The sequence below is a fragment of the Hyposmocoma kahamanoa genome, unplaced genomic scaffold, assembly GCF_003589595.1.
Source record: "Hyposmocoma kahamanoa isolate Upper Pololo Valley unplaced genomic scaffold, ASM358959v1 169, whole genome shotgun sequence".
NCBI lineage: Eukaryota > Metazoa > Arthropoda > Insecta > Lepidoptera > Cosmopterigidae > Hyposmocoma > Hyposmocoma kahamanoa.
Genome location: NW_020653611.1, coordinates 2,187,616 through 2,241,029, shown reverse-complemented (window position 1 = coordinate 2,241,029; position 53,414 = coordinate 2,187,616). Strand labels below are relative to the sequence as shown.

At 37.1% G+C, this 53,414-nt stretch overlaps 3 protein-coding genes across 5 annotated transcripts; 2 read left to right on the top strand and 1 right to left on the bottom strand.

Moving 5' to 3' along the window:
- Window positions 1–6,534: 6,534 nt before the first annotated feature.
- LOC113225652 lies at window positions 6,535–24,132 on the top strand. Of its 2 annotated transcripts, XM_026458022.1 has the most exons (14): window positions 6,535–6,587; window positions 14,646–14,857; window positions 15,159–15,257; window positions 15,613–15,717; window positions 17,026–17,104; window positions 17,382–17,599; window positions 18,112–18,346; window positions 18,749–18,850; window positions 19,162–19,308; window positions 19,379–19,708; window positions 20,009–20,122; window positions 20,220–20,378; window positions 22,227–22,426; window positions 23,002–24,132. In XM_026458022.1, exons 1-14 carry the CDS (start codon window positions 6,552–6,554, stop codon window positions 23,147–23,149), a joined length of 2,184 nt encoding a protein of 727 aa, XP_026313807.1. In that variant the 5' UTR covers window positions 6,535–6,551; the 3' UTR covers window positions 23,150–24,132. The 2 variants fall into 2 exon arrangements, with proteins under 2 accessions (XP_026313807.1, XP_026313809.1); XM_026458024.1 differs by lacking the exon at window positions 22,227–22,426 and having other exon boundaries at window positions 23,002–23,184.
- Window positions 24,133–24,266: 134 nt separating this feature from the next.
- Window positions 24,267–45,733, bottom strand: LOC113225651 (ubiquitin-protein ligase E3A). Of its 2 annotated transcripts, none has more exons than XM_026458021.1 (16): window positions 45,600–45,733; window positions 45,148–45,361; window positions 44,839–44,969; window positions 43,871–44,031; window positions 42,544–42,723; window positions 39,645–39,760; window positions 38,775–38,991; window positions 36,705–36,874; window positions 36,266–36,434; window positions 35,793–35,927; window positions 34,430–34,632; window positions 32,060–32,241; window positions 31,448–31,616; window positions 29,450–29,617; window positions 27,715–27,870; window positions 24,267–24,716 (listed from the first exon to the last, which is right to left on the bottom strand). In XM_026458021.1, the coding sequence occupies exons 1-16, from the start codon at window positions 45,632–45,634 to the stop codon at window positions 24,378–24,380; spliced, it is 2,745 nt and encodes a 914-aa protein (XP_026313806.1). In that variant the 5' UTR covers window positions 45,635–45,733; the 3' UTR covers window positions 24,267–24,377. The 2 variants fall into 2 exon arrangements, with proteins under 2 accessions (XP_026313806.1, XP_026313805.1); XM_026458020.1 differs by having other exon boundaries at window positions 45,484–45,643.
- Window positions 45,734–47,236: 1,503 nt separating this feature from the next.
- On the top strand, window positions 47,237–50,226 carry LOC113225646 (retinal rod rhodopsin-sensitive cGMP 3',5'-cyclic phosphodiesterase subunit delta). Its single transcript, XM_026458014.1, has 4 exons — window positions 47,237–47,462; window positions 47,616–47,647; window positions 48,240–48,391; window positions 50,086–50,226. Exons 1-4 carry the CDS (start codon window positions 47,392–47,394, stop codon window positions 50,224–50,226), a joined length of 396 nt encoding a protein of 131 aa, XP_026313799.1. The 5' UTR covers window positions 47,237–47,391.
- The last annotated feature ends 3,188 nt before the right edge of the window (window positions 50,227–53,414 follow it).

Sequence of the window (53,414 nt, the reverse complement as noted above, 5' to 3'; positions counted from 1 at the left end):
AAACAAATATACGCGATTTAAATCCGGAAAAATAGTTTCATTTCCTAAATGCTTCTTCCCTTTAAGGACCATGCAATGATAATAATATACCTACAATTAAAAATATTAGGGAATTAGTGTGATATATTGTTGTTTGACACTATGTAGATATATAGTCTATAGTAATATATTCAAAACCTAATAATTGAAATTTAATTGATATAACTTCAGAGAAATCGCTATGTACAAAAAAATTAATTTCATGTAATTTATGTTTTTATTAATTTCTCACCCATGACCCGGGTCCAAATCATGTGAATTGGAAAACCAGTTATATACGCCCTGCTAAATATACTCCCGAAAACATAATACGAGCCACCTTGCATTTTCAATATTAAATGCCCTTAGCTTAAACAATGCTTGATTGATCAAGAACTATTATGCGACTTTGAAACTGGTATACTAAACGCCATTTCCTTACGTTCTTATTGAAAATTTGAATTTAAAAAACCAAAGAACCTTTTTCTTCAATGCTAATATTTGCTATTCTAGTCCTTTATGGATAAAAATGCAAGGTGGCTCGAATTATGTGTCCGGGAGTGTATAATACGTGCAGAGAAGAAAAACGGCAGCATTTTCCGCGTTAGCTGAAGTATAAACAAGGGCAGGTTAAAAAAAGAAAACAGTTACTTATGTGGGGCGCACTATAAGTTTCCGGAATGAATATGAAAAAGATACTATGAATGGTCAGTAATGAATTTATTGTTACTCAAAATATTCTCCGTTTTCATACGAATGAACCAATTTTGAAAATATTTATGCCACTCCTCCGTGACAATCTCTGAAACATATTTTTTCATACTCTTCGACAGCCTCTTCAGGTGATGAAAATTGTTGACCGCGTAACTAACTGGTTCTTAATTTTTGGAAATAAATAAAAGTAACAAGGTGCCAGGTTGGGACTGTACGCGGAATGGCTTATAAGGTCAACGGCGTTCACCTTCAAAAATTCATTTGTTTGTCTGGCTGTGTGAGAACTGGCATTATCGTGGTGCAAGATGATAAGGCGTTTACGGTTATTTTTACGGAGTTTGTCAATAACTTCCTGCAAATAAATGATCGTGTACCAATCTCTATTCACGGTACAACGATTCTCCAAAGCAACTAAAAAATTGCTGCTTTGTTTTGGGTTCGTAACTATAAATCCATGTTTCGTCACCTGTACCCTTCGCCCCTTCGTTGAATCTGGTAAGCATGGCATTGCATCAAGTGACGCGATCTGTTATTTGAGCCTCAGTCAAATTGAATGGGATGCACCGAGAGCATAGCCTTTTCACACCCAAATGTTTGCGTAGTATTGATTGTATTTGACTCATGCCTATGCCTAAAGATGCCCGAATCTCATGGTATGTCACATGCCTGTCTGTTTTGATCATACGGCGCACAGCATCGATGTTTTTGTTGTTCACAGCAGTGGACGGGCGACCATCACGAGAGTCGTCACTGAGAATTCTGCAAACCAGCTATAAATAGTCGTCTTGCATGGTGTTTCATCACCAACAGCAGTTTGAAGCCGAGCGAATCTCCGCTGAGCTGTTCAATTACACTTGAAAGTCGTAGAAAATCATACTACGAAAATTTTCACGAGTTATGTCCCTGGTGATGTAGACTACCAATTTCTAAAATGACGCCACAATGTAAAAACAAGTGACAGTCAGATGAAACAAACTGTATTCTACAGCCAAAGAGTTCCATTTTCAGCCAGTTCCGGAAACTTATAGTGCGCCCTATGTATTATGCACATTATTCATAAATCGATTTGAACCATAAATTTTCGTCTTGCTACTTTATTACATTTACTAAAATGTTATAGAAGCGCGATTCATGGTTCAAAAGTAGATAAAACTTGTAGAAGTTTAACTGCTGTTATATTTTATGTGCGTGTACTAAAACTCTATAAATCAAAGGCCGTTAGCAGTAAAAACATAAAATTACGAATAAATATGAGTGTTGGAAAAAACAAACTTCTCCAGATAGTAGGCAGCGGCACGAACCCAAGCTTCTCTAAAGAGTCACGAACCAAAACTCAGTTTTGCATTTGTTCAGGATTTATATTCTTAATTTGCTTACTGACAATGTTTATAACATCGCATTGAAATACCGATTTGTTAAAAAATATTGCCAACGAGGCTCCATAAAACGGAATTACATTGGGTATTTTTTTTTGTGTAAAACTTAAATATATAAAATGAAATGAAGGCTATTTGAATAGAATACATTTAGAATAGAATACATTTATTACAAAACACCACAACACAATAATAAACAGTAAAAAATTAAAAGTAAAAAAAAAATTAAAATAAAACAGAACTAAATTAGACTTAAAACAAACTAAATTAAAACAAACAGAAAATGAATAACAAAAAAGAAAACTAAATAAAATTAATTAAAAATAAAATCTTGGCAATAAATAATTATTCGACCATAAAGCTGGTCAACACTATTGCTGTACGAAGTAGATGTTATGTGTGCGGCTATGGCGTATGTGATAGGATCCACTCAGCTAATGTCACCGCCGGGACAAGGCTGTGACGCTGATTTTCAGTGGACCCTAAAACCGAATGAGTATTTGCATTGAATAGGTTTTACGCTACGAGATAGTAATTATTAAAATAACATTTGCTTCTATTCAGTATACGAAGCATGATTAATCATTCATTATTGAGTATTTTATTTTTATACTACCATTTATTCATATATTTTGTTGAGAAAATTTTCCACTAGATCGAATCAGCGAGCGTTAGGAAAATTCCTTGTGTAGCGAATCGCAGCAGTTTGTATACATTTTATAGTCTTTTTAAGTTTTAGGTTTATATTTAAATTTAAATGTGATTATCGCGTTCCATCGAGTATATATAACCAGAAATAGAGACGAAATAAAGGCCATATATTCCTGGTAACACATTAGCGATACAGCTCTTATAAATATCAACTCCCGTTTGCACTGAAATATAGACAGGCCAACTACTGACCTGCGTGTACGTCTCCGTATATTCCAAAAAATATACTGTATTTATTGTAATAAAGATAATATCTCTAACAATGCCGTGCAATTCTAACAATTCTATTCGGTGGTGAGGGAAAAACAGTAAAACATCTAATTACAAAACAAACAGAATCACATTTCATTGGTAATTAAATATTAAATATGGAATTATGCAATTTTCGTCCATTATAGCAAAGCTCAAGTTAACTGGTCGATTTGAAGTGAAACAGTTGACGACACCCGTCAATTGTTTCGAACTCGGGCTAGCCTATCGGAGCGCAGTTGTCACAGTAATGGCATGGCAGAATAGTTTTCAAACAAATTAAATAACATTTTGTCTCTATTTCTGGTTATATACTCGATGTCGAGTTCTTAAGGTTTTTGCGATTGTTACATATAGGAAATGAAACTATTTTCCGGATTTAAATGGCGTATTTGTTTATTTGTTTTCTCAAACAAACCATCATGGTCACAGTTGACTGAGGTGGTATAGTCATCAGCCAGTTATGTATATTAATGCAAACCACTCTATTATTACCACTGCAGCTACAATAATTATTAATTAAATACCTTATTTTTAATTTTACAAAAAAAAACGTCTCAATGTACGCTACATTATGGTTTACAATTTATTTTATTTTAATGCGCAGAGTGCGGGAGAGTTCAAACGGAGTTTTCAAAAATAGGGAATGGGTTGGATTCTGATCTGTTTGCTAGGTTCACCGAACTTCACGTCCTCGGTGATCTTAGCCATCCTTTTATGTTTTTTTTATCTATATTTTTTGTACTAACAGTAGAATAAGACAAATGTGTAAGTGTACTAACAAAATGGACTGTAAATTGTCTGCAATGAAGGATTTTTTTTTTTTTTTTTTTTTATAGGCAATAAATAGTATATAAGCAAAGTCCAGTACGATCGAAGGAGTTTTTCTTTTTGTTTGTTGGATTTATATCAATAATGATTACAAAGTAGAGAAGTGTGTTCACAAAAACTAGATGAACACCATGGTTCATGGTGCTCATCTAGTCATATAGTTATAGTGATATATAAACATTAATTAAATTTTTATTGAATTGATATTCAATTATTTTTGTGAAATTACTCCACTAGTTTGTTATAATTATTAATACAAAGATCAAACACTCAGAGAAAACACTCAGAAAAAATTCCTTCGATCCGGTCGGATTCGAACCGACGTCTTCTTGCATACCGTGCCAGACACTATACCAACTAAGCCACGGAACGAACCAACGGACCTCACGAATTTTTCTGTGTGCTTGCGTCGTGTCTTTGTACTTGGTCTTTCAACGACTTTTTAGTCGTAGCGCCATCTATGAGAAATCTATTGCAGATTTATCACCCAGTTAGTACCTTTACAGCTACCAGTCCTGGCGAGAGATGTCGCTATTCATTGTATTAATTAAATTTTTATTGAATTAATATTCAATTATTTTTGTGAAATTACTCCACTAGTTTGTTATAATTATTAATACAAAGATCGAACTATCGATCGAAATATCATAATATTCTATAAAAACAAATATTGCAAAAGCACATAACTTGGAAATGGAAAGTCGTAAGATATGAACCGCCGAAATGCTAATTGAGAAACAACCGTTAACCCACTGGGTTATTACTCTAAATATCGTTTATTCAAAGTTCGCATATTAGAAGGCGATGATAATAAACCTTCCTATTTCAACTTTAGCGCCAGAAATACCTCGATAGCATCTTTAGTGAACACGCGTTGTCAGCTGTAAATTACCTCACGCTATGTTTCAGCCAGGCATCAAGTTAAACGGTTAAAGCCAAGCTTGAAAGCAGCTCTCGGAAACTAGTTTACAAGTGTTATTTAAGTTTTATCTGGTGCCAGCCTATTGCACGATCATGATACTCATTAACTGTACTTTGGCTGTCATTTGTAAACTATCGACATTTAATTTAAATCGTATTTTCTTTTATTGTTAGTTTTGATAAATTAGTGTTGTCCGGAAGGTTCGATGTCACTGACTCACTCAGTAGGTCATAAAGGTAAATTGTATAATTTTAAAAATAATATTTGTAAGTAAAATTGTTTGTTTGTTCATGTATTTATTTATTTCATTTTAAATTAAATAGGGCTTTATTCATCATACATACATATTTAGAGAAAATACATATGTACGTCACATAACAAACTATGAGCTACTCTGATTGATATTTCTAAATGTTGATAAAAAGGACGTAGCCTCAGCGTAGTGGTGTTTTGTAGTCTCCTTCAGTCTTATTGTCGGAACTTAATTTTGTCCAAAAGGTTGTTGTAACGAAACAAACTTCATTAATCCAATTAAAATCTAACTATTTATTTACCGGTTACGAGCTATAATACGCAAACAAACCAATCTAATCAGGACGAGAAATTTTTATGTCCTGTTGTTCACTTTCTCTTGTTGTTTTTTTTAACAGACATACGATTATTTATTTTTGTTTTTATTGTTAGCACTTTTTAATGAACACAATACACCCACTGTCAATTATTATTTTACTGGATAACTATGATTGGCCTATCCTAAAAGTGTTGTTATTCCAAATAAAATTAAATGATAAGAGTATGTAGAGACTACAAATGTAAATGAAAAATTGTTTAGCAGATTAATAGTCAAAATCCTTAAAGTTTCTTTTTGGTTAATTCAGTTTCAATAAGTTTATTGAGAACTGAATCAAACACATCACTGTACAATAAATATGCCGAAATCATTTTTTAAAATGACATTAGAGGAGTTTCGAAATGGCCACCGTAAAGATATTAGAAAATTAAACTATTCAAGAAAAATTAAAATATTAAAATCTGACAGTTTGACCAGAATTAGTCTCGAAAAATTTTAGCAGATACTACTCAAAATGACATTTACTGTCACTTTCTTACGTCTAATTCAAACTACAGAAAAATTAATTAGGTCGCGCGTGTTTGTCCCAGATAACTCGATAATATACTGCTTTTACCGGTCCATTGACTGACGATGCAACGTCGAAGGTCATACATTTACGTATATTTCTCCACATGTAAAGAATTGCCCTTAACAAATGCGCATATGTACGCCCGTATAACATGCAAATAGCCTTATCATCTTATACGGTTTCGTGACATGCGATATAACACCGCGTTCATTGTCAAAATAAACTGCCACGAAAACTATCCCTAAAGGCCAAAATACACGGTCGAGCTTTAACATCCGATATTCAAATACGAATTCGTATTTGTATACATTTGAGTTGTGTAAAAGAGAATATACACGGTGTTTAGCTTGCGCAAGTATTCTCGCGGCTCAGCTCGACCGTGTAGACGGGCCATAATTCATGTTCTTGTTTTTTATTCGCCTCTTCAAACAACTATTTATTTGAACAGAACCTACGGCACGCGATTTTTGTAACCGATTTCAACGATCCAATGCCGTTTTATTTTTTTGTATCAGTAATTATGATGGACATAAATTTGTCATTTATTTTTGTTTTATGCTTCCAGACAAAACTATCTTGGATCAAGCGATGGATATGATCGAGTTTTTTGAGAACTACCCGCAGGTAAGAACGTATCTATTTACCGAGTTAACATTGGTAATGATATTTCTAAAACCATCAAGCTCAAATTAGACGGTGAACGAAGTTAAGCTAACTTTTTAGCTTAACTTCGTTCACCGTTAGTTAGTTTAGTAGCAGTAGAACTCCTTCTGAAAGAGTTTGTCCAGGGAAGTACTGCCACCTTACCTACTTCTGCCGCCAAGCAGTAATGTCAGCATTACTGTTTCGGTTTTCAAGAGTAACGGCGCGTTCTCACTATGTCGTGAAGTTTTATTTATCGTTTGACGACTGTCGCGCCAGCCTGTTTTGATATCACGACTGTATGTCGTGACTGTGTCGACGTTTATTTTGTCGTTGAACGACTGTCGTGTCTAGCTGTTCCCACGAGATCGTGATGACAATTAATCGGTTCACGGCAGCCGCCATGTCGTTTGCATGACAGAGTCGTTTGATGCACTGCAGTTGCTTCTATGTTCTTTTGGAAGCCAATAGTGTGTTGTCGGTCCCGTGTGAAATGGATGACGATAACATTATATAATGTATTACTTTTGAAGAGGAAGCAAACGAGAATAAGAAAGTTTTTAGTACATCCAATGTTATTAAAAAGAACTCCATTAGGATTATGTCAAACGTTTATAAATGAACTGAAAAAATTTTGGGACTATTTACGAATTTAACATTTTGTAATAATATTATTATTATTATTTAATTTTAGGAAGACCAACGGCTATCTTACATAACATAAACTTAAATAAAAACGGAGAGCCAATTATAGGTCCTCACCGGTAGACACACATTAAGTTAATTAAAGAGCTATAAATTATAACTATATAACTAATAATTATACTATATAGGTAATGACATAATCGCACACACAACAATTAGCTACTCGCCAAAAAACAAACCACTAATAAGACGCTTCACCGATACAACACTAGTGTTAAAAAGGTCAATATCAACCTGCTTCGACAATGCATTGAAACTTATTACTCGCACACATGAGATATGCATTCCGCTCAAAGATTTAAGAGGCCAGAGGTACGCACAGAGGTGAATTAAACCTAAGGGTCTTTGCAGGGGCTCCAAGAGAAATCTTGGATACGATTTCCGGGGAGTCAACGGCACCAAAAGCAATTTTTTTCAAAAACACTAGATCAGCAATCTGACGCCGCATCTCCAGTGGCAAAAGATGATGTTTCTTGCATATATTCAGATACTGATTTGACTCGTATCGCTCCCCAGTTCGAAAACATAAAAACTTAATAAATCTTTTTTGTACATTTTCAATTGTTGATATATAGGTAAGGTATTGGGGATTCCAGACTTGCGATGCATATTCCAGGTGGCTGCGGACAAATGAACAATATAACATTTTTAGTGTTTTAGCCTGCCTGAAATCCCTGGAGTTACGCATCACAAACCCGAGAGCTTTGGAGGCTTTTGAAATAATAGTGTCGACATGCGAAGCAAATAATAACTTATTATCATGAAGCACACCCAGATCCCTTACCATAGTACCTACGAGTATCACGTTGCAATTCAGTACCTCTCAAAGAATAATTAAAATGCACTAAGTTACTTTTGCGGCTAAAAGTGACGACGCTGCACTTAAATGGATTAAGGTCAAGATGGTTATCGGCGCAGTAAGTGTCGAGCCTCATTAGGTCTTCTTGAAGCAGGATTGCGTCAGACACTGAAGAAATAGGCGCTATAATTTTCATATCATCCGCAAAGCACAAGAGTTGTGATGATTTAAAACATAACTCGATGTCGTTTACAACAACCACGAACAGGAGAGGCGCGAGCAAAGATCCCTGAGGAATTCCACTAGGCACCACAAGCCACCCAGAAACATAATTTTTAACAACAACAGCCTGTGACCTATTGTTGATGTACGATGTTTTTGTATGTATGTTGATGTATGATGTTTTTGTACGATGTACGATTGATTCCGATCTCCCGTAATTTGCAAACAAGCAAATCATGACGAATCCGGTCAAATGCTTTGCTATAATCCGTGTATACGACATTAACTTGGCGGCCATTATCCATATGCGCATTCAAAGAATCGTTGAACAATACCAGATTACTCACAACGGAACGCCCCTTCAAAAAACCATGTTGAGCGAAACTAAATGATTGCTTGAGCGCTGAATAAAGTTGGTCGTAAACTCCCCTTTCAAGAACCTTACAAATAATGCACAACTTTGAAATTGGTCTATAGTTAATAATGTCCGTTCTGGAGCCTTTTTTATGAACAGGTGTAATGTAAGCACGCTTCCACACCTTTGGTACCGTGCCTTCTACCAAAGATCTATTAAATAAAATGGAAATTGGAACAGCTAGAGTCTCAGAGCAGCGGATGAGGAATTGAGCTGGAAGTAGATCAGGACCGGTTGACTACGCGGGGTCAAGTTGTGAGAGAAGTCTAGATATAATACCAACATCCACTTTTATACTAGAAATATCAGCAACGGTCGGAGTAGAAACGCCTGCACAAGAAGTGGTTTGAGATGCTGGGCTGTACCAGAAATTTGAGTGAAAGTATTTTAAAAACGAATCACAGATGGAATTTCCGGAATTAAGAGTAGATACTTCAAAATTCAGACAACTAGGAATGTCATTGATTAGATTTTGATTTAATAAATGACCAGAACACTTTTGGGTTGTCCTTCAAAGAATTCTCAACTGAATTTATGTAATTACTACAATTTTGCTTTTCCAGAGCCCTACATCGATCTCTCAATAGTTTAAAAGTTTGCTCATCAGCACTGTTACCATAAATTCTAAATTTCTTCAAATATTTGTACTTTTCCTTAAGAGCCTTTTTCTGAGCAGGGGAGAACCATTCGGGATAGCGTCTACCAGTGACCGTCTTACATGGTATATGCCTATCCCTCCATGAAAAAAAAAGAGTGTAAAAATAATCAACAGCAGCCTCAAGTGAATTGGATTTCAAAGCACACTGCCAGTTCACTTCAGAAATCTCTGAATTAATCGCATCATAATTACCCTTGTTAAAAAGATTCCTAACATACGGGGCACTACTCAAGGGAACAAGGTCAGAAAACTGCGGTTCAATAGTCAAGGCACCATGATGCATATCAACTGGTACGAGTGGGTCATCACTAGAGTCTACGACCTTAACATCACCATTTGACAAGACAAGGTCAAGAATCCTCCAATAAACATTCTTTACGCCATTAAACTGCCTAAGTCCAAGAGTGTTTAACTCATCGACCAATAAATTTTCATCATCCGTAGTAAAATTCACTGTGTCTGACGAAAAACAATCAATACAGCCCGGAGTCCACGCTATATTGCTCAAATTAAAATCGCCCGCAATTAAATACTTGTCATAATATGTATAATTAATTAAAAAAAAACTCAATTCACAACAAATATTCAGTCGTAAATAGTTTTTGCTCTCGATTTCGGGCATTAACGGGTTTTAACCCGATTTAAACCGTTAACAAAGCACAGGGTTAAAACCCGGGCCCATCTCTGGCTACGACCCAACGCTAGTGCAAACCTGAACATGTATTTTTTATTTCCATTATACAGTATGCTCCTTTAAAATGGTCAGTGGCTTTTTTTATCACCCTGTATGATAAGACATTAATATATAGTCTCAAATCACTAACAATCGATTTTTGCCTTACCAAAACCATGCCATGGAATTTAATATACGTACCTTAATTTTTATCTGGTTTAATCAGCAATTTACTCTTCAACTTAAATATATAATATTGTTAGACTACAATATCATCGACATGCCATCGACTCTCCATTGCAGAGCGAAATACCAAAAAAATGCAATGGCAGTCGAATAATACATAGCTCGCTAGCCACTGACAAGAATAGCGGAAGAGAATAAAAAAGTACCTAACGAGAATGGACACTCTCCGCCCCTCCCTAGCTTTAGATACTGCATCACGCCCCGCACATTGACGGTCACATTGACGGTCACATTGACAAGGTTGTTGGCGAGCCGTTTTCGCGCTAAGACGGCTTTATTATTTGAATATAGTTTTCATTTATTTATTACGAAACGTGTGTATAACATCATTGTACGTTACTATTTATAATGGTCGTGGGTTGTGCTGTGCATGGCAGTTTATCATAATCTAAACGGGACAAAGAGAGAAGTTGATTTAATTTTCCGAAAGATGAAACAAGGTAAGTAAAAAACATGTCTGAGACTCATTCAGTTATTGTTATCTTCATTTATTTACTGCATAGTAATATAATGAGATGTAATAAAGTAGACAATGGTTCTCGAATTTTTTATTTGTATTGCCTGTAAATATTTCATGAATATAATTATTAACTAAGCAATGGTAAAGTTGGATACGCAATTTCAAATACCTTGGTTACCTTATTTAAAAGTACCTGACTAAAATATAACATTTTAGGTGCTTTAAAATTTTATTTTTAACCGACTTCAAAAAAGGAGGAGGTTCTCAATTCGACTGTATGTTCTTTTTTTCTTTTTTTTTGTATGTATGTTACGCGATAACTCCGGTATTTATGAACCGATTTTCATGATTATTTTTTTGTTGGAAAGGGGGTACTTCCATAGTGGTTCCATTTCGAAGAAAATCATCCACCTCGAAGGGTGGCTGTTCACGTATGAAGATTCATTTTTATAAATAGCGCCTAACTTTAATTTAGGAGCAATTACTTTAATGGTTGATTTTGCTATTTCTCCAATTCAAGGCGTTTTTCTCTCAAGATACTTTTAGTAGTGAGAACTGATTTTTATTATCTCCAGTGTCAAGTCCCGTGTAGTGGCGAACTAGGGGATATTTCAATAAAACTTAGCAAATAGACGTAATTGCACGTACTTTTGAGGTCGGTTTTTTTAGTACTCTGTATACTGAGATTATTCAAATAAACCTTCAAGGTTATTTTAGTTAGTAGTTAGTTGGTAGTAGTAAATTAATGGAAAATAAATTTTTTTATTGATATGAATACCTAATGTACATATGTAATTATAGATAACAGATTCGCGTTAGTATTTTCGCTATGATGCCGCTTTGACTGATGGTAACCCTATCACTTGACGCACACATTTGCGCGTGTGCAGATAGCGCCTTGCTGTATGCTGTAGTACCAGGTAAATAACTTTAACTTTTTTATAATATCAAGTGACGGGAACAACAAGTCATCCGCCTGATGGTAGGCTGTCACTGCGCCCGTCACCCTGAGATTTAAGTTGACAAGTCCCATGTGCCTGTAATTTCACCAGCACCCTTACCCTTAAAAACCGGAATACCGTAATGCTGTATACCGTAATAACCGGAATACATTACTGCTTGGCGGCAGAAATAGGCAAGCTGGCAGTACTTCCCTGGACTAACTCTTTCACAAGGAGCTCTACTGCTTCTAAAAGTGCAGTCTACTAATAGAATACATATTTAATTTGAAAGCTGAATCGCAGATGAGCCTTGAAAACCATAGGGATTGATTAGATCTTATTTTTCTTTACAAGTTACTACGAAACCAAATTGATTATCCCTTTCTAATAAGCCTTTAGAGTGCCTCATAGATACCCAAGATACGAGTACTTTATCCAACCACTTTGCCCACCTCTACGAAGAACCAAAATTGGTACGAACTCACCCATATACAGAATTTGTAACTAAATAAAATAGCATTTTGTTGTGTAAACGTAGGTAGTTATTAGTATTTGTTTCTAATAATATTGCATAGTTAAGATAAATGTTTTAAGTTACTCTACCGTTTTTGAGTTGCATAAGATGTTTACCATTGTGCATTAAACTTAAAACCACAAATTATTGTACCTAGGAAATAAGTCACAATGTAATAGCTGTTGGTAAACCAAATAAATTTACAAAAAAAGATAATTATGTATAGTAATTTCCATGGTAGTGTTAGTAAGGCAACATCGACCGTTAGTAATTGAATGAATGCCATCAATGCCATTCCACTGACACTGTAATGAGACTCAACTGCCATTGCAACTAGATTATAGCAGTATAACGAGTATTATCATAATTGCAACATCTCAGTGGAGTGTTAATGAAATTACAATGACAAAAAAGACTAAAGAATCTGTTGATATGCCTATATACTTACCTTATCAGCAACGATGGGTGGGCTTAGTTCACGTAGGTATAAATCTCTAAGCCGAACCGATACGAACCGTGACATGTGGACCTTTCTATATTGGCGCATAATCTATATTTAGTCGAGTTTTAATTACGGCTATAAAAAAAAATCGTTCTTGAACTTGATGGAGAGTTATTATTCGTCGTTAACGAATACGCCGTCAAGGTTATCGCATATTTAAACCTTGTTAGAGAACATCCAGTTAAGGCGCGTTCGACAAGTTGTCAACAAAAAAGCGTGGCCCATCTAACTCGCATTACCGTGATGTCGTGACGGAAGGCATTTCTTTCTCGAACGCCAAGGAGACGCTCACGAAAATGAGCTTCATATTTATGGTAGCTATTTTGGTTCAATGAAAAGGGTTGCCATTAGTGGATTTTATTGAAAAAGAGAGCTGTAATTTAAAAGCACAAATTGTTGCGTTACGGTGATGACACTAAACGCCTTTTGAATTCCGCGCCCGATAAATAGAGTTATCAAACAAGATAACCAGGAGCCTGTATCTCTTATTTGCATACATAAGTATATAGATGAATTCGTCCAAGAGGCAATTCTACTGAAGTATGTATTGTTGTGGCACAATAACCCTGTTTTAAATGCGCAAATGTACAAATGCAATGTAAGGTAAAGTTTCTTACATATTTTTATTTTTTTTAAGCATTTCTAGAGCAAAAATTACTAAAATGACGGTTAATTGGGCTCAATTCTATTTTTTATTATTCCCACAAATAAATTCAAATGTAACACTTGAAATCGTCACATATAAACACTAATTAAATCGTTCGGCAAATTCCCCTGAGAAGAATCAGTATGAAAAAGTTTCATGTTGTAACTCACATTTATCATTTACAATATTTGTTTCAAATCGACACTACCTGATAGAACTAAACGGGGTCACTACTATCCCGTACTACTACGCAGGCATAGAACCCGTATCTTCGGTATCTTAATTTGAAACCTGATAAATGACAAATTTAGAATATCAACTAGAATCTTGTTATGTAAGTGTTTTTTTCATTTTTTCATTTGCCCATTAAATGAATTTGTGAATATGTGAACACCGCAGTCGAGAATAGCCAATTTATTAATATGCCTCGTCTTCATGTCATATCTATTACTATCTTTTATAAAAACATACTATTCTATATCAAATAAATTACATTTCCGCAAACGAAACGTGTTACTATCAATAATAACTATAGTGATACAATACAGCATACTCGAGTATTTAGTACCTATTGGTAGATAAATGTCGCGACGAGTACCAAATTGCTATGTTTGTAACCGATTTGTAAATAATTGACGAAGTACAATTTATCAAAGCTGTTCTAATTTCTGTTGATAACAAACAAATCAACTAGATGGCGCTTATTGCATGTATTTCCAAGGTGGCTGCCGGTTATTTTCTATTTTATTTAGGACTAGCGCCATCTACCCACTCTAGCAAGCGTTAATTTATAAATGAGTTTGTAATTAATACACAATGTTTACTCTGACACGAATATTTTTCAATTTCAGAAAATAATTTAAGGTTAAAATCAATATTTTAATAATATTACAAGGAAAAACTGACTACTTATAAATTAATTGATATTCACGGCCATTTACCTAATATAAACTACTTCCAGGTTATCGATCAGCGCCATCTGAATATAGGACGAGAGTTACCTCTGATTACCAGTCCTCTTGAGTTGAGGTCCATGGACATACTAAATACATTAATGTTTAAATAGATACAAGTACCATTAGGATATATTTATGCGTACACTTTATGAATATAACGGCGATGGTTATTAGAATATGTGTCTATGTACCTTTGTAATTCAAAACTGCAATTACGACAATGAATTGATTTTATAAGAAGCACATCCAATTGACCCTTACTCTGATCTTACGTAGGCATGTTCTCAGTGTGATTTCCGACAGTATCACAGGTTCCGCAACACCGCATGGTTGTTTCTAATGGAATTAGCACGGCGGAAGTGGGGCGCGCGGCCGAGGAACGAGGTGGACCGGGCCGAACATCTGCTCCATATCGCAGGCTACCCCTTCAAGGACATTGAGAACGCCATCTGGGAGCAACGCGTGCACTTCGCAGCTGCCATAGCTAGGATACGCATCAAGAACAAGGCTTTTACGTAAATATTTTCCAAGGGAAACAACAAAATAATTTTTAAATTAAATAAAGCATGTCGTGCTCAACATTGACGGATCTTGTTCCTTGCTCTGGAGACGATTTTTGAACAATATACTTTCGTACAGTGTGATGTGCATTTATCCGTACCTACAACCTTACTGATCATAATAACAAAACACTTAAGCAAAAAAATGTAGATGAGATTCAAATTTCTCGGAAGAATAATCTTAGCTGTTTCTTAATAAACGGTTTTAAAAAATCAACAGACACTTCAGCAAAATTCTGACAGGGTCCATTTCCAGGTTATCAGACCTTCTGCCGCCTCACTTGCGAGAAGACCGAATAAATGCTTGCGTGAATAAAGAGACAGTTACCGGATGGGTGAATACCTTTAAAGCTAAGTAAGTAAAAACAAAATAATATAGCAAGGCTTATTGTTCCAGAAATTATGCTCAAAAAGGGGCACATTGTTCACTAAACAGGTAGCCGATGATGGGCCCAAAGAGTTCTTGAGTGGCGACCGCGTACCGGAACCCACAAGGTCAAAATCTGGAGTAGGACAATACCTATATTAGTCGATCGGAAACCCATCTGATGAAGAGCAGCATGAAACTTAGGGCCAAACTTGATGGGCAGCAGCAGAGATACTCTATATACATATAAATAAATTTACTAGCGGTATTATTCTGGAAAAAGCGGGACATAAATATAGATATATTTAAAGTAAGGCTATAATTTAACAATAATGATTTCCAGAAAAGTGGCATCACTAGTAAAGCGGCTGCATGAGTTGGGATATTCTTACAGCAATTCACGTCAACTGTGCGCCGGAGAATATCGATTTGATCGAGTATGCCCGAGGTAAATTCAACCCTTGAATAAAAGAATACTTATTCGCGAGATATAGTAAATTGACCGAGGTTCCAGCGTGCTGTCAAAAAACCACAAAAATATTCATATGGACGAACTTTGCTAGCCATCTACTTCTTCCAGGAACTCTACTAGTAGGAATCCCTTGGACTTTGGATTGCCTGGATTTATAGACACCACGTCCATATCTGTTTAGAATTTAACAGCCTCAAATGGCTTTGGTTGATTCCGCATTACGTGAAAGTGTTCAAAAAACTTTGAAAAAAATATTATACGGTGTGAAAAATAGATTTTTTTTCACGATAGGAAAAAAACACAAACTTAACCTCGAAATTTTACAAGAAAACCGCTGTACTCAATAGGTACGTTACATATACCAATGATTTTTTTTATTTCAACTGAACTAAATAGAACACGTATAAACTTAACTGCCTCCGTGGCCGAACGGTTACCATGCCGGACTGCCACGCAGAGGTCCCAGGTTCGATTCCCGGGCCGAGAGAAATAGTTGTATGGCCTACAATTATATCTCTCGTGAGTTTGGGTGTAATTTGTGGTTGTCTATGTGTGTGTCCATGGCACCCGCGACACAGGGTTTCCCTAGTGCGGGGCTATGTTGAGTGTGTGCGTTATTTATTTATTTATACTACTCGTATACGTTTGTAAAAAAAAAAAGGAATTCTACAAATAAAGGCAGTGTCCTGCCGTTCGCAAGCAAAATGAATCGTCTTAGTACAGGAAAAATTAGAATTCAGGCAAGAAGTAGTATAAAGTCTTAGTGGATTTTTATTGATACAGCTGAATATTTATATTTTGCTAAATTTGGTTTATTTCTGCCGATACAAGTGCAATTCAAGAAATAAAACTTATTTATTTGTTGTTAGGTGTTTCCTTAAAAATATTCGAACTCTCTAGTTACCGCAGGCATGTAAAAAACAATTTCTAATTACCGTTTCCATAAAATATTTGTGTCTTATTAACTCGAAAACTACTTGTCTATTCTAATGCCATTTAGACATATTAATGGTTTAGTTTAAAGTTATTCATATTTTGTCATTGGGTATATATAATATGTAAGAAAAAAAAACTGGCTACGGTAATTAGGCTGAGAACACCGAATCGTGAGAACGGCCGGGTTATTATGTTTGATTATAAAAAAATGCCTATTTAACATTGAGTAACCCTAAATTATACTTTTCGGGAAACACAGATATAGCATCCAGAATCCTTTTCTTTCTTTTTTGAATTTCGTGTGAATTATTTAAATTATTTACCCACTTATTATCTGTTGACTTTTAGATTTATTACTCTGAGACCTCCGCAGGACGTCAGTATCTGCCAATTGGATCTCGTAAAAGACGGAATCATTGTTCTTCAGGTTAGTGTAGAGGCAGTGTTACTTGCAAACAATATATACAAAAAAAATCGACATCAGCTGCTGGTAGCTGTAAAGGTCAACCTGGCCGAGTGAAGAAAACAAAAGACTAAAATCTGCAACAAGCACATAGAAAAATTTGTAAGGTCCGCTGGTTCGTTCCGTAGCTTAGTTGGCATAGCGTCTAACACGGTTTGTTGGAAGACGTTGGTTCGAATCCAGCCGCATCGAAGGAATTTTTTCTCTATCGGAAAGTTTGAAGTAATGTTTCGATTTACAGGAGCGTGAATTCTGCGAAGGCGCATCTACACTTTGCCGGGCACTTCGAGCAAACTCACTCTGCGGCGCAGTTGCTCAGACGCATGCGTCATCCCCGCGCAGTTCGGCTTATCTCGCGGCCCAACTGCGGGAATTGGCTGCTGTTCTTAAAGCTAAGGGACCTTCAGCTCCGGCGACACCAGAATTGGGGAAATTGGTGGTGTTTGGGGCTGGTGATAAGTAAGCCGTCTCAAATACCTGTTACTTATTAGGTCACAAAATTAATTATTATTCATTTCATCGATCTTAAACAGTATAATACCGAAAAACACTATCGAAAATGTTTCATAATGTAGCTTCTGTAATGCTCAAATTATTCACCTAGGAACTTATTAAACCTTGGTTATTCCAGTACAGTGATTGCATATTTTTTTATATAATGTCAAGTGACAGGAGGAACAAGTCGTGCGTCTGATGGTAAACTACACGCCTGTCCATAACAGTTGCAGCGCCACTCAGAGCATAAGTTGACAAGTCTCATGTGCCTGTAATCTCTCCAGCACTCTCACTCTTCAAAAACCGAACGCAGTATTGCTTATTGCTTGGCGGCAGAAATAGGTAAAGTGACAGTACTTCCCTGGACGAATTCTTTATTATGGAGCTCTACTGCTACTAACATTTTCTACCGTTGGCAATTCACATTCTAATCATCGACCTACCAACAAAGATTATAATCAAAACATAAATTTTAGAGTATCAAGCTATGTTTGCGCCCTTCGAGATTTGGGGGTGGAGGCCTCCGAAGCGCTTCAATCTGGAGCCTCCGTTTGCGTGTTAAGCGATCCAGTGCATTGTGACACTCCTAACGTAATTGATGCTCTCAACGGTGTTGTGGCGGTGTTGGCTACTCCACCCAACTCCTATTCCGCCGTCACGGACCCAATCGACCTGGTTTGTGGCAGAGGAGGTGACTTAGCTATGCTTGAGGTGAACATGTTATTTAATAATAATAATAATAAAATCTCTTTATTGCCTCCAATATAAACAGAACTTGTACAAAAAAAAACGATAGTAAATAAAACTTAAAAGACAAATAAACTTATATTAAATGACGTAATAAACAGGAGGCAAAAGGAGATGTCTCAGCTGATGCTGCGCCTGTTGATGACAGTTGCAGCGCTGGTTTTTAGTCACTATGTTGTTGTGTTTTTATGGCGATGGAGTGTTTCGGAAAATTACCCTAAATCGTTAACCTCATAAATTTCGAAACGAAGAACACTTTCGAATTCTGTCTCGCGGTGCCGTACTAGCCCGTAACACGAACCAGTTAAAAACGCGTTTAAAAATGCAATGTAACTTAAAACATTTTATTAATTGTTCATTTTGTAGATTCTCACGGAAGCCGAGATAGATGTTAACGGAAAAGCGAGAGTGCAGTCTATTTTGGAGGAGCAAAAGAAAACCTTGAAGACTCTGCTATCGAAACCTCAGGTAAACGAGTATTATTTATTTTTTTATTGTCCGCCATCGATATATTAATAATAATAACGCACACACTCGACATAGCCCCGCTCTAGGGAAACCCAGTGTCGCGGGTGCCATGGACATACACATATATACAATCACAAATTACACCCCAACCCACGAGAGAAATAAATGTAGGCCATACAAATACTTGTCCGGGAATCACTCCTGGGAACTCTGCGTGGCAGTCCGGCATGGCAAGCGTTCGGCCACAGAGGCAGAAATAAAATATATTGCAGAAATTATATATATTTGTTTTTTTGTTGGTTTTTTCTCAGATCCAGTTAATTCTGTATGAAACCCATTCAGCTTTAGAGGCTGAAAATCAGGCACAAGTGACGCGTGCTGTGGCTGAAGCGAATAGACTAGCGCGAGAGCGGCACGCCCTCCTTAAGAAGAAATTCAAGGAAAATAAAGACCCACACGTAAGATCACGTGCCCGAATTTGGTAATGCGTGGTGATTTTTTTATCATTCCAAACGTTTGATGTTTCAGACACCAAAAACAGTTGTGGAACTGCCATCCGACACGTCTATTAACAACACTATCTCGCGCTCTGACATGTCCAAGGACGCACTTGATGATGTTCTCGTCATTGCCGATGGGAGATTGTCTAAACCACCTAAAACAGGAGTGCCCAACGCGATCGTTAGCTCTCCTGATCACGCGCCAAAGAACGACAATACGGACACAGTACTTAATAAACAAGCCGGGCCAATACAGCGAGAGCTCTTAATTATGAACAAAACGAGACCAATCCCGGAACAAGCTGTTCCTGAATCACCAATGCCCCATGATCCGGATTCGGACAGTGCTAACGTAAAGGTACATATTGAATAGTATTCATTACAGTGTTATTTTTTAAGCTGGATAATATTACTAACATCTTATACATTAATTTTTGTTCCACGACTTTTTAAAAAACAATAAATTTACCAAAAAAAATCTTGTTATTGAATATCGCTAGAAAAATGTTGTTGAAATTATCCCTTGTGTAGCGCGACGTAACTCTTACGTAAACGTCACTCCTGCCGCACAGTTAGCAACCGGCCTCGGTTAAGTTTAAGCCTTCAATGCAGTTACTAACGATGAGTTTTCAAATGTATCTAAAAATTTTAACAACAGGTACCAAACTGCGACCTGTTCGAGATCGGAACGCTACCAAATCTAGGCAATGGATTAGACATCAACTATATTTTGGATAGAGATGGATGTTACCTTGGCCTCATCCAGCGAAAGGTAGATATTGGCACATAGTGGGTCTAGCATTCTCGAAATATGGCTATGATTTAGTAGTCGAGGTCGGATAACAACTGTGAAGTGGTGTCGTGAACAGGAGATAACATGCCTGGACGCGAAGTTCATGATCCGCGTGGCGGAGGACCGCGGACTGTTTGGAGCGGCGACGCCGGCGGCCCAGCAGGCGCGGCGCAAGCGCGCCGACACGGCCGCCACCACGCCGCGCCGCCGCCGGCGCAAGCAAAACGGCTTCGAGGTGAGGTGTGCTGCTTTGCTCGCCTCCAATGATCCTTCCGAAGACGAGGTCCAAGTAATACAAGTTTTACAGCAATTTTTGCCATCTCCGCCGTTGCCTGCTCTCGAGTTGAACTTTTCACTTGTTAGTTTTAGTTGCGCGTCTTTAACGCGACCACGGAAGTCAATGCCGCTCACCGGTGTTCAATATAAGGTACTCTGGGCAAATAAGGCCCTGTGTATGATAAGGCCCGGGATCCTAAAAGTATATTTCAATTCATTTCAACGGCACGATACTGTGCGCACGTTTAGAACTGACCAATAGGAACGCAATAACGCGGCTACGACTCAACTACGCCGCCGCCATATTGTGGGACCAGAGCCCTGATTTTAATTCAAAACAGAATCGATCCGATCGGGTGGCCCATCCGCAATATTATACGCCTCAACTAGGAAAAGACGCAGTTTCCGATCGGGAGAGGCAATCAAAATCAAGGCCCAGCCGCGCTCTTCGTCGCGATCGGTAGTTGACGCTCGCCAGTTATTTTCAAACAAAACATAAGTTTAAACTTGACTTCTCCTTACATACTGTTGTAAATACTAACAAAACATTTTTAATATTCAGACATAATTTTGCACTTTGGTTTTGTTTTATTTGCCACAAACGTCGAATCGTATTATAAGGCCCGTGTCATTTAATAAGGCCCAACAAAAAAAAAAACCTTGGGCTTTACTGGTCGTTATGCGCCTCATTACATAAAGTTAAAATGAAAATTTTTGAAAACAATGGGTAAACAAATGAAATAATGGTTTATTTACGTATGTTCAAATTATTGTAGTGCATATAAAATTATGTTAAATCCTATTTAAGGGGGGTTAAATTAACGGTTTTCTTTACAGACGATTATTGTAAAATATAAGATTTAATTCAATGTCTTAGTTTTTTAAATAATAATAACTGTAAAAATTGCTTGTTAAGTTTGAGGTATATTTTTATACGTGCTAATTTATTATGCGTTCCTTATTACCCGCAGCCGTGTAATACGGCCCAAAGTATTTCCAATATGGTACAATTTTGTCTGAAAGACAGAATGGTTGATTGGTCTTACTATTTCACTTAAAAGTTTTAAAAAATTGTCATTTTGGATGAAGGAAACCAATTTGAAGATTGTTTTGTTTTGCTCGAGGGTTCGAGAACATTGTGTTAAATACTAATTGTCATAGTTCCTGTTAGTTTTGAGGGATTGAGTTATATGTAGAGTTTAGTAAATTGAATATCTTTGTTTTTGATGAGGCATATAATTGTGACAAATGACAGATTTACTATATGGGCCTTTCCTGACATACGATGTTCAATAAAGTCCAAAGTGAGGGTTTTTTAAATGATATTAAAAAGTATAAATTATTACAAAAGCACAATTATTGCAAGTTGTACAACTATTACAAATTATTACAAGTTGTCTGATTCAGAGATAAATAAAGATAATACGGAACATAGTTAAATTATTTAAAATCTTAGAGTATAGGAAAAATTTGCCCAGACTACCTTAGTTACGATTGCACCAACTGGCTAACTCTAACTGTACTTTAAAATTTGTTTTTTTTTTATTACATTTAGGCTGCAGCTACCTAAGAAGAAGCAGTACGTTTTGTGTGTTTTCTTTTTTAACCGACTTCAAAACAAGGAGGAGGTTCTCAATTCGATTTTGATGAATCTTTTCTTGTTGGAGCGAGTATGGTCCTCAAAGGGTGGCAAACTGCTTTCCGGCAACCGATTTGAATAAATCTCGGCGAGTAGACGTAACTCCGCGAGCTATTGAGGGCGGTTTGCAACAAAAGGAATAAGACAGCGTCGCGTTTCACCGGACAGGTCGAGCGCGTAGCGGCGCCGACGTACGCGTCGATCGTGCGCTCGAGCCGCCGCGGCAGCGCGCCCGCGGCGTACCCGCCGGGCGTGATCCCGCCGCGCGCGCCGGACGGCGCCGACGCCGTGGCCACGTGCGCGCGCCACGCCCGCCGCCAGGCCGCGGCCGCCGCCGCCGTCGGCTGCTCCTGCGACGCCCGCCACCGGTGAGGCCCCGCCCTCCGCCCTCCGCCCCGAGTACGCGTAGGCCCGCTCTCCTCGCAATGCCGCTTGCAGATCCAACCGGCGGCGGCGCGGGTTATAGATCGGCTCGTCACTCGACCGACCGCCCGCGCAGATCTCCGTCGGTTCGGTGCGTACCAACACCGATCTCGGGCTCCGGCTAAATCGGCGTTCTTTATTTTTTTACTTGTTTTTAAATATTTTGTTTATGTATTACCGAATATTTACGGAAAGGTTTTTCTGGCCGCGGCGGGATTGCTAGTAGCAGTAGACCTCCTTGTGAAAGAGTTCGTCCGGAGAAGTACTGCCGCCTTACCTATTTTTGCCGCCAAGCATTACTGCGTTCCGGTTTTCGAAGGGTGGGACTTATCAACTTACGTCTCCGGGTGACGGGGCAGTGGCAGTGCCCTTCAGATCTTTGCGATTTAAAGCTCCGAGCACTGCAACTGTTTTGGTAGCTTACCACCACGTACGCGACTTTTTCGTCCCGTCACTTGATATTATGATCTCCCTTTTTATTGGTGAAGATAGAGTAAAGATAGTCAGTGTTTGTTGCCAGAAGCCGGCAGATCCGCCGTCGGCGCGCATCTGCAGAGATGTCCAGCTGTCCTGAAGCGAGCGCGGGCGTGTGCCGCCGTCCCTTTCCCGTCGTCGTGCACGACCTGCAACTGTGCCCCTTCTCCACACACCACAAAATCTTCGTCTAGCATCCTTCACATAGTAATAGAGTCGCTATATACGATTCGGTAGACTGCAAGCAATTCTGCACTTACCCAGAGCGTGGGTACCGACAACTCGGAATTGAAGTGCGAAACAATTAAAGCAGTTTCCATTGTCGTGCAGGAAACAAGTCTATCGGATTTTTATAGTAAGTCTAAAACTCAAACCGAATTCGGCATTTCGCTCGAATTTGCTTTTATATATCAATAACATACATACGTCGTACTAGACGCGGAAACAAAAGCGTCATAAAATTTAAATAATAATACAAAAAAGTACGTCAATGTAAAAAACAAAAGTATGTTAATTATGAAAAATTGCACTCCTCTAATATTAGGTATGCATTTGAACAAAATGCTTCACAAAAAATTTCAGAAAAAAATATTCATTTTATTCTAGTACGTAAGTGTTTATTATGGACTCTTTGGGTGTCAATAATTTCATACGCATTATTTTTAATTAATTGTGCTCGACAATTTCAAGCATATCGTATTTTAATTGTATTTACACGCATGAAACCTCGTAATCTTTAAAATTCAAAAATCTATAAGCAAACAAACGTTTATATACCCGAGGTACGAGTTGAATATATAATAAGATTAATTTGTAATTGTGAGTACAGCCACGTGCAATTGATATAGGTACTTAGCGAAAGAAAATCGAAACCAGTAGTTACGTGGACTAAATATTGCATGATTGAACGCTTATGCACGTGACTGTACTTTTGGTTTTCTATGTTTATTGTAAAAATTGTTGCACGTGTTGCTCGTTAGCTTGGCCTCGATCATATGACGGAATAGCCTGCGTTGCTAATTTTCTTAATCTAAACCGTTTATGATGGAATATCATTTTTTTTATTTAAGAATAAATATCGTTAATAAACGAAAATTAAATAGGTAGGATAAAATTGTATCGAGGCAGCAGGGATATTAAAATTCAAATTTAGTGGTAAAAAGTTCCTACGTATATGTTCCGATTTGTCGATGTTAGTTTTAACTAAAGTTTTATTATACACTCTGTAATAAATTACAAAAAACCAATTACTGTTTTTCATTCTTCATTGCTATTAAATAACATATAAAACAAGTGATGTGTATAAATAAACAAACTTTAATTAATTAATGTTACAAAGACACCACTAATATCATGGCTTTACAACAATAGTTTATCTTCTTATTGTTTGTTCCGTGAGACATGACGCGTCGCAGGCGAACGTTAAAGCATCCCGAATCCTTTCGAGTAGCTTATTGCTTTCATCAGTCTATCCTGGAGTTTCTCTTTACTTTCGTATTCCGGCAGCAACAGGACGTTGAAGCACGTGTGGGCGGTGGGCAGGCGGTCGCAGTCTGGGCCGTTCCTAGCTATCACCAGCTTGAGGTGGCTCAGCCCGCCGACGGGCACTCGATCGGAGCCCGTCGTGAACTGCAGGAGTTTCCTCTTGTCGTCTAGAGACAGACTGTGCACGATACTCCAGAAGTCCTTTATGGTCTGCGACTCGGACGTGTAGCCTCCGTCGTATTCTGTCGACTTCTCCAGCTCGTTGAAATCGAAGTTCTGTAACGAACATGCCATTTACTATGGTTACCTATTAGAAGTCCGAAATAACATTTTCCAGAAATGACGTTTGCTCGAATTTTCATAACCTCGAAAGTAATTTTGAGAGGAAAAGTTTTTCTTTTAAACCTAACCGAACCTAATCGTGTTTTTGCGATAAACATCCAACATATCCTGAAAGAACAACGGTTTCGTTATTCGTTAGTCGGTTTTCGGTGATGAATGAAACTTCGAAAAAACGTTATTTCGGAAATAAAATACGAGTTTGTAATAGGGTACCATTTACTATGGACATACATAAACTGTTATGAAGTAAAAACTGATTATTATACAGTATCTACGTATTTGGATGACAAAAATCCAAAGTAGCTACCCGTTTAGCTCTTGTATGTTTATTTATATATAGAACAACCCCTACAGTTTCGTACTCATTATTTTCAGGAGAATCTATAGTCTGTCCCATTCCATTGTACCAGCAAACTAAACAAACAGATCATTGACCCGACCATAAATAGTTTAACGATGGCCAACTGTACTGCCAACTACAAATCGATCAATTAATTGAATGAATAGATTTGTTGAATTTATTGGAATAACTGGGTTTTTATATAACAAAATGGCTACTACGATTTCGCTGCTGATTACTATAAAAAAATATGTGATTCAATACTGAGTGATGATATTACATGAGATTAGATGACATGAGATCTTATATAAATATGACCATAAATAAATATGACCATATTTCTGAATTTCGATCTAAATTAAAATGGCTGCCTATCCGACTTCGCAGAGATTTGCACATCCTTTGTCTTTTACGCAAAACCCTACACTACCCTCAGCTTCCTCACTATCTACGCCCCCGTTTTACTCACTTAACCCCCACTTCACGCCCAAAACGAACCTGTAACACTAGAACACTGTTATGTCCTCAATCCAATTCCAATTTTTACCACTATTCTTTTACAGTTAGTGCAGCTCGTATGTGGAATAAATTATCATTAATTAGCATTCGTGACAGTCCATCAGTTGCATCATTCAAGCGCAAATTAAACGAGCACTTCCTGTTAAACTCGGAAGTTAATCCGTAATAAAAAAATAATAATAATAACAAATATAAACTAATAATTTGTTTTGATAATAATATATATTGTGTAAGTATGTATTTACGAAGGTATGAGTTTACGTAGGTTTATATCTCAGCCATATTTCTATTGTCGTCATAGATATTTACATTTTAATTTTTATAAATGTATTGTACAATAATGTCCCGCAGACTTAGTTTATTCACCACGGCTAGGGTTGGCTGGAAGAGATCTCTTCCAGAGATGAGATCACCTTTGCATATGTCCTTTGTAACTTGTAATTTTCAATGTCATTTATTTGTGCAATATAACCAATAAAAAGCAAATTTAAAGATACTTAGATATTCGTTCGATTGCGATTAAATTTTCGATTCACTAATCGATTACAAAAACTTTAATTGAATTAACTGAATGAGTTACTTCCTTCCGTACAGGTCCATGCAACCATAGACTATTCACAAGTCTATATTTGGGAAATAACCTCACGTTTGAACGAAAATATTTCAAATAAGATTTTAATATGTTATTCAAATGAATATTGCTGGAATCAAGTTGAAATCTTCAAAATATACGTGAAAGTGTTACTTATTCCATTTATTGAGTTATTGCCATTGACTTACAAATAAATGGACGACGGGTCTAATACAAAAACCACGAAAAAAATGTCCCAAGTCAACCTATTTAAACGTAGTGACATGTCAAGGAATATGACAAATCTAAAACGTTGAATTTAAATTGTAATGTCATCGCAGTACTGTCTAATTTTGCTTGCTTCGCTGTCAGTCGAACAAACGAAGACTAGAGCGTGAATGACGCTCTGTATACGATTTTAACGCCCTATAAGTTCGGACACTTTTTTTGACGTCCATATAATTGTAAGTCAATGGTTATTGCTTTATAACTAAACCAGTTTGTTTACTTTTTTGGTACAGAACGTTTGGAACAGACCTTACCATACGAATGAAAGTAAAATTGTTTAATCAATGCGACGGTTTCATGTTTACAATATTTCTCCTGGCCCGGGAATCGAACCCGGGACCTGTGCGTGGCAGACTAGCATGGCAACCGTTCGGCCACGTTGGCAGTTGAGTTTTAAGATACAATATAGTTACTAAAACAATTAAATTCCACATAATACCAACTAGATTGATACGTGAAAGAAAGCCTTGTTTAAAGCAATAAATTTTGAAAATAAATTAAATTTTATGCAATAGTTAACACGGAATATTTAACAGAACGTAAATGCAATAGTTAACAGAACGTTGAATAAATACGTACATATTATACTGGTAATTCTTAATAAACAGGTTGTCTACTTAACGTTTGTATTTACTTCTATATAATGTCAATGTCCCATTGCTTGGACAATTCATACGAAAACTTGATTATCGCGTAGACTTTGATAAATCAGTGCCAATTCGTAAGTAGTCGGGGGGGCTTAAGAGGCGTCTCCTAAGTGGATTGTTTTTAAGTAACCTATGTTGTGAAGTTCAGATATTTTGTGCACAACTGTAGTTTTTTTTTATATAATATCAATTGACGGGACGAACAAGTCGTACGCCTGATGGTAAGCTACACGCCTGTCCATAACAGTTGCAGTGCCACTCAATGTTTTAAATCGCAAAGATCTTTAGGGGCACTGCCACTGCGCCCGTCACCCTGAGACATAAGTTGACAAGTCCCATGTGGTTGTAATTTCACCAGTACCTTTACCCTTCAAAACCAGAACACCGTAATGCTCTCATTACCGCTTGGAGGCAGAAACAGGTAAGGTGGCAGTACTTCCCTGGACGAACCCTTTCACAAGGAGCTCTGCTGCTATTTTGTACTAGTTTTTCTGACGATAGCTAATCCCGAACTTGTCCTACACCGACCAAGGGGCTAAAGGCCAGCTAACAAAGACCCCTGCGAACCTTGCTGCCGCATACGAGCGTCTCCACCTCCTCGGGGCGGAAGAGCGCGGCCAGGGGCGACTCATCCGTCACCATCACGAAGCCGCGCCGGAACGCCTTGAACTGCGTCTCCACCGATTTGTTCAACAGGAAATCGGCGTAAAGGTCCACGAACTCCTGGCAAACAACACGTGTCATTGGTTACTCGTTTGGCAGCTTTACTCTCAAACGTTTAATAGTTATTTGTTTGTCGCGAGCGCTTGTACTGAGCAAGCGAAGGATGTCAAGATTGAACCACGAACAGAGAGATTGGTTCAAAAGTAAAATCCTGAACGTAGCGAGGGTCCCAAGACACGAGACTCTTAAACAACTTTGCTGCCGAGCGAAACACAATTTTTCACCTCACTATAGCGAGGAAAATGGTAGAGGAAAGAAAAAGAGTTGAATTATAACAATTAGTTATCGTTGTCAATTTAACGTCAACGATATTAAGAATAACACATACCAACGGATTTTTATTACACAAATAATATACGACAAATCGCGTAGTTGAACGTGTTATAATGTTTTTTTTATCATAGAAAAACAACAGTTAGGTGCACCACAGTCCATCGTCAAGTTTGAATTTCAAAAATCTAGTGTGGAAAAAACGCTTTGGCGCGTAGATTTCTCACGAGAAAGAAAGCCTTTCCGAGCTAGTGAGGTGGAAAGTATATATCGTAGGTATGCAACTTACACTTGAACATAGTGCTGTGAAAATACACAAGATAGAACAGTACAAAATTATAGAAGGTGAACAACTTTGTTCAAATCATAAACCCATTTACATCCCACTGCTGAGCGCGGCTCTCCTGTAAGGTAGGGGAATGGTTGTGATCCTTCAGCATATAGGTTTCATCATGACGTGTGCCTTCACCGTTAACGAAAGATATTTAAACATTTACTATATTTTATGTATGTAACTTAAAGATCAAAGTCATTAAGTATACACAGGGATTCGAACAGACTTCTTAGCCGTTTTTCCACTAGGCTACCAAGGCTCTCTATTCTCTCAATTTGTTATTAACATTTCGTCGCCTTGCTTTCTCAAACTCGTATCTTAAAGCACAAAGTTACTAAAATGCAAAAAATGGATTGTATATATAAATTTTACAGGCTGATTTCATATCATGTTGACACACACCCTTGACAAGAAATTTAAAATAAATATAAAGTTTTGCCATCTCCTGAATGAGCACTCTTTCCAGCCAGTCTATCACGAATATTATTTAAACTCAACAGGCAAGAACTTCGCACTCTAACTGCCGCCCTAACAGGTCATGGTCCATACAATAAACACCTTTTCAATTTAGGTATCACAGACAGCCCTCTATGCAGAGCGTGCATGCAGGGGGAGGAAACGGCTGCGCACATCGTACTACAGTGCTCCGGCGTGGCCAACTACAGGACAAAGTACCTTGGAGTGCCAAGGTCGCTCCCCAAAGTCTTCAGCAAACCGAGGAGGAGGAGGCTGCTGAGATTACTGGAGGAGCTTGGGTGGCACGAGTAGGACCCTGCACTTACCACACGCAAAATAGGGGCCTTGACGTCGAGTTGCGGACACCAGCCCGTTACACCAAGTACCAAGTATGATCACTCTTTATAAGATATGAGTTTGAGAAAGTAAGGTATCGGTTTATGAAAATTTTCACGTAAACGTGTAAACTGAAATGATTCAGATGTATAGGAAATTAATATATCGGGTTTGTGACATTACCTTTTTATTTTCTTGCGTAACAAACATACTATCTCCGTTTTCTTGTAGATCGTGAAATATCGTGTTTCCGAACACATCTTGATAACATATCCTGAAGGTCTGATAGAATACTTCCTCCAAATCGTTTGCTTCATACTCTAACATATATTTTAAACCGTTGTATAATATCTGCAATGTAAAAAAAATTTAGATCTTGACAAGTTAACGACGAGTATGCTGGTATGACTTATCAATTTGGTTTAGTCACAAGAGAGAAATGCATTTGTTGCTCTAACTGCCAAAAATCGTAAGCGCGTTCATAATCGTATCGCTTGTAAACCTAGAGATAAAAATATCCCTGTGATATTTCGAACCTCGGAACGTATCAGTCCTAATCCGAGAAATGACGGTGTTAGTCCGTCTGAATGGTCGGCAGTCGTACGCAATCGCTCTAAAGCACATTACCAAATAATCATTAGATCATAAAACTATTTTTTCTGATTTAAAATCGCGTATATATTTATAGATACAAAGATCGAACAAACGGGACGAAAAATTCGTTTCATCCGACCGGACTCGAACCACGGTCTGTCGCCTTCACGTGGCTACCATTTTGCCAAAGCTACGGATCGAGCTAACAGATGATACGGTTTTCTCTGTGTTTGTTGCGGACCTTTGTTTTGAGTTTTTATAACGGCTTCTTTGCCGTAGCGCCATCTGTGGAAATTTATAAAAGCATCTTCGCTCAGTTAGGTACCTTTACAACTACCAGAAAACTCACAGTGATGTCGTTATATTAATTGCTCGATCTTTGTGTCAATAAGAGTAACAAACTAGTGGAGTATTTACACAATAAAATAGATGGCATATCATGATAGTAAAAACATTGTGATATTCAATAAAGATATTGCAATCGGGTATATTTGTTTTTTGAAACACACCAACGTTTACAGGTCCCGTGGTCGCAGTCAGCCATGACAGTGACGTGTCATGGGGTATAGCAACTAGGATAATTTAAAAACTCGATATCATAGATCAGGTCTTCCACTATAAGTTATATTGGTTGATTAATGTAATAACGATGACCTCCATACGTGATTTTTCTTAAAGAACATGATTTTGTACATTTCCTTCAAAATTATAGAATATTGTCCTTTTACGAATCGATAATTTCGACTCCTACGTAAAGTATTGTATGCCGAAATTGCCAAGTTTAGAGGGAAGCTTTTTAAAGTTTCAAATTCACTGAAATGAGCATAATTTATTTTGGCAAAGCTCGTTACTCGCATAGAGCATTATAAAATCCTAGATATCGGTTAGATGAACATCGATGTCGGTCGATTTTACTACCTATACTCCGTCCAACCATTTATATTACTTTTAACAGCTTGAGTACTAAGCAATTAGTGATATCCTAATGCGTTACCGATTCTTATAACATTCGACTTTATTTATATGGAAGTTTTAATCGTGAATGTGAGTGAGTTCATCCACAATGAATTAATATTACAGAGGATTTAAGAGATGATTCTAATTCATATGGAGAAGAATTAATTATAATAAACAATTAGAATTTAGAGTAAATAAGTTAATAATCTTAATTACAGTTTATCAGACAGTTGTATACAACTAAACAACGGAGAAATCAATTTGAATAATCTTTACATAATCTGTCGGCTCGATTTTATAATTGGAGCTAAATAGTACGTCGCTTCACTGCAGTAAAGAAGAACAGCGTCCATGACGTATTGCATTTTTTGTCTATGGTCGTCTATATTTAATTATTGAACTTCAAAGGCATGGTTATGTCAAAAGTAAAATAAATGATTGGGACAAAGTGTTGTGTTTTTAAAAATTGTTTTTCGTGGAATGGACTATTTAGGTACAGGAGAGTTCGAGTGAATTAGCTCTTTTACGACTACATGGCGGTTTGCGAATGGGTCCTTTATATGACTAAACCAACTTCTGTAGGTGTAGCGACTTCACAATAATTAATAAGTATAACAAAGTGAAACTTACAGGATTCCAGTCGGCGAGGTCCTCGAAAGAGCCTTTCTTCCCTGTCAGTTTCCTGTACACTACCATGGGGAAGTTGACTGCCAGTATTACATTGTTGTATATAGCTAGACCCAATACTATTCCGATTAATGTGAACTGCGCTTCCGTTTCAAATGACGTGGGGTTGAACCTACGGATAAATTTTAACATAGTATTTTTATTTTGTTTGTTCCATCGCTGGGCATAGGTTTTACTGCTGGGTACGAGTTTTAGTGGTGTCTGGGTTTCTAATACGTTAATTGCTTATAGCGTCTTAAATAGAGGCGAAATTATAACAAGGAAAAAATATTTCCTTTTTATGATATCAAGTGACAGAACGAACAAGTCGCACTGGTGATTAGCGACACGCCTGTCCATTACAGTTGCAGCACCATTCAGAACTTTAAATCACAAAGTTATGAGGGACACCCTGAGACATAAGTTGACCAGCCCCCTTACCCTTCAAAACCGGAATGTAGTAAAGTGAGCATTACTGTTTGGCTGCAGAAATAGGTAAGGTCTTTCACAAAACTTATAACTTTACGAAGTACGACGTGTGTTTCCAATAATAGTTTCATTACAATGGACACTTACCATACTGTATGTGAATCAGGTTGGTGCGTGAACATGCCATAGTCGGGGTTGAAGATTTCTTCCACTATGAGCTGAAAGAATTCCTTGCTGACTCCACCTTCGTCTACGCCCTGCTCGCCTTCGAACTCCACCACCAGTTGCTTCTTCAGGTCCAACGCCCGCTCCATTGCTACCATTTCCAACTGTAAAGTATTGTATTTCTTCGTTGAAAAAGTACGAAAACCTATTAAACATTCATCGTTTTTGGTTTAATAGGATGGTAAAAAGTGATGCGGTATTGAACACTTTATTCTTCTGGATTTTACCACTTAGTATTGTCCAGTGTTGTCAGACTTCAAGGAAAACAATTCTATAATTCTACTTCCTGCTGGAGATTGGGGAATATGAACCCTCTTATTTCCCCAATTCCCCACATATAGAACTACTCAAACCCCCAAATGAGTTGTTTTCCAACTCCATTTCCCACAAAATCCCCAATCAAGTTTGTAATTCCATGGACATTTTATTAAGTAGCTTAAAATCGCCTTTTCCTATTTCAAACATAGCCTAAATATTGCCGAGTCGCCGATCACTTTTTTAGTCACCGCACGACCCCTCGAAGTAGCCTAAATGGCGAAAAATCGCCTAATCTGGCACCACTGGTGTTGTCAACTCACTTTCGGTGAAGAGTCTATTAAAAGTTTGGTTAATCAGGGCATAATACACTAAACTTCATCCAACAATTTAGCAGCATCCAGTTTCCCATAAAAAACGCTTTTTGTCCGACGGGGCAAGTTACCAACGCCGAGTTCCCTTGCTATAGTATATAAACTACTGCCTATTTGGCAACTGTCTCTTTAAAAAAAAAAAATACCCTGTTCAATAACGTTACGTGATTATAATATGTCTCGTAGACCACGAGCCAATTATTTCTGTTTTGCAGAGAAGTCGATGTTTCTATCAATAGTAAAAAAATAAATCTATCGTTTAATAAAACGTGAAATGAAGTGTAAAATTTACAGGTGCAGCGGAAACAACGCCCATATTAATACATTATTACGGAGGCCGGGAAGTAACAGATTGCTGGATGATATTATATTAGATATACAGGCTGTATATTTGAAAGTGGGACATACTTATAGAGTGGGTTATATTCCTGATTCTCAACCCAAAGAAATAATAAACTAATGAACTTAAACTTTACAAAAAATATTTTATTTTATTTTTTTATCGACTACTACTTGAGCACAACATTAGTTATCGAAATCTATGCACATCACTATTATTGCTCCGACGCAGCGGCGAAAAGCAAAGCACAGGTCGGGGGTGAGGACGGGACGCGGGCGCATACGCGAAATTGCTCAGTCCACGCGCGACCTTGATCTAACGAAGACACGTAAATTATTTGTCCTTCCGCTCGCCCGATCGCCGCAAAATGGGTATTTATTCTAACGTGGAATTGACTGAGATGGTGCGACTTTACGCAATAAGTGGTGATAGTGTGAGGCAAGCTATTGAAATGTTCCCAAATCGGAGTTTACGCGAAAGAGGTGAACAGTGTCGAAGCGTTGCGTGAGAGGATTATCTCAGCATTTTATACTGTGAGACAAAATGTGTTTGTGTTGTACAATTTAAAACAAAATTTACTATGCCGTGCTAGACTATGCATTGTGGAAAACGGTGGACATTTTGAACACTTGCTCCGTACCACGTAAGTGTAAATAAACTGTAAATAACTAAAAAATCAATCATTGTAATTAATTTGATTTCACATTTTTAACTACGCCAAAAACCTCAATTCTTATTAAATGATAACTACTTACTAAAACATTTCGATGATAGTTCAAGTAAAAAACAATTAACATAACCTAAAACGTAAATGTGAAATCATTGTTATTGTTGCTGTCTCACTCGGCGCTCGCTTGGTAGCACTCCCATTACACTCGAAATTAAGCGTAAAGGGAATCGGTTTATTCCTATCTACACTTCAAAACACATTTGTTGATTTATTTTTTGTTCTATCCCATATCCTAATTTTATTTTAGTCTATGTTAAGTTGTAACATGATTTACTATGACATGTATGAATATGTCTCACTTTCAAATATACAGCCTGTATATGACTTTAGTCAATAAATGCAAGAAACTAATACAAATAAGCTACTACAACAGCTTTTTAATATTTTTTTTAACATTAACCTTTTCAAAAGGGTACAAAAAGAACACACGCACTGAAAAAACGAGCGGTCGACTTGGCAGTATAGCATTCAGTCACACGTGTTGGCAATACTCAAAAAGCGCGGGAAGCTTGATGCGTATTTTAAATAGGTTTTTGGCTTGGATCCAAGTCCTTTGAGCCGGGTTGTGTCGAAACGAAGCAGGGGGCACTGACCTCGACGAGCGCGTCGTCGATGAGGTGCGAGCGCCGCACCTTGAGGCGCAGGAAGGGCATGGGCGGCGCCGCGCCCACCACGGCGTGCAGCAGCGACACGCGCCGCTCCGAGTACATGCGGATGCGGTTCTCGTAGTACAGCCCCAGCGACTTGGTGGCCGCCGTCAGGATGAACGGGTACTTCAGGAACGCGAATTTCTTACCTGCGGACCGCCAAGGCGCTCGACTCCGGGCCTCGCTCGCCCATGCGAGGGAGATAATGAAGGCTCCGAAAAACACTAACTGAGCCGCTTTAGGGTGAGTAACTAAAAAACTGTACTTTCGAGTAATAAAAACTTCCGAAAAAACTAACTTACCGTTGTATATCCTATAGTGGCACTTAACAGGCCCCAAAGTTTATGCAATGTATATTTTTTTATTTATTTATAACATACATCGATAGCAGTAAAGTTCCTTGTGAAAGAGCACGTCCAGGGAAGTACTGCCACCTTACCTATTTCTGCCGCCAAGCAGTAATGTCAGCATTACTGCGTTCCGGTTTTGTAGTGATAGTGCTAGTGAAATTACAGGCACATGAGACATGTCAACTTATGTCTCAGGGTGACGGGCGAAGTGGTAATGCCCCTCAGATCTTTGCGATTCAAAGGCCAGAGTGGCAATGCAACTGTACAAAAAAACACATTAAACGATGTCGCATAAACCTATTACATTTTAGATTTTTCTGTACACCACTGCATATTGTCAGTAATAAACACAAAAGAAAAGGGTAAGAAGATATTCCACTCCCTCCGATCCCACATGATCCATTTTTTAAAGAACTACAATGAAACCTGTTCTTTCTGTCATAAATATTATATGGTATGTTTAATTTTTCAACGGTACATTAGTCTAGTTATACTTTCTAAGTTAGGATTAGAATATTTAATTCTCAAACGTTAGTCTTTACAAGTATAAAAATATCATTATATTATAATTGAAGGTTTAAGGTATAAATTAGATTTTAAGTTTAGAATAGGTGATGTGAGTATGAAAACGACGACTGATAGGGGAGAGTGGAAGAAAAATACATGTTGTGCCGACTCCACCTAGCGTGTGATTAGGATACAAAGAAGAAAAAGAATAGGTGATTTATGATAAGTGTCTTACAATTTTCGGTAAAATAAACATTAATTGGTAGAGTAGCATTACGTAAGCAAGATTTTTCGGAAGTTTCAGTATTACATTCTGTTATTTCCGCATTTTATTTGCACAAAATTTTACGACAGCTTAGTAAATAGCAGCATATTTATATTTAAAATAAGCTCATTTTTTATTTACTTTTCGGAGCCTTTATTACTACCTTTATTAAATAAAAACGACTTACCATTACTTATCTCAGTTTTATAATTAGCAAAATCTATATCCATTTCTATAGTATCACTAAGAGGTTCGTTGTAGAATTCCTCAAATGGCAGGTATGGCTTCCTAGCATCTAGTACATTTATATCTAATTCAATAGCTGAAACAAAATAAAAACAAAATCTTAGTATGTCATCAGTATTACCCAAATTGAAACATTGGTTTTCATAAAAGCGTTTGACAGTGTAATATCATATTATTACCACCCAAATTTATGTAATTAGCAATGTGAATCCAACTTTGTTTCGTTATTCAGTAATATAATGATAAGTTATTACATCAAAGGCGAATTATGTAATAATAGGATCAACAGAAACTAATGGTGTCTCCCAAGGGCACCTTTTAGGCCAAATATTATTCTCTATATATACTTTCATAATTTATAAGCAAAAGACGTCCAAAATGTAACCGTTTATCGTCAAAAACTTTAATTCTCACCTAAAGGATCATCAGGCTGTGACTGCTTAGAATTTTTCATTGACGATAGTGGGTATAAATGGTCAAGAGCGTCGCCAAGGGGATCTAGCTGGCTCGCGATTACGACCGGCTCCTCTCGCAACGTGTTGGACTCCATCACACCGGCTAGCATATTCGCGTAGTATACTATCTGTTGATTCCCAGGAAAGTTATGATTTAACACAGGTTTTTAGATAAAAATATGTTTCCCATTACCAACAATTATATAAATAATATAAAAAATAAGATTAGTACTGTGTTTACTGAAAAATAAACTTGTAACTGTTTGGTCTTTGAATATATTAAGGAACATAGCCATAATTCCGAATAACGTTTTATACTATTTAAGAAAGTCTGAGAAACCTATGAACAAACCTTATGGGTTTTCTTAAAAGTAAAGAAATATAAATCAGCTGGTAACCTTCATAAGTTTAGTAGCCAAGGTGACACTCTCGTCGTCCTGCAGCTGGAAGTGCCTCGTGTAGTTGGTGGAGATGACGCGCAACGTGATCAGCTGCTGTAGCGTCTCCAGAATGTGACGGAGGCTATCCTTACAGTGCTGTGCCCACACTCGTGCCAATTTCGCTTGAGCTGTTCAATGGACACACTATCATTAGTTAATAATTACATACTTAATATTAAGGGTGCGTATAGACCTGGCGAATGTGCTTCACGCGCGCTACTCGCGTGCTGTTAAATACATGTAAATGTATGTGGCAATGTACGTGGCGTGCGAATAGATCGCACAACGTCATGCACGTGTGCACCTTGCGAGCTTTTCGCAAACAGGCGCATTTGCGGCGCATTCGCCAGACCTGTACGCACCCTTATAACCCAACACAAGAAACACAACCACGATTAAAATGGCGAATATGACAGTCGCAATATGTTTCGATGGGAGATGAAATTTATCTATACGAAAAGGGATAACATTATTTGATCCTCAAATACAGTTGATCTATCGCAAATGTGCACTTTTTTAAATAAACGATATTTTTTGTTATATACTTCCGGACACATAATTCGAGCCACCTCGCATTTTTGTCGTAAAGGGCTAGAATACAAAAATAGTGTTATCATCGAAAAAAAAGTCTTCAACAAAGACTTATGGAAAAGACATTTAGTATACTAGATTCAAAATTGCATAATAGTTTTTGATCAAGCAAACATTAATTAAATTTTTTATTGAATTGATATTCAATTATTTTTTGCGAAAATTACTCCACTAGTTTGTTATAATTATTAATACAAAGATCGAACAGTCAGAAAAAACACTCAGAAAAAAAAATCCTTCGATCCGGTCGGATTCGAACCGACGTCTTCTTGCGTACCGAACGAACCAACGGACCTCACGAACTTTTCTATGTGCTTGCGTCGTGTCTTTGTACTTGGTCTTTCAACGACTTTTTAGTCGTAGCGCCATCTATGAGAAATCTATTACAGATTTATCACCCAGTTAGTACCTTTACAGCTACCAGTCCTGGCGAGAGATGTCGCTATTCACTGTATTAATTAAATTTTGTATAAAAAGTCGTTGAAAGACCAAGTACAAAGACACGACGCAAGCACATAGAAAAGTTCGTGAGGTCCGTTGGTTCGTTCCGTGGCTTAGTTGGTATAGCGTCTGGCACGGTACGCAAGATGACGTCTGTTCGAATCCGACCGGATCGAAGGAATTTTTTTTCTGAGTGTTTTTTCTGAGCGTTCGATCTTTGTATTAATAATTATAACAAGCAAACATTGTTTAAGGTTAGGGCACTTAATACTGAAAATGCGTGGTGGCCCGAATTGTGTTTCATACATTATATATTCATTGTTCCAACTGTACTCGATGATCTACCGATAAATATCAATGAACTCATTCAAGGTGACACTATCATTATGTTTAAGCATACTAACTTAATATTTGGTATTCAAAAATAATATTTGATCCTCTTTTTCTATTATTGGTCTTTTCTTTTAACGATTGATGACATTTATAACCAGTATATCTTTTGATATTGATCTCCTAATAAATCTTGATTGCTTGGTTGCGCCCTCCATTCAGTAGGTCAGTATATGAAAAAGCAGCACGAGTCGAGACAGCGAAGCGAGCGTGTCGAGCTTGTCATGGCGAGTGCCAATTTGCATGCGTTTCCGAACATGTTTTCAGGTCAAATTATATCATAATTAATACAATATTAGTATACAAATATAACAACATATACTTAGTTTTAAAAATAAATTTTATTTTTAATGTTCATTTGTCTTAGTTTCGAGGCTCAACATAAAATTATCAAAGTTAATATACAGAAATCAAACATTTTTTCATACCACAGAACAGTTTAAAATATCCATTGATTTAATTTATATTACGTCTCAGAGAAAGAGGATCAATCATTAAAAAAGATAATCGTTTAGATTGTTTTGCCAGCTGTTTTTGCAAATCTAAAACGGTCATTTAAATACATGCCATACGAAAATAAAGCCCATAAAGTAAAATTCGGTATACCTTTAACAGGAAGATGCTCCGCCGCGTGACACAGTGCAGGCAGAGCTATTTCGAGGTAGTCGCTGCAGCCGAGATCTGGCACCTCGAAAGCTATTACGAAGCAGTTGACTGCGTCCTCTATGCTCATCTTTTTCGTTATCCTCAAGTCTATCTCCATGTTTTCCGCCAGTGTCGTCAACGCCGTGACTAGAGCCGAGCTGTAGTATTCTGATGGCACCTGGTAGTATTGAGAAGGTAAAAGGTACCCATTCATAATTGTCACATTATTGTTGTTAAAGCAAAATTTGATGCGCCTTCACGAACACTTGAATGTAATGTGGAAAGATGACTAAAAACCAACATTTCTAGATTTCCAGTTCCATATAACAATATTTTTAGCTTCTAAGCACTTGTACAAGTTCTGTACCGTAATTGTATATAGATAAAACATCATTGCACATTATAATTTTATACCGGCTGCTACTTTCTATAGTATATTCATTGGGTTAAATAATAAACTGTTTATTTTGAAGGTACACGGCTCTTGAATGCGTGCAAATGTAATTAGCAAACTCCAGAATAACCTAAGTATATTTAAGTGAAGTTCAAGTAATACACATAGAGTGGATAAAACCTCCCACAACAATTTCAGGCTAATTAATAATAAAAGGGGTGTAAGAATCAAAACAAAACAGTTAGTTACATTTTTACTTACAACCACAAAACTTTTCTTATAAACACACTCGTAGTAGTAATAGCTAGAGTAAAAAATGTAAAACCAAACACAAATTTGGATATTTCAGAGGGAGGTATTGCCCGCTCTATGTACACTATTACCTTTAAGTATAGGTAGTAGGTTTAGCGTGCACTCTAAACTTATTTAATACTAACTTTGGCAAGGTACCCGAAGGCTTTGCGACACGAGACGACGTCCAGCTCGGGCCCCGCGACGCTGTCCACGTCTTTGTCCGGGTCGCTCGACGAACACATCGCTTTCGATTCTTTATCTGCCACACAATACCGTTTCATATTCCTCTTGCACCCACATACTACTATACACAGATTACTTAATAGTTACACGTACATAGGCAATTTTGTTAAGCAGCTCACTTTTTTTTTTATACCAAGTGACGGGACGTGCGCCTGGTAGTAAGCGACACGCCTATTTATAACAGCTGCAGTGCCGCTCTGTAAATCGATCAAAGATCTTAGGGGCACTACCACTGCGCCCGTCACCGTCACCTTGAAACATAAGTTGACAAGTCCCACCCATGTGTCTGTAATTTCACCAGCACCCTTAGGCTAAACTCACACTGGCGCAGAGTCGAAGCGTCGCGCCACTGCGCCCATATTTGCATGACACAAATTTGTACCTTATGAATGGGAAAATAGATGAATATGCTATAGGCGACAAACATGACGCGTCATGATGCTTCGACTCTGCGCCAGTGTGAGTTGAGCCTTAGGATCTGCGGACCGTCCGCGCGGAGCACCGGAGCGGAGTAACACGTGGCATTAGAATATTGTTTTACAGTGACGCGGTTTGCTCCGTACAGAACACGCTTCGCGTGAACGCTGCACAAGCCACCCGTGCGTTCATTGTAGGTGAATATCCGAGTATATAACCAGAAATAGAGACGAAATGTCTTTTAATTTGTTTGAAAACTATTCTGCCATATTATTACTGTGACAACTGCGCTCCGATTGGCTAGACCGAATTCGAAACAATTGACGGGTGTCGTCAACTGTTTCACTTCAAATCGACCAGTTAACTTGAGCTTTGCTATAATGGACGAAAATTGCAAAATAACATATTTAATATTTAATTACCGATGAAATATGATTTCGTTTGTTTTGTAATTAGATGTTTTGCTGTTTTTCCCACACCACCGAATAGAACAGCACGGCATTGTTAGAGATATTATTTTTATTACAATAAAAACAGAATATTTTTTGGAATATACGGAGACGTACACACAGGTCAGTAGTTGGCCTATCTATATTTCAGAGCAAACGGGAGTTGATATTTATAAGAGCTGTATCGCTAATGTGTTACCAGGAATATATGGCTCTTATTTCGTATCTGTTTCTGGTTATATTCTCGATGCTCGATTCAGAGCACTGCGAATTCTACGCATGCGAATGCCCACCAGGCGGACAGTCCGTACGGACCGTATGCACAGCTGTGAAACCAGTCTATCCCTTCACCGGAACGCAGTAACGCTTTCATTACAGCTTGGCGGCAGTGCTTCCCTGGACAAACTCTTTCACAAGGAGCTCTACTGCTACAAAACACTGCTTGTCAATATCGGACTGCCACGCAGAGGTCCGAGGTTCGATACCCGGGCCGGGAGAAATATTTGTATGGTCTACATTTATTTCTCTCGTGAGTTTGGGTGTAATTTGTGGTTGTCTATGTGTGTGTCTATGGCACCCACTATACTATCCCTAGTGCGGAGCTATGTTGAATATGTGCGTTATATGAAATTTAATATGAATATTAAGCACTCATATTTCATATTTAATGTTAAAAGTGTATTTTTATTTCGATCAATTAAGTTTAAAATTAACAAAACACTCATGAAGCATTTTTTCTTAAATTTTTGTACACATGCACATCAAGCTTGTCGCTTTGTACTTTGGACCGTTCTTATCGTAGGCGGCATAGAGTTGGATTTAAGTCTTAAGTGTAAAGCGTGGCGTGCTCTTGACCCTGTACTACGGTAAAACGCTACTAAACTGTGGAAAATACGAGATGTTTACTTAGTTCTACAAAAGATAAAACTCGACCACATTGCTCTTAGATAATGTTTACTTTCGTTTGTTACGGTACGAAAAATTAATTCGATAAAGAGAAATTTGAAAATTTATCAAGACTTGCCCATGATGTGAAAAACGACCACGGGTAATACTTTTTGGTGGTGGCTATAATTTTTGCACTCCAAAACAGCACAATAAGTCATTCACAGCACAGTCAGTCATCATCTTCGATTTTAGATAATTTGCGCGAAAGAATTAACACAAGCTTACTGTACAAAGCGAAAATGTCCTAATGAGCGCAAGTTGGCCTCATTCCACAAAGTATGAGGAGATGTGACGGTGTGACCTCTTACACCGTCATTTCACCTCTTTGTATCGCCTCTCTCCGCTTGTATCCTATCATTTTTTATTTTTACATGTATTTAAATTTGAATTGTTCCATCTTACTTCACTTTCTCATTTTGTTTTCGTACCACGGTCACTCCCAGCTCGACCGCCACAACAGTCAGAGCAGTTAATAAGCTAATCATGTGTAATAATTTATAAGTCTACACCCTTCATGTATCTATTTCTGTAATTCAGTTTCTCGGCCCATTTAGGGGTAAGTGCCTTAGTAATAAAGTGTAGGGAGTGTTTTATACTGTTATACCTGTTTTTTTACATTTACCTTTATATTGTTACAGCCTTTCTTTAAAGTTTACTTCTTTAATAAATTTTGTGGACCGGAAGTTTCCCATTTCATTGCCGTGAACCTGTTCACGGCAAGTTAGGGTTACAACCCTTTCAGAGATAGTGGACAACATCAGGCTTAAAGCCAAATACAGGGTGTATTTGGTGTATAGAGGTTAAAGTTTATTTAAAGATTGTCGATTCCTTTTCTTATAAACTATTCACTATTATAGCTATGTATTCTATGGGTCATGTGGGCTGAAAAAAATGTCGAAATAAATAAAAAATAGTATTACCTTCTGTTGGCACGCGTGCTATGCTAACTAACCATTCTACTGTATTTATTGTTCTATGGACAAACCTGTATTTTTTCCACCACTACTGTCGCTGTCGAGTCTGAGTTTGCTCTGGAAGCAGCGCGCCAGGATGGCGGGCTGCGTGAACGCCTCCCCCAGCGCCCTGATGAGCGGCTGCGGCGCCTTGCTGCGGAGGCATTCGTCGCACAGCTGGCAGATCCGCTCCTCCGTCAGCGGCGCGCCGTCTGCCGGCATCAACATGGCTAGCAACTGGTCCAATGTCTCCAACAACTTAGCAGTTTTACTTTTCGTGTCCATTGCTAAATAACTTTTCAATTTATGTAGGAAAAAACAGAGAAGTCTTTTTGACAATCACATTTGAAGACTCCTTTCAAAATAACTGTGTGTAATTGTAATATATCAAGATCATTAACTGATGATTTTGTTGGGAGAGGGAAAATTCGTTGAAAAGGTATTTAGATATAACTGATAATTACTACTAATTATATGCATGTAATCATCTGTACCAATAGACCAATGAGTCAAACAAGAATACATTTCTTTAAATGTACTTTCTTTAATTTGATAATTTTAAAGATTTCAAGTCTTTTAACATACAATATGTTTGCTGTGAGGGCAAAAACTTTGGTGTATTAAATAAGGTATCAGAAGAAGAAAATACACCAATATTTTAACCTAAAAAGTCAATAGCATTCTACTGCTGTCCTTATCATAAACAACGTAATCTACATTTTTAGCGAAATTTAGTTATTACTATCTGGAATCTACAAAGCGACATCTACAACCCTCTTTAATCGGTTTTTATTAAATCTTATATAATATCAGTTTTATTGTATTTTTCATACATTTCTTATGAAATATATCCACTAGTTTGCTATAATTATGAATACAAAGAATTTGAACACAAAAAAAAATCTCTTCCAACCTTACAGAAATCGAACCAGCAACCACAGGAATATGGTATCCTTGCTCTTTCAATTGAGCTACAGGTCGAGTTAGCAGGTCGGCGAAATTCTTCTTGTCTGTTACAGATCTTTGTATTCAGTCTTTTCAGCCACACAAGCTGACGTTGATGTATTCTATGAATAATACATTTTCATAAAAGCGAAATGCAAACGCGTTGTTTATGACAAGGAGGGCAGTGTTGATGAACAATAATTTATGTATCACATGTCTGTAAGAGGCCTGCATACCATACCATTTGATATCCTGCAAAAATAATGTACCCTACAAAAGCATCTTAATGTGGATAATTCTTGCATTAATGATTTTGTATTCAAGTAACTAATAGTCAAAAGTGGAATTTTAGTAGGGTATTGACACAATTATAGTAGTTTTCATCAATGTCACTAAATAGAGGTGCTCTCTTACTGTTATGACTAGGAGTTTTGTGGTCATCCTGCTGAGATTTATTCTGACTAGTTTCTGGTGTTTGTGAGGTGCTTTCATGGTTCTCTATGCTGCTCTCGCCGGACTGTAACTCTTCTTTGTTATCTGTGATGTCTTTTGACTTTGATGTCGTACATGTTGTGCTATAACAAATATTGAATTAACAAAAAGATGTAACAGCAGACAAGTTGCATTTTGGATCTTGAAATGGTGGTGATTGTATGTGAGTTTACTTTTAATGCTAATTTTATGAATAATTCTTTTAAATTGAACGCAATGGAGTGGGTACCAAATTTTTTCTTATATGTGTCTGCAATTGTAAATATGTGAAACAAAAATTTACGCAAATAAATTGTATCAATTTTGTAGTGTGAGCATGCTATACGCACACTCTCGCATGCCTGCATTATTATATAAGCTATAAATATAAAATTTGTAACTGATGGCAGAACAAAAAACTCGCAATTAAAAAGAAAATCCTCCCAATGGTCTATCTCATTTTTTTTTTATACAATATTGTCCTTATACTGCAAAAACCAATTATCTGGAATTTTCACAGAAAATGACTTAATTTAGGATAACATGACAAAATTGCTTATGTAAAATGCAAACATTTTAAATTTTTCATAAAACACAAAATGTGGAATCATCGGTTACAATTTAACGTGTGATGACCAAAGTATGCCTAAGAAATATTCATTGTTGAAATTTCATTTGTGTTTATTTCAAAATCGATATTTCATGAAATAATTGTTTTGCCCAGTATACGGTACAGTATAACGGCAATATAGTGTATTTTAATATACAATATAGTGTATAATATTTTATACACTATACTGGTAAACACAGTTGATGTAATTGTACTGAGAGCTGTGTCTCAGCCTCTAACAGATACTAAAAGAAACATTACAATTTTGTACAACTTCTTAAGTAATATACAAGACAGTTACCTGGCACTGGAATCACAAGCATTGGCCTCTGTACGAGGCACTTTGTTGGGCAGACTGTCACACAGACGCGCCTCTTTGTAAAACAGCTTTATGGCCTCAGCCGCAGCTTCATTTGGTGTCAAATTTCTTGCCTGTCACCACAAAAACACTAAACATGGGCAAAATTCTCTACATGTCATAAGAATGTCTATATCAACCAACACCTCCATTGTTTTGTTTTGAAAATAATAAAAAACAAAATTGTCTAAGCTATCCAGATGACTAAACATCTTGTTTATATATACACAATATAGAATATGGGGCATATACCTCGCCACTAGAAGCACAGTATTTGTTGTCACAATTAGGGTTGCCACAACCATCTAATAACTGGTAGAAATATCTCTCGATCAACTGTTTAGCGGCGGCTCGCTTCATAATGTCCTGGCCAGTATTGGTATGTGCAGCAGGACATAAACCTGGTGTAGACTGATCCTCACAATTGCTTGGGGTATTATTATTTGACGATGATGCTTCGCTCCCCCTAAAACGTGATAAAAATAAAACCGCACGTTTACATCACACTGAACACGCAGAACAAAACAAAAGGGCAAAAATAGCAAGTAATGCCCACCTAACCTAAACCTTTGTCTCACAAATACGCACCAGTCGCATGCAAAAATAAATTCACGATGTAAATTCATAAGCAACAACACTAATAACTGCGTCGTTTAATCTTGGAAATTTCTGAATTAACCTGGAATGACGACAAATAAAATTACCTTGAAGCTTCGTCAATTTCACTTTTTGAGTTCATAGAAATTATTACTAGGCAGTAAATAACTTCTAATCAGCAAGCAACATAAATGCAGAAAGGTAAGTCGGTGCATTCGACACTTAATAAGTTTTCAGACTGTTTTCACAAAACAAAACGTCGAATACACAAAAAATACGATTGTTCTATTCTACGATCTGTCAACCATTTTGAACTTGAACGAACCATTACACGTAAAATATTTTTATCGATAATAATTATATGTATTTAAAAATAGTAATATGACTTGAATACTTATAATCCCAACTTACAGTTCAAAATATACGTTTTAGTTCATTAGCAAGATTTTTGTATGGTAGTTATTAATAACTGACAAATTCATATTCATTAAACTGGTTTTAGTAATCGTAATACGAAACGTTCACAGGAAACGTTTAAAAAATAAAGTAGAGTTGTATCGCAATTCGCAATGATTTTTACTTGAACTTATGAAGAAAACATTTTAAATCGATTAAAAATCTGTTATCTTTCGTGAGTGATTGATCAATCATTGCAAGTTTCCTTTATTTTTTCCATCCTCTAAGTTGCAAGTTAGTAATCGTCACTGTCATCTTTCTACTGTTGGGTAATTTTCTGAAAAAATTAAATAGTGGACATTGTTTTGGCAAATTCCCGAAAATTTGAAACAATTGGAAAAATATAATTTTGAAGACTTATATTATGTTCTATGTTTAGAAATATGTTTCGAAGTCTTATTTAGCGTGAATTATAAAACAAACTTGAAAAAGTCGCAGAGAAAAACGATATGTTTAATGATTTCACAAGCAATAGCGAAAAAACCTTTTATATGGCTCCATCGTAGAGGATGGAAAAAAATAAAAGAAGGCTCCATCGTTCAGTAACTTCAAGTTTTGACAGGTGTCAACATCAAATGTATATAATTAAAGGAAGAATATAGAAACATTAACCGGAAAAATATTTATTTTTCTGAAAAATATGATTTTTTCAATATGGAAATTTTTCCACGGCCCAACTTTTAACACACACACTCAACATAGGCCGCACTACACTAGGGAAACCCTGTGTCGCGGGTGCCATGAACACACACTTAGGGTCGTATTCCAGAACTCTACTCAATACTCACGTCAGGACTTAAGTATTGCAGTGAGCACTGAAAATCATACTCAAGTCCTTGCCATTAGGGTCGTATTTCCAGTGCTTGAAATCATACTCAAGTCTGCTCAAATCCTGACTTGAGCATTGAGTAGAGTTCTAGAATTCAGGATTGGATTCAGTTCAGGATTTGAGCAGACTTGGGTATGATTTTAAGCACTGGAAATACGACCTTAATGGCAAGGACTTGAGTATGATTTTCAGTGCTCACTGCAATACTCAAGTCAGGATTTGAGCAGACTTGAGTATGATTTCAAATTACACCCAAACTCACGACAGAAATAGGCCATACAAATATTTCTCCCGGCCCGGGAATCGAACCTGGGACCTCCGTGTGGCAGTCTAGCATGGTAACCGTTCGGCCACGGAGGCAGTTAACTAATCTTTACACTATTGCCCGTCAGTGACATTTCCATTTCATTCGATATTCATGACACTGACAGTGACACATGACGTGTTGGAGTTGTGCCCTCCCCATATTTGTGTAGTTTTTGGTTTGTCCGTGGTTTGTTCTCTCGTGGACCTCTGTCTACTTCTGTCACCAACGATATTTCGTTTATAAAATTGTTTAAATAGCAAAAAAATTGTATTGTGTATAATTACAACTTTGAAACACCTACAGTACAATGACTGAAGTCCTATCTGCAGAAGAATCGCGGCAAGACCGCGTAGCTACCATCCTGAATGGCTTTCAAGTGTATCCTTTTTAACATCAGCAAAATTTTAGAGCATTTTGCAACAAGTTTCACAATTATTTATTTTTTATCTTCAATAATGTTCTTATGTTAGTGTGTGCCTTTAGTCTGTTCATTTATTGTTCTTGTTATTTTCTTAATATGCTGACAAACAGTAACTGGATGAACTTGCGCGATGCTGACACTGGTAAGTTCCATTATGTTTGCTAAGTACACGAAAGTAAAGTGTGGAGTTATTTATGTTAGTTTCCTTAAGCCTTAATAGCACGTTACGAAACAAAACTTTATTGCCACTCAGAACTCAGTATTGGGCTAAAAAAACATTAAAATAAATGAAAGGTTAAATTAAGATCTATATAGGTAGGACTCTAGAATAGTTGACGTCGAAAAAGGGGGTGAGGGGAAGGTCTCCTCCCACACTTAGTCCGATATAGATCATATGGCGAAACTGTCATAAACTGGATACTGCCACCGAATCTTATTTTTAACTTGTTTTCAGAAATTTTAATCACGTTTTCCTGAAAATTTAATTTTTCATTTAGTGACGGTATTGGATTCAACATGTGACATATATGTACCGACCCATGAAGAAGTATTGTACTTGTTTTGGTTTTGAATCCTTCCAGATCTCTGCTTACATGGATGATAATAGTCTTTCTCTTATTAATGAAATCCTATTTCAACCATAATAAATAGAAAATAAGATACTTTATTGAAAATACAAACAATATACAGTAAATACAGATTGTGTATTCCTCTTTATTTTTTCATTTTTGCAGGCAAGATCCTGTGGCAGCACAATGAAGACCTATCCGATCCCAACATGGAGCATGAGGCTCGTGTGCCGAAGCGCATTCTCAAATGCCGCGTTGTTTCTCGAGAAATGAACTTTAGCTCCATTGAGTCCATGGAAAGATTTCGTTTGGAACAGGTTGGTTGGAAAAACAATTACTAATTACACCAATTAAATTAATTAAAGTATTACACTGACTGCCATATTAATAAATCCATTTTGGTTTGATTTTGCTATCTTATTAGGTTAACCTTTTTTGTTAGTAAATATATTTTGAGTGCACATTAATGATTACCTAAAATGATTAGAAATGACACAAAAAACATAAAAATAAAAAACTTATATTTTTAGAGAGATAATTTGTTAATTTCCTGAATCACAATACATTAAAAACAAGCTTATGACATTGATACAATGGTAATGATAAAGAAATAGGCTAGCATAGGTTTTGCGGGTATAGTCTGGAGTGTTATATTGTGCCAGGGTGAAGAGTTGAATATACTGTGTCAGTAAAAAGGCCCTGAGTCAGTGTTATGCTGCAGTTGAGTTGGACTATGATTCCGATGATTCTGCCAGGTCCTAAAGTTTTTATTATCTATTTTCCTATTTTCCTTTTTTTTTTAGTTATCCGTTTCCCTATTTTTGCTTACAGGACTCTTTTATATACATTATAGAATGTTTGCATGAGTCGGATTATTATTACACACCTACCTTTATCAACCTATAACAAACAATTAAACAAAGCAAATTTTTATTCACTAAGTTTTAATTTGTATACATTTCATGATGTTCAAGGTTATTCTTTAAATGTTGGTCATTATGGTAAGAAACATAATATTATAACTATTGATAACACCATGCAACACGATTTTTGTTTTTGGGTTATCAATATCATTTTCTAAATGGTTCATCATCAACCCATTTATATGTCCCACTGCTGGGCACGGGTCTCATTTCAGACGAGGGTTTAGGCCATAGTCCGCCACGCTGGCCCAATGCGGGTTGGGGACTTCACACGTTTTCCGAGGGCTGTGACCCTTTTTTCAACATGCAGGTTTCATCACGATGTTTTCCTTCACCGAAAAGCTCATGATAAATTTCAAATTGAATTTCGCACATAAATTCCGAGAAACTCAGAGGTGCGAGCTCGGATTCGAACCTACGACCTTCTGCTTGAGAGGCAGTAGGTCAAACCATTAGGCTACCAGGGCTGCTCAAACCATTAATCAAACCAGGGCTACTTTCTAATTGGTTATAAAATAAAAATGTTAAAAAACTTTATCACCCTGCCTTTGCTTTTGTGGTTAGGAGAAAGAAAAGTTGTTACCATTAAGGAAACCTATAAATATTCTGGTTTCTCTTTATTTAAATACAAAAAGGGAACATTATATTTCGAGTTCGTTTAGGGTAGTACTGCCACCTTACCTATTTCAGCCGCCAAGTAGTAATGTGTGCATTACTGCGTTCCGGTTTCGAAGGGTAGGGAAGGGGGTGCTGGTGAAATTACAGCCACATGAGACTTATCAACTTGTCTCATTGTGACGGGCACAGTAGCAGTGCCCCTCAGATCTTTGTGGTTTAAAGCTCAGAGTGGCACTGCAACTGTTATGGACAGGCGTGTCGTTTACCATCAGGTGCACGATTTGTTCGTCTCGTTACTTATGATCATTAAAAAATTCAAATAATAGCATATTTCAACCGAAATCCAAATTCATGACCAAGAACCTAGAAATGTGTACCATTAAACAGAAAGCAATACTGACAAACTGGAAACGTTTTTGAAAATTTATTATCTACATATCTTTGTGATTTGTTACTTTCTCCCCTTTCAGAAAGTTTTATTCAAGGGTCGGTGCTTAGAAGAGTGGTTCTTTGAGTTCGGCTACGTAATCCCCAATTCGACCAACACGTGGCAGTCCACCATAGAGTCCGCGCCGGAGTCGCAAATGATGCCAGCCAATGTGCTCAAGTGAGTTGTAATTTGAAAATCAACTTGACATTGAACATGGAAAAGCATATCCAATGGTCTTGTTAATGTAAATCTAACGTAAAATCGACTAGTCCAACCATAGAAATAAACGGAGAAAAGTTAGACCTTGTTAATAAAGCAGTCTTCTTGGGAGTGACCTTAGATAGTAAACTTCAGTGGTTTCCACATATATCGTCCCTGGCCAGCAGATTAAGCTCCGCTGCATACGCAGTCCGCAGAATACGTGAGCTTACCGATGTTAGTACTGCTAGACTAGTTTACTTTAGTTACTTCCATAGTATAATGTCCTACGGGATTCTCATGTGGGGTAAAGCGGCAGATATTCAAACCATATTTGTATTGCAAAAACGAGCGATTCGTTCTGTGTACCGTCTAGGCTCCCGGGTATCTCTCAGAGAAAAGTTTAAGGAGACTGGTATCATGACTGTGGCATCACAGTACATTTACTCAAATATTTTATATGCCCGTAAAAATATACATAATTTCAATAAGAAAGAAGATATCCATAATATTAACCTTAGAGCTAAGTCCAAACTCATGGTACCACGATTTCGTTTAACCAAGGTAAACAACTCTTTTATGGGGAACTGTATACGTTTTTACAATAAGATTCCGGAGCATATATTAAGTTTATCATTTCCTAAGTTTAGAAACTACATTAAAAATATTTTGATCGAAAAATCATATTACAAAATTGAAGACTACGTGTTAGATAAAGATGTATGGAAAGACGACATGGCTCCAGAATCCACACAAATTTGATTCAAAGTGTATTCCATAGCATTTAAGTTTATTTGAAAAGAGCAATCCCTAGAGTTTCTTGCTCGTTCTTCTCAGGGAGGTCAGCGTAGTGAACGAGCAGTAGCTTAAATGTGACGATTTCAAGTGTAAATTTATTTTACCTATGGAATAAATAATCTTTGACTTTGACTTTGACTTTGAATGGATCGTCAGATATTATTTACATTTGAGCTAGTTCTTTCAGATCGTTTCTATGATGTTTGAAATAAATATTGTAAATGATAGATATCATGCTGATCTCCATATTACAGATCATAACTTATTTCTAGATGGCGCTGATCAATAGTCTAGAAGTAGTTTACCTTATGTAAATGGCGGTGGATATTCGTTAATTCCTCGTTAGTATGAAATGTAAGAAATTAGTTTTTTTCCTTGTTATATTATTCAAGTATTGATCATGAGCCAAAATTATTTTCTGAGTGTCAATAGATGGCATTCTGTGTTACAAACTAATTTATAAATTAATGCTTCGTGATATGTGTAGATGGCGCTAATCCTAAACAAAATAAAAGAATAGCTATCCATAAACATCTGGGCAATAAGTGTCATCTAGTTGATTCGTTTATTATCACTAGAAATTAGAGTAGCTTTGATAAATTGCAACTTTTCAATGTAAAATTTGTTTTATATTGACAAATATAGCTGTTATGCTTAGACTATGGAAACCAAAGGACATGTTACGTTGACCTATGTAAATCAAACGTTATATGTATTAGATGCATTTCGACATTAAAAACATAAACATGTTACTGTCTTTCTTTAACTACTGCGTGCCGTCGTAAGCCAAAAGAGATTGGTCTGTGCCAAACACGGGAATCGAAAATGCGTAACGTCATCTTAAATGCCAACTGTGTTCATTTCGCAGTACATATGATACGGTTGTCAAAGGGAAGTACATCAAATGTCAAAACAAATGTTTTCCAAGTGTTTTATTGAATTATTGGCATGGATAGTAATAAAATGGACAAAAATATTGACAGTGAGAACAATTAGGTATTAATAAAAATACGTCGCTGCAGCATTAAGGGACGTGGCATTAGCAAAAGCGAAAATCAACCGAATGTAACATTGCACAAGCATGGATATTTTTCTGTCTATAAATCACACAATAGCACAAATATCTCATGTAATTAGACTTATTTAAGTAGTTTATTCAAGAATCTTGCCAAATTTTGCTTTGGCTACTTCAGATTGCCTACTTGTCTATATATATATTTTGATGATTGTTGTTAATGATTGTGTTGTGATAGTGTTGTTCTTGTAAGCGTACACATTATCGATATTCTGTTATTAAAACAATCCACTACGAGGTTTTTATTATTATTATTTTTACTATTTCAAGTTTACCTACAAATTAAAAAATAGTGGTTGGAAATCATAGGACTGCCGAATATAAACATTGGATCAAAGATCATCTTCATTTATTCGTTTCATTTTGAAGAGTCAAATTTTAACAGAACTTTGAATGTAACTAGATTACACGGTAATGCAATTCCATCATTAGGTTTATTGGGAAATAATTTTATATAACTTAGATCCAACAAGCATCATTCACAGTTCCTGAAAACAAAATTATCCACTCGTTTCCGATTTTTTCCCGCTAACTACTGTAATACTAAAAATTACTATTTTTTAAAGCCAGCAATACAATGACATGTTTATCCAACGTTGCCGGGTGAAGGCCAATACCAACGTATAGACAGTCCATTTGCCTTGCCTTGCCATCGTTCGGTGTCACTCGCCTAGCTGACCGAGTGAAAGCGAGGGCCAATGTGCATAGAGCTCATTTGGCGCTTATCACAAATCATCGCTCGGCCATTGACTTACAAATAAATGGACGACGGGTCTAATACAAAAACCACGAAAAAAATGTCTCAAGTCAACCTATTTAAACGTAGTGACATGTAAAGGAATATGAAAGAGCTAAAACGTTGAATTTAAATTGTAATGTCATCGCAGTACTGTCTAATTTTGCTTGCTTCGCTGTCAGTCGAACAAACGAAGACTAAAGCGCGAATGACGCTCTGTATACGATTTTAACGCCCTATAAGTTCGGACACTTTTTAGCGCGGACCCGACGTCCATATAATTGTAAGTCAATGCGCTCGGCCAATAGTGTTCACACGTTTGTCCGTCCGCATATGAAATGTATTACTGGTTTTTTAACGCAATAAAAAAAATTTACACAATTAACACAAAACAAAGAAAGTACATATAAATTAACAAAATGTCATCTTGTTCTATTTCTGCGAATAATCAGGATCGATTATTCGCAGAAATAGAACATTTTATTCTTGTTTCGCGATTCGCAGTCCTCTAGAGTTATTGGTCCATAATAGATATGAAAAAAATATGTCTATTTACAAAGGG

Excerpts from the sequence above, each read along its gene's own strand:
- LOC113225646 (XM_026458014.1), top strand. The coding sequence starts at position 47,392 with ATGACTGAAGTCCTATCTGCAGAAGAATCGCGGCAAGACCGCGTAGCT. Across the intron at positions 47,463-47,615 it reads ATCCTGAATGGCTTTCAAGT|TAACTGGATGAACTTGCGCG; the intron begins GTATCCTTTTTA and ends GCTGACAAACAG. Across the intron at positions 48,392-50,085 it reads AAAGATTTCGTTTGGAACAG|AAAGTTTTATTCAAGGGTCG; the intron begins GTTGGTTGGAAA and ends CTCCCCTTTCAG.
- LOC113225651 (XM_026458020.1), bottom strand. The coding sequence starts at position 45,521 with ATGAATTTACATCGTGAATTTATTTTTGCATGCGACTG. Across the intron at positions 36,435-36,704 it reads TGGCTACTAAACTTATGAAG|ATAGTATACTACGCGAATAT; the intron begins GTTACCAGCTGA and ends GGGAATCAACAG. Across the intron at positions 31,617-32,059 it reads CCTGATTCACATACAGTATG|GTTCAACCCCACGTCATTTG; the intron begins GTAAGTGTCCAT and ends ATTTATCCGTAG.
- LOC113225652 (XM_026458022.1), top strand. The coding sequence starts at position 6,552 with ATGGATATGATCGAGTTTTTTGAGAACTACCCGCAG. Across the intron at positions 17,600-18,111 it reads GTGTTTGGGGCTGGTGATAA|AGTATCAAGCTATGTTTGCG; the intron begins GTAAGCCGTCTC and ends CATAAATTTTAG. Across the intron at positions 19,309-19,378 it reads AGGAAAATAAAGACCCACAC|ACACCAAAAACAGTTGTGGA; the intron begins GTAAGATCACGT and ends TTGATGTTTCAG.